The following is a 72,089-nucleotide window of genomic DNA, read 5'->3' as shown; positions in this document are numbered from 1 at the left end:
CCAGCTCCATCACTAATCTGTCTCGATTAGAAACTCCTCAAAATGACAGTGCTCTGCCAGTTTGCGCAATGATGCCAGGTATTTACACTGTTTCTCCTGATCCTTGTTTCCTTTCATAGAATCATTGCCTTTCTGCCATAACTGGTGGTTTGGGGCTTAAATTATTCCTTAGACCTGTGCGTAATTTGTTGAATGTCTTCGTCCCTGGATCCTCTGGGGACAGCAAAGTCTTAAGGAGGTTGAATGTTTTGCTGCCCATTATACTGAGGAAGAGGACACGATTGCAGTTTACTGGACCTTCCACGATATTGTGGGCTATGCAGTAGTAGTTAAACCATTCTACGTAGTTATCCCAACTTTTTCTCTATTTCATTGAATTCCCTGAACTTTCCCTCGTCCATTTTGGCGTGCTTTCTTCTTGATCTTTTGGTGGAAATTTGTTGCGGTTGTTAGGTAGTTGTTTTCTACCTTCTATTGTTTTCTTTATCATGGGTTAGTGCATGGAGTATGTGTACGGTTTGTTTTGTTCCTCGTCACCACAGTGGGCATCATGATGTCCAGCAGAGGGTGGGCTTACACCCATCATGGATTTAATAGAGTTACAGTTGTATAGCACAGAAATGGACATTTTGGCTCACACATTCAATCCTTCCTTTTTGCACAATCTTATAAATCTGCTATTGGTCTGTATCTTTTTAACCTTTGTCTACTGTACCACCTGTCCACTGTCTTTTAAATATACTGATTGTATCTGACTCTCACCACTTCTTCTGGCAGCATGTTCCAGTTTTGAACTACTCTGATTAGTAATGAAATCTCTCCTCTTAAACCCCCTTTCAATCTCCTTTATTAGTTGTAAATGTACTTATTTTTGACGCTCCCATCATTTTGGGAGGGGGAGGGAGAGAGAGAGAGAGAGAGAGAGAGAGAGACACTGTGCCTTGTCTATGTCTCTTATTTTATGTACTTCTGTCACACCCTAGTTTCCTCTGCTCCAGTAAAATTACACTTGGCCTATCCAATGTGCCTTACTAACCTTCAGGCCCAGCCTATTTATGGCACCTTGTCAAATGCCTTTGTCCAATTCAACAATGTCCATCGCCCTGGCTTCGTCAATCTTATGAGTTATCTCCTCAAAACAAAAATTAGTGAGGCAAGATGGCTCCCACAAAACCTTTCTAAATGTACATAAATCAATCTCTTAGAATTTTTTCCAACAATTTGACACAAGGCTCACTGGCCTTTAGTTTCCTGACTTATGCCTGCTGCCCTTCTTAACCAGAGAAATGTTATTAGCTAATTTCCTCTTTTCTGAAATCTTGCCAGTGGCTAATGAAGATGCAAAGATCTCCATCACTGCCCCAGCTATATCCTCCCTGGTTTCCCTTGGCAACTAGGGGAAGATCTCATCCGGCACAGGGGGATTTCACAATTCTCATGCATCTCATGAAATCTAATAGCTCCTCCTCAACATGGCCCTGCTCCAGATTATCCACATACCTCTCCCTGAACTTGTTATCAAAATACACAAAATTGCTGGAGAAACTCAGCAGGACCAACAGAGCCCATAGGAGACAAAATATATACCATATATGGTAAGTCAAGTCTTGAAACTCTCAAAAAAAATGTGGCCGACTTGTATACCAGATATATTTTGAGACTTTAAATTCAGCTCACAAAAAACCACTGGATGCCGATTTGAAATGTAAGCTGACCTTTGAAAATCAATTCAACGTATAGTTCGACCCGTTTTTATATATATATATATATATATATATATATATATAAAAAAACAAAGAAAATTTTGACTACAACAAATTTTCATTGAAAATTTTTATTGAACAAAATCACATTTAGACCCTTTAAAATCACTATCATCTGAGGCAAAGATCCTGACGGTAAAGCACATCACTGTTTAAACAATCATCATACAGGTCCCAGTCTGTATCTGATGAGGCGGCTTCAACTTCGTCGTCCGTGTCCCACAATAAATCATCTTTCGTGCCACCAATTGCATAAGAGATACCGCACTATTTAAACAATTTTATTACTCTCTACTTACACTTTTCCCCACGTTATGAGCATGAAGTCACACAGCTCATCAAGCGATGCAGAATGCATTGCCCTGCCTTTTGTAGACAACTTCTCTGCACTTGACATCCATGTATTCCATTGCTCACACCAATGGTCTTTGAATGGCTTGTTCAAGCAGACATCAAGATGTTGCAATTGAGATGTCAAGCCACTGGGGATAAACGCCATATAAGTGCTAATCTATTTTCAGTGTTCACGGTTAAGTGGCTATGAAACATATCCCAGGCCAGCAAACTCCGTTCCTTGCGTAAACTGCCTGGCTGCTTGTTCCACACATTGTCTCTCCATCGTTTTACACCATTTTCATCCATCCATCCTTTTTAATGAAAGTATACAGAAATACCTGCTTGGAATTTTATTTTAGATTAACTTTTCATTTGAAGATTACTATGGGTCTTAATTCGTCCCATGATAACACCATGGAAAACCTGGTCCTTTTATGGCCTGTACTTCTGGTTTGCACCTGTTGTTGATATTCATGGTGGGGGGGGGGGGGGTTTCATCCATATTTACAATATTTGCCAATGCAAACTGGCGTTTCAGCTGGTTACGTGTAATAAACTGGTGAAAACGTACAAATTTATGATCAAGATCTTTTAGTAGTTTCTGAGCAATTTTTTTGTCATAATACCAGATTTTTACCATTCATGTAATGGTCGCACTAGCTTTTTGAGGTCTGGGTGCGACTTTGCCCACTTCAGTACAAATGCTCTCATTTTATTTTGAGTGACTATGTAGCATTCTTTGCTGTGTTCACGTGAAGACTCTGCAACATGATTTTCCAACTCTGGTCTGTTCTCATGGAACATTGCCGCGCGCGCATGTGCACACACTCTCTCCCTCCCCCCCCATTCTTGCAGGGGCACAGTTGTTGGTTTTCTTGGCCATTTCTATCACTTTTACTTTAAAACTCGCTTCATACTTTTGTCATTTTGATGGAACCTTCATGATAACAATTTTATTTAGCCAACGCCCAGCAGATCAATATTGTGATTTTTGGAGGTCCACTTAAATGCCAACAAACTCCCAACATCTCAGACATGCCCGATATATGATAAAACACTTAAAATGAGGCCTAAAAGTGGGGGGGTATTGACTTATCTGCCGGTCAACTAAACGCCAAAATATATGGTAACCAATGTTTTGGGCCTGAGCTCTTTGTCAAGGTGTGAGCAAAAAGCAAGTAGGTGCCTGAATAAAAAAGTTGGTGGAGGAAGGAAGAAAAGGAAGAGCAAAGGCCAAGATGCCATAGCTGGACATGGATAGGAACAAGAGCAGGAGAGAAAAGCAGAGTTGATTAGCAGAGGGATGAATGCCAAGCTAAAAGAAAGGAGACAGAGGGATACAGAAAATGAGAGACAGACAAGGGAGGAGCTGGAGCAAAGGTGATTAGGGATAGGGAATGGGTTGGGGGGTGGGGGTTGAAGGGGTGGTCATGGTGGTAGGAAGCTAATGGAAAGTGATGTTAATGCCATTGGGTTGGAGGGTGCCCAGATGGAAGATGAAGCATTGTTCATCCAATTTGTGGGTAGTCTCAGCTGGGCAGTGCATGAGACTATGGTCTTCCACATTCTTCTTGGTGAATACAGGCAAGAGGTATTGGTTTAGGAGCTCAGAAACATCACCTGGTTTTGCACATGGACTACTCCTATGGTTCTAAGGGAATTATTCTTTTACTGCCTACCCCATTGCTCCTTGGCAAGATCAAGGAGAATTCCAAAGCTATCTCAAGGCCCCTTAAAGACCTAATTTCAATCTTAAATTTCTTAATCGGCTGGTCTTTTTCTATGATTCATTATCAAAACTTTTTTGGAAGAAGAAAGCGGCAACTGTCAGGAGGGAGTACGTGTTCCTGAGACTGACCAATTAATGTTTAACTATTTCTGCTTGATTGCTATCTACAGGCACAACAACAACATGGGGAAGGATTATTATAAAATCCTTGGCATTCAGAAGGGAACAGCAGAAGATGAGATCAAAAAGGCGTACAGGAAACTGGCCTTAAAGTACCATCCTGACAAAAACAAATCTCCGGATGCGGAGGATAAGTTCAAGGAGATTGCCGAGGCTTATGATGTATTGAGTGACCCCAAGAAACGAGAGATTTACGACCAATTTGGAGAGGAAGGTAAGAACAAAACTTGTGTTCTCCCCATCTGCCGTTATCCTTCATCCAATCCCAGCTGTCCTCAGTTTCATCTCCCTCTTCTCTCTTTATGTTGGATATCCCCACAATCCATCAGTGAAGAATTTTGATGTCTTCTTTGGCTTGGCTTCGCGGACGAAGATTTATGGAGGGGGTAAAAAGTCCACGTCAGCTGCAGGCTCGTTTGTGGCTGACAAGTCCGATGCGGGACAGGCAGACACGATTGCAGCGGTTGCAGGGGAAAATTGGTTGGTTGGGGTTGGGTGTTGGGTTTTTCCTCCTTTGCCTTTTGTCAGTGAGGTGGGCTCTGCGGTCTTCTTCAAAGGAGGTTGCTGCCCGCCAAACTGTGAGGCGCAAAGATGCATGGTTTGAGGCGTTATCAGCCCACTGGCGGTGGTCAATGTGGCAGGCACCAAGAGATTTCTTTAGGCAGTCCTTGTACCTTTTCTTTGGTGCACCTCTGTCACGGTGGCCAGTGGAGAGCTCGCCATATAACACGATCTTGGGAAGGCGATGGTCCTCCATTCTGGAGACGTGACCCATCCAGCGCAGCTGGATCTTCAGCAGCGTGGACTCGATGCTGTCGACCTCTGCCATCTCGAGTACTTCGACGTTAGGGATAAAGCATTGACAATTACACCTCTCTCTCCCCCCGCCCCCCCACCTGCCCTCCCCATTTTCACTGCTGCTCGACCTGCTGTGTTCTTCCAGCAGATTGTTTTCTGTTCCAGGTTCCAGTAACCATGGTCTGTATCTCCCTTTAATTCTGTCTACAGTAAAAGTCCAAAAATCCAGATGGCAGACATCCAGTCTACCTGAGAATCTAGATCTCGAAATTCTCAAACTTTTTACATTTAGTGGGCTTTTTTGTGGGCATGGATAAGCACCATTGATGCATAGAAGTAGCAGAATGAAGAAGTATGTATTTTTTTGTTTGTATTTTGTATAAAAAATGTTTTGTTAATAAACTATCGACATTTACCTCTTCATCACTCCTTAAATTTTAATTTTAAAAGTACTGCCCAAGAATCCGGAACATCTGAAAATCTGGTCCGACCGAATCCCCATGCTGACTGGATTTTCGGACTTTTACTGTAGTTGTCTTGGCTCCACATTCTGAATGCCCGTCCCCATCAAAAGTACTTCAATCTCAGCGTTAAATACTTGAGTGTGAAAATAAAATTGGTGTGTTCTTTTGGTGATGCATGATTTAAATGATTTTTAGAAGACTAACAATGGCCTAAGATTGTTCTCCATTTGTTGCCTCACTATATCTGAAGAAACTATGATCTGCACTTTTTGTACTTCATGGAATACTTTAATTCTCTCCTGGTTTCCTACCTGCTTTCAACATCCCAAACATTTTCCTCAACACCCTCTATCTACCCAATAAGCCCAAATCCTGCATTTGACTTGCAATTTCACATTTCTTTTAAAGATTGGCTCTCATCAAAAAAATTCTCCAATCCCTACATGGTTTCTCACGTTGTCCCTAGAGTTATTCCTTCCTACAGTAGTGGCATCATCTACTCGCTTCCTTTGCCCATTGGACATTCCTTTAGTCTAATCCAAACCAAGACTTGTTTTAAAAGAACTGCTTAGGAAATCAATCTTTGGACTTCAAACTACCTTTGCATAGTTAATATTTATTAACTATCTTTAGGTATGTTTCATTGTGAAAACCTCCAGAGAAAATGCTGCTTCTGAGGAAAAAGTAATTTTGGCATGATAGGCCTTTAGAATTTCTCCCTCTCTATTAGTCACTGAAATAGTCGCCCATCAAGTCTTCTCCACCATTCAATACATTTATGGCTGACAGAACCATAGAACCATTATAGCACAGAAACAGGCCTTTCTAGTCTGTGCCAAACTATTATTCTGCTTGCACCCAGTCCCTATCCCTCCATACACTTCCCATCCATGTACCCATCCAAATTTTCCTTAAATGTGAAAACTGAGCCTGCATTCTCCACTTTAGATGGCAGCTTGTTCCACACCCCCATCACTCTCTGAATATGTTCCCCCTAAACATTTTTCCTTTCACCCTTAACCTATGTCCCCTGGTTTGTAATCTCAGTGGCAAATGCCTCATTGCATTTATTCTGTCTATACCCCTCATAATTTTGTATGCCTCTATCAAATCTCTCCTCATTCTTCTATGGTCCAGGGAATAAAGTCCTAACTTGTTTAACCTTTCCTTGTAACTCACTTCCTCAAGTTCCATCTTGACAACACCCACAGGCTTTCCTCCATCAACCTTCCTGGTAACCTCCTCAGAGATAGGTCAAACACAACATATGGCCATGGACTTCCAATCTCTCCTCATTTCTGGAGTCAACCAGGCTTTTCAACTGGTGTTCAGTCTCCATCCCACCACTAATTTCAGAATCATGGGAGCAATGAGTTTAGTCAATTTAATAGCTTGAAAATGTTTGTTTTCACTAATTAATCCCATTTTGTTTGCCTCTTATTCTAGGATTAAAGGGTGGAGGTTCAGCTGGTCCAAATGGCACCAACTTCCAGTACACTTTCCATGGAGACCCTCATGCTGTTTTCGCTGAGTTCTTTGGTGGGAGGAACCCTTTTGACATGTTCTTTGGTCAGAGAAACGGTGATGAAGAGATGGAGGTGGACGATGACCCGCTGAGCTCCTTCAGTGGATTTGGCATGAGTGGAATGGGGGGCGTTGGAATGGGAGGCATGCCTGGCTTCCAGAGACCACGGACATCAGCTAAAAAGCAGGATCCTCCAGTCACCCATGAGCTGAAGGTTTCCTTGGAGGAGATCTTCAGCGGCTGCACCAAGAAGATGAAAATCCGACGGAAGCGGCTGAATCCTGACAGGCAAACATCAAGGCAGGAAGACACCATCCTCACAATTGATATTAAGAAGGGTTGGAAGGAAGGGACAAAAATCACCTTTCCCAAGCAAGGTGATGAAACGGCCAACAATATTCCAGCAAACATCATCTTTATTCTAAAGGACAAGCCACATCCTGTCTTCAAGCGGAATGGATCTGATATAATCTACATGGCAAAAATCTCCCTCCGGGAGGTAACGTTTTTTTTTCTTTCTTGGTAATCGTGATTGGTTATGATATAAACATGAGCACAAAAAATTCACCCAGTTCTACACTGAGGGCACATTGGACTGCCACTGATGGGTGATCCAACCAGTATAGACCTTGACAGCACTCTCTCCTGTTGATATAAAATTTGATATTGGGCACGAAATTTGTCCTGGGCAATATACAATCCCACATATTTACGAAACAACTCTTAAGTGGTTGGTTTGTGGTGCATTTATACTCTAAACTGTGAAATATCCAGCTTCAGATAGCATCCTTTTTGTGTCAAGATTGGCCATTGGTATATGCTATTTTTCTCCCCTTCTTTGAATCCTTTTCGTGTGTATATTCTAGTCTGTTCTAGCTTCCACCCAACCCCACTGCAAGAGGTCAGACAACACCCAACGACTCCAAAAGGGTAATGAAATTGATTTGATTTCAGTTATGCCATCAAAATAGGATTGAGGTAAAAGGGCAACATTTGCAGGGCTTTAGTGAATGGTTGGAATATGTATGAGCTGAATAGGATAGATCCTTGGATCTATGGGCCAATTGGTGGCTGACTCTCTTAATTTTAAAAGAAAATCTGCTAAATCTCCCCTTTTTCCTTCACTCTCAATTTTACGTAGCCTCTTTCAACCCTTGAACCTTATGGATTTTCTGCTCTAGTTATGACCCCGAGTAAGCCTACAGTTTTAATGGTTGACCTTTCAGTTTTAAGGTGGATAAGTTCTTGGATGTTCCCTTGCCCTTCGAAAGCTCTCTATTGCCAACTCTCTCTTCCTTTTAACCTGTCTCTTTGACCAATCCTTTGTTCTTTTTAGCTGCTTTTTGGGCTTGTGAATTATTGTGCAATTAATAACCCTATTACAGCACTAGTGAACTGGATTTGAATATGGCACTGTCTATAAGGAGTTTGTACGTTCTCTCCGTGTTTGCATGGGTTTCCTCCAGGTGTTTCAGCTTCATTCCATCTTTCAAAACATTTGGGATTGTAGGTGAATTGAGGTATTTGGGGGGGCACCGGCTCATGGGCCAGAAAGGCCTGTTACAGTGCTGTATGTCTAAATTTAAAAAATTTAAAATTAGACAATATTTTTTTCTTGATTAGTAACTAGAGACAGTTTGAGAGCTTGTTGTATTAGGTATAATGTTGAAATGAGGTAAAGTTCTCGCTCCCTGCAGCTAAAATATTAATAAATACCTAAGTAAAAATGAACACACACCATGAAAAAAAATTCACAGATACAGTAGTGGAAAAATGTGCTGTTTTGGTTTGTAGAATAGCTTACTGCTAAAGCTGGTTGTTGAAGATCATGAGGAAATATGGGAATGGCTTATGAGGGCCTGGCGTCTGTGGAGAATAAGTTGATGTTTTTAAGTTGCTAACTACTGATCATTTTAATTGATTCAGGCACTATGTGGTTGCACTCTGTCGATACCAACACTGGACAAGAAAACTCACATGATGGCCTTCAAGGATGTCATCCAGCCGGGATCGCAGAGGAGAATAGCAGGGGAAGGATTGCCACTGCCAAAGCAGCCAGACCGCCGAGGCGATTTGGTGATTGAGTTCCAGGTGCATTTTCCAGAGTCGCTGTCAAATGCCACGCGGGAAAAGCTGAAAGAGCTGCTGCCCCTGTAACAGCTATAGAAGTGCTGGGGAAATTGGGTGATTGAGGGTGGGAAAGGAAAGAAATCGTATTGTAGTGGACTGTAACTCCTCTGTTGTGTCTACGATTCCCACACCAACTTGGACCTACCATTTGAGAAATTGCTTAATGTTTTTTTTTAAAATAAATCCCCTAACCAAGTCTACATAATTAAGAATAGGCACACAGACTGTATATTTAAAGCACTGCGACACATGTTCAACTTCATGCTACCTTCAGTGTAAATGATGCACATTTATTACCAAGTATACAGTACAAAAAGTATTGCTAATCTATTTCAAATATGGTTTATCAGTAATGTGGCTATTTGTTAAAATAATAAATCATTTTTTCTCCAAAACATTTGCATCTGCACCATTTCACAGTCCTGCATTTAACCTCGTCAATGCATTGAGTCCTTATTATTCACTGACATACTATCTGCTTTTTCCTGGGGCCAGCTGTATATTTCCAGGATTAAGACTGTCCAGCTGGCTTTGAGGCATTCCGGAATGGTGCTAGCCTTAAGCCAAGGGGAATGTTTTGTTATTTTTCAATGACCTTTTCAGGTCTGCCCCCTTTATTCCCTCAGGACATGACGCCCTCTCTTCGTTGATCCATTTCCGTGCTCAGCAACTTCCTCCACTCGATGTTTTTGAGGAGCAGCTCTGCTGTACCCCTCCCTGTACACTGCCAGCCTGCTCAGGGTCATGTTGTTTGACATGCCCAGTTTTTCTGAGGAATCAGTTGTATACTTCCTCTTAAGGGAATGTTGGTAACTATCATGAGCCAACTGTGGGGTTCAGTGAAATCTTTTTTGAAAGATGGATGCATTTGATGTCTTCAGTTTCAAGTTTATTGTACCCTGTAGGAAGTACAGTGAGAAAATTTGTTTTGAAAACCATCCTGCTAGAAATCCCATACATAACACAGGAAGTAAAACACTGCAAAAGTGCAGAGTTATAGAGATCAGTGAGTATTGAGCAAAGGTGACATAATTTTGCTAATGTGATAATTTTCTGTAATTTTACTTGTACAGGCAAGTGGTGAAGTATTAATAGGTTGGGAACACCAGGGCTCAGGAGCTTGGGTAGATTTTGACCAACTAAAACTTATTAGATGTATAAGGGTTCATTGTTGTTTGTAATTTCAGCCTTGTCTTTGTTTTTTTTTTGGCACTCTTTGACCCTTTTCCTTGTGAATTGGAAATTGGTTTAAAGCAGTCTTGACTTAATAGCAGAACCAATGTTAATTGCTCCTTTCTGATTAATCTTGAAGATGGGTGGCATGGTTCGAGCAACACTATTACAGTGCCAGTGACTTGGGTTCGAATGCGGAGCTGTCTATTAGGAGTTTGTATGTTTTCCATGTGTCTGCGAGGGTTTCCTCCAGGTGCTCACCTTTCAAAAATGTACTGGAGATTGTAAGTTAATTGAGATATTTGGGTGGCGCAGGCTCGTGGGCCGGGAGGGCTTGTTATGTCTAATTTTAAAGAAAATTTAAATGCTTGGGAGCCAAAGATGGGCAATTATCTCTGAGGGGCATGTTTTAGTGAAGGTCTTTCTACAGTCCTCACGGAGAAGATGTTCCAAGATTTTAACTCAGAGGTGATGAAGGAATAGGAATTTTATTGCATCAGGATATGGGAGCTTGATTTTCTTGTGTCGATGCAGATAGTGTCCTTGCAAATGAAAGAGATCACGGGTGTAGTATGCGAAGGAAGCTCCTGATGGTCGACAAATGAGATGCAGTGCGCTCTATGGGCTGCTAGGATTATGGAATGTCGCTAAAGTTGCACATGTTGAGATGGGTGAAGAGAATCCATCACACTCTCAACTTGTATCCTGTAGGTAGATGGAAGAAAGATTTTGGGGAGTTGTATAAATCATTTGGAGCAGGAAACCTTGTGTTTGACATACTATTGAATCCTAATGTTCACATTGTTCTCATCAAAGTTGGATGCAATAGTAATCATAGGATGTTGATATGAGGTTTTAGCAATGGCTCTGAAGATGAGTGAGGACGGTAGATTCTCCCGTTGTTGATGTGCAATGCTTGGCACTTGTGTAGCCTGGTTTTTATCGGATCATGGGGTCCAAGTATTGAGCTGCACCAAGCCGTAACTTCATCTTCGGAGGTATGAATAAAGTTGACCACTCAGTGATGGTTATTGATCAGTATAGTTCAGCCGTTCTCAACCCTTTTCTTTCCACTCACATAATACCTCAAGTAATCCCTTTCTAACCACAGCACTTACGGCATAGGATGTCATGGGTGCTCTGTGGTTAGTAAGGGATTACTACTTGAGGTGGTATATGAGATGGGGGGAATAAAAAGGTTGGAAACCACTGGTATATTTGGACTTTTTACCTTACGGAACATGTGCACTGATGACTTCTAGATGAGATGGTCACCCTCCTACAACAAATACTTTGTTTTCTTTCTGACTGTGGAATTACACTGGACAATGAAGATTTTTCCTCCTGAACACTTCTGGGTGCATTTAATGATTTTTGGCTGCTGATCATGAAAATAATCTTAAAAGTATCATATACCATTTTTTAGATGTAATATTTTTGAGATTCCTATCCTATTTTTAAGTCTACTTCAAGCATACAAAGCTATGTCATTGAAAATTCATTTTCTGCATTTGCTCTTGGACTTCACTGCTGATTTTGGTGCTGTCAGTGACGAACATGAGGAAAGGTTTCATTAGGACACTGCCACCATGGAAAAGCAGTATCTGGGCAACTGGAAGCCATTAATACTGTCCGACTATTATTGGACTGAGAGGCATCAGATGCTGAGTACAAACTAAAATCAGTGGCAGAACATTTTTTTTAGGTCAGTTGAACTAACGCAATGTGTCAACGTCTTCATGCTAAATTCAATAAAAGTTAATTTCCTACATGATGCAGCAAATCTGAAATTATCTTTGTGTTCAGCTTGAAGTTGTCCATCATAATTCCCAATTTTTTTTCCCTCAGGAATCAAACCCTTTGAAAAAATTTGTTGTCCAGTGTTTATTACTTCTCTTGCAGAGTTGCCTGATGTTGTGCAAGGTAAAATGCTGGGGGCACATTTTAGGCCAAGACTCCAAATGAAGTCTGGAAGTAAGGGTGGAATTGCAGGAATCAAAGTTCAGCATTAATAAACGAGCAGCAAACCTGGGCAGGAGAATGTGCTGAATCAGTGCCACTGGTTACGTTGATCTGATCTGGGACTTCAGATTTGATTTAGCTGAAAAGTACCTTTATTTCAAAAGTTAAATTAAACTGAGGTTACATTCCTCAAACTTATAGAGGGTGATTGAATTACAAGGAGATGGTGAAGGTACTATTATTTTTGCTGCCCAGAGTCTGAAACTGGGGGTAGAGAATAAAGATTAAAGTCAGGCGTTTAAGTGGTGACGTTGAGAACTGTTTAGAACCATAGAACATTTACAGCCCAGAAACAGGCTCTTTGGGCCTTCTGTGCTGAATTATTATTCTGCTTTGTCCCACTGACCTCCACCAAGTCTATATCCCTCCATACCCCTTTCACCATTCTCTGTGTGAAGAAATTTGCCCTAATCATCCCCTTTCACCCTTCACCCACATCCTCTGGTTTGAATCTCGCCTATACTCAGTGGAAAAAGCCGACTTGCTGCATTTAGTCTATCTATTCCCCTCATAATTTTGTGCACACAGAGGGTGGTAAAGATACAGAACACTGTTCTGCAAAAGGTGGGGAGTGGTTAATTTAAAAATTTTTAAAAAGATTTAGGATCTTATAAATAGTTTGGTACCAGGAGAACACATTCAGTGAATGATAGGACAGAATTGAGACAGCAATGTTTTAAAGACATTTAGACTCATGAACAAGAGTAGGGGGATATGAACCAGGAGTAGGCTGATAAAGTTAATCAAACTGGAACCTTGGGGGATACAGACATGGAGACTGAAGGCCCTGTTCCCATGCAATACTGTTCTCTAAGAGGCTAAATAGCTGCCTCCAAGTTGATAGCTTGCCTGTGTTGACAATAAGGTCATATTGTTGTATGACAGGGGTATATCCTGGGTGGGTTGCTGGTTTTCAACATTCTCACCATGTCCTACGGGAAAGTGCACAGCTACCCTGGGACACATACACAGAATAGCTCCCTTGCATGTGGAATTTATTGGGGAATCTTAACGTTATTTCAGTGGGGGAGAAGGATTAGTGATGCGATGAAAAGCTGAAAAAATGGATGCCAAGTTAAATTGTGGAGAAAGGTAACAATATTATGTAATTTTCTAAAGTGTATTAAACTTGTGCCAATAAAAATCCAAAATTGAGTCATCAGTCTGTCAAGATTTGTGTGTTTGCAGACCTGAATTAGTGTTTTCCCCCCTGCAGTGCCTAAACTCCTGGTTTCGGGTTTTAAATCCTTGATCTTCCCCACTGTTGTTTCGTCTTCTTTCCAACGTACCAAGATCTCATCGTTCATCCAGTTTCATGTACTTGCGCTTTCCTGAATCTCAAGGGTGTGTTGGTGTAAGCTGAATCCCGGAGACTTGAGCACAAAATCTCAGCTGAAACTCGAGGAGATGATTGGGAGACTTCAGGGCTTTCAGAAGCCTTGCCTGGTGCCACGAGTGATATCACAACTGCTTTGAAATGTGTTTCACTCAATGGTGCTGAGATCACATTGCTGTTTGGGAAGGATTTCCTACACTAAACAATATCCTCTATACTGAAGAACCTTATTGGCTGTCGAGCAAATTGGAGCATTCTGAAAGGTGCTATAAAAAGGTGCCATTTTCTTCATTTCATCTTATTAGACTTTTTGTACAGTACGGTAACAGGCCCTTCTGGCTCCCAAGCCTGTGCTACCCAAATTTCCTAATTAACCTACAACCCCAGTATGTTTTGAAGGGTGAGAGGAAATCGGAGCGCCCAGAAGAAACTCATGCAGACGCGGGGAGAACGTACAAACTTGTCACAGAAAGCATGGGATTTGAACCCAGGTCACTGGCATTGTAATATTTTAATTTTCATAGACTTGTAAAATTCCAACTAACAGCATAATTTTTTTTAACATTCATGCAACAAAGAGTCTATTTATCCCCCCAGCCCTTGTACAACTGAAAATAGGGGTCAAAGACCCCTATAGAAACGTAGGGGAAAAAAACAATCCGAAAGGCTAAGTACCAAAGGATAAAAAATTTAAAACAAAACTGAAAAAACAACACGTCGCTTGTGTCATGTCCCACTTCCTTGATCACATTAATTTCCCTGCTGGGGTGGATTGCTACAGTACCCCTATTTTGAAGTGGGGGGGGGGGTTGGTCCGAATCAATCTGTGTGCCAATATATTTCAAGGAAGGTTGCCACAGCCTAATGAATGTGCCATGTTTGGCACTAACAGCATTGCGCTAACCATGTCGCCCTATCCTTGATGGCCAGGCAAGATGAGAGTTAGTCATACCCACAAGTACAATGTTCAAATGCACCAATTTCTTCTTGCTGCAGTTGCCCAGGTATGTAAAACACATATCAAACCATGAGTAAAACAAACAGACCTTCATCGAGATTCAGGAACTCTGTTCTGAAAGAACTATTTTTCTGTTTTCCATCTTTGGTACATTTTACAATATGTTTTAATGTGACCAAACCTTTTGCTGTAGAGTGAAGTTTTGTTTGATGCCTTCCTAGGATGTTTTCACCAGTTAGTTTCAAGGTTCTGCCAATTTGCAGTAGGTAAAAATGCCTTGTTTTAACTTAGTCCTGAAAAAAAAAGTACTTCTGCAGCTGCGCTCATGACCAAAGAGTTAAACAGCGAATGTGGTCATCGCTGCAATATTGACAAATCTACCAGTTTATACACAAGACCTCAATCTACATTTATGCTGAATGTCATCCTGGGTTGTAACATTGGTACGATTTTGATGATTTGGTGGACATTGTGCAAAAAATGAAATAGAACTGTATAGACGTTTTGTTTCCTATGCTTTTCTGTCCTTTGGTTTTGTAACTCAGAAGGAAAATAATTGATGGGGGTTGAGGGGGGGGGGGAAAGAAAAATTAGCCTTGCCCTTTGACAGAAAATGTTGGAAAGATTTGAAACAGCTAGGACAGCTGTTGAATTATCTTTTCTCGAAGACCTGCTCTTCTTGCCCTTTCCCTAAATTTTCAAAATTCTTTTATTGTCATAAAACAAACCAGATGTAATATAACAGAAAATTGCATTTAGTCTGCCTCAAGGTCTTTCAGAGTCTTGTGAGTGTCCATGGATTCCCCTCCAGCGCTCCCATAGCCTCTGCAGCCACACAAACTTCAGTCCAACTTGAGTTTCAGATCCAAACTGCTGACGTGATCAGGAAGCCTTCAGCGCCCAAAGCCCTTTGGCCTATCCTAGTTCAGATACCTGCCATTCCTCAAGCCAGTCTCCAGCAGTCTGCAGCCTGGTGAGAGTCCTTTGACTGCGTCACCAACAGCCTGTGTGCTCTTCAGCTGCAGAGCACCTCATTGATCTGCTGCCGTGGTCACCATTCTGTGAGGTTGTCTCCTCTGCTTCTCAAATAAGGTGTGTGCCCATTTTCTGGAGTCCCCTGGAGCGTGCAACTCCTTGAGGCTGCTGCTAAACACAGGCCCCGATACCTTCATCCAAGACCCCGTGGTCGAAGGATTTTAAAGGAAAACTGCATCAGCTCTGTTAAAGCCTGAATTGAGTTGCCGGCAATAGGACTAGGCATAGAACCGTGTCTCCTTGCATCCCTCTCCCCAGGCCCGCACCAGCAGCACTGGCCGCACCATTATTTTCTGCACTTCGTTTTCCATCCCAGTCTAGTTTGCCTTTCCCTACCCACCTTGATATATTTCCATTCCAGGACTGTAGAGAACTCTTTCCTTCCTTATCTTTCAGTTCCCCATCCCCTCTCCTCTCCTTTCAGAGAGCTACACCCTTCCTGTATCACTTCTCAGCTTTTATCCCTTCCTCTCTCCCAAACATATCCTTTTAGCTGTTAGCCTACACTCCTCTCCCACCCTTCTATTCAGGCTCAAAATGTGGGTTACCCTTTACTTCCTACAAATGCTGAATTTCTCCAGCACTTTTTGTATGACAATCATGGTGTCTTTAGACTTTCCTGCTTCATGTATTTTGCCATGTTTATTATAAATTGGCTGGCATTCAAAATAAATTTACAATGCCATGTAATATCTATTTGAGCTTGCCCATTCAAGCAAGGGGAATGCAGGGAGGGAGCTGGGTTTGTGCCTTTAGAGTCTGAGACAGAGAGAAACAGGCCCTTTATCACTGAGTCAGCACCCACCGCCCAATCCAGCATCAATCCTTTCCACATGCTCATCAGCTACCTTTACCCTCCTCTTGCCCCAGATTCCTGCACTTGTGGCTATTTACAAAGGCCACTTGCATTACAAACTCGTTCGTCTGTTGGGATGTGGAAGGAAACCAGAGAACACTCATCTGGTTGCAGGGAAGACCACCCAAATTTCACGGAGAAAGCATCAGGAGTCAGGATTGAACCCAGATGTCTGGCGTGAGGCTGCAGCTATTTGTATCAGAATTTATTGTCATGAACAGGTCATGAAATTTGTTGTTTTGCGGCAGCATTACAGTGCAAATATTGGTATAAATTTGCATTTCAAAACTAAATTGCAAAAAAAAAAGCAGGATAAAGTGAGGTAGTGTCTGTGGTTCATAGTCTATTCGGAAATTTGATGGTAGAGGGGAAGAGGCTGATGGGAGTTTTCCTTCAGGCTCCTGTACCTCCTTCCTCAGTGAGAAGAGGGGATGGCCTGGGTGACGGGGTCCATAGAGGCTGCTTTCTTAAGACATAATCTGTAGATGTCCTCAATGGAGTGAAGACTGGTGTCTGTGATGTTGCTGACTGAGTTTAAAAACTCTGGAGTTTTTTCCTGTCCTGTGGATTGGCACCTCCGTACCAGGCAATAATGCAATCAGTCAGAATGTTCTCCATGAATTCTCTGTAGAAATTTTCCAGTCTTTGGTGACATACCAAATCTCCTCACAAAGCACAAGCCAAAATGAGCATATAAACAGGCCCTTCAGCCCACAGGTTCATACTAGGGCTTGTTCACCATAAGGAGCTCTTGCGCAGTTTAATCGGACAACATTCATGCATCTTCCCATCTGTCACGAACTGCCCCATCATCCCCAACTGCCAGAACTAAATGTTCACAACCTATTAGCTGTATAATACTGAGTCTTGTTCTTCTCATCTCTGTTATCAAGAAGAAACCCAATTCTAACTCCATACCATGATAACATTTGAAACTCTCCTCCACACCTTTGCTACCCTTCGGTAGTTAACCCCACGTACTCCTTTCATACTTCACTCAATCTCTTGTGTCCTAAATCTCCCGATTATCCTGCATTTTCTGCCTGCTTAGCCACTATAGATCTTGGCTGTCCAATGCCTTATTAGTCACGTTCTCTTTCTTGATATCAGTCACTCCATGTTCTCACTTCCTTATCTCTATCACCACTTCCTTATCTCTATCACCACCTCCAACACTTTGACCCTCTCAAAACTCTGCTCTAATCTGGCCTTCTTAGACCATAAGACCAGAATTAGGTTATTCAACCCATCAAGTCAGCCCCACTGTTCAATCATGATCCATTTTCCCACTCCCTGGCCTTCTCCCCATCACCTTTGATGACCTAGCTAATCAAGAATACACAGAATGAGGTGCCCCCCCACCCCCCCACAACTACCCGTGGCCACAGATTTTTCAGATTCACCACCCTGTGGCTGAAGAAATTCTTCTGCATCTTCGTTCTAAGCAGGCACTCTTCAAACCTGAAGTTGTGCCCTCGTGTCCAAGACTCCCAATGTGAAACAGCCTTTCTAAATCCAGTCTGTCCACGCCTTTCAACATCTGAAATGTTTCGCAGAGACTCTCCCTCATTCTCTTAAATTCAGATGAGTACAGGCAAAGAGACGTCAAATGTTCCTCATGAGATACTCCTTTCATTCCTGGAGTCAACTGTGTGGTCTTCCTCTGAACCCCCTCCAATTTTGTCCTTTATGATCCTGGTTGCAATCTACCTCTGATGAATCCTTTGCTTGTCTGCCTTACTATTCTCTTTGTGTCACTCACTCAGTATTTGTTATTGTCTCATGGCTTTTTGTTGCTTCCCTCTGAATGCATCAATGCTGTTGGTGTCCATCACTTAACTGTGGGAATGTTCATTTTACCTCTCCTGCCTTTCCCCCAATCACAGACCTCTTGTTCCCACATCCCGCTTACCCTTCACTTTTGCTTTGCACCTGTGGCCAACCCTGAGTATTTTCTGATTTCACACAAAGGTATTTAATTGGCTAAGAGTGCTTTGAGGCATCATCTGAAGGCAAGGAAATGTGATTTTAAAGATGAAAAGATCTCTCCATGCATGAATAATTTCATAATGACTATTGGGGACCATTGGAGATTTTGGTTCTGAGAGTCGTACAGCAGTAACATTGAGAGTAACCATTGCTGATCGAGCACTTCAGATTCACATGCATGATACAGGAACAATGCTATTTATTTTTAAGGTGCTTTTGAGAAATAGTTGCCAGTGTATACTATACTACAAAGTCTCAGACGAGGTGGTTGCAGAGAAGATGTGAAAAATGCAGTGGGTTCTGGAAAATTGGTCAAGACAGCAGTTGGGGAATTTCAAATAAAAATTTCATCTCACAAATGGTGACCACGATTTGTAAAATATTATCTCATTCATTAATGTTCTTTAGAGAAAGTAATTGGTTCTGCTCATTTCATCGAGTTTAAAAACCCAAAAAAGCCGGAGGAACTTGGCCTTCTTCAAGGTATGCCTTTTAACTCAGGTGCCTGTCTGCTTACCATATCGACTCGTGTAAAAGTTGATTTCACATAAAAGTTGAGCCCCTATTTTTTGGGCCCAAAACATTCTGGATTTCCCATATGCTGAATAAGCATTGACCCTAGTCTCTCACCTTGGCCCTTTGCGCCCGCAGACTGGAACTCCCAATCCCTTGGTCACAAACTCGCGCTTCAGCCCCAGCCGCTCGTGGGCCAGAGTTCCCTATGCGTATAATGTGGCCTCAGCCCTGGCTGCCTGCCGATTGGAACACCCCGCTGACACAGATACTTACCGCAGTCCCGACCACCCCATGGTAGGACGTGTGCTCTGATGCGCAGACTATATTATTACTGGCACTTTAATTCAATGTGTATTTGGTCTTAATTCGATTAGAGATCATTTGGAATTCTGCAACTGATAGGGTATTTTGGATTCTAGTGTGAATTTCAGCCCCTCTAATAGCTGACCCTATAAATTTAACATTAAAAAGTCTAGAAAATTTGACTTTTACCTGAGTATATAGTGTTGCTTTAACCTTTAACCCCTCAAAAACACCTCAGTAGTTCTTGCTGTTGCAGGGTAAGTAGAGATAGGCATCAAGAACTGATCTAGCCAACCATGCGAACAGACTGCAAATGAATTCAAAAGGTGATGATCTTTCATCAGAATGTAAATTATACATTGCTGAGCAAGCATAAAGAAGGTTGAAGAATGAGATTCCCCCAAAAAACAGGTTTCTGGTTAAAGGTTACAAAATCCGCAGGGTGGGAAATTGGACTGAATCACTGGTTGTTGGGTGTGTAGTTTTCATTAGATACAACACACCTCCCTGGCAACTGTATAAAAGTTTTCACTCTGATAATGACAATTTTAATTGCAAGATGGCAAGTTTTGTTTCTAGAACTCTCTTCACAACTTCAAGATGTTCAAAATATTTCTTGAGGTGCTGCCAAATAGAAATGCATATTGACAACAGCCTGAATCAAAAAAAAATATTCTGGCCACTGGCCAGATAATGTGTTGCTTGGTGATATTTTCTGGATAATTATTATTTCCACAACACATTCGGCCAATAAAAAGCAGAACATTCTAGAAATGTGGAGCAGAACGTTCTGGAGCAGAGCAAGTGCTGTCTGTCATTTAGTAAGAGCTGAAAGAGGGTGTAAAGCCCTCCAAAAGGGAGTGGACGCAGCCCAGGACATCTCGAATAAAATCCTCCCCACCATTGAAAACATCTACAATCACTGCCATCGGAGGGCAGCAGCGATCATCAAGGACCCACACCACCCAGCACACGCTCTGTTCTCGCTGCTGCCATCAGGGAAGAGGTGTAGGGGCTACAAGACTCGCACCACCAGGTTCAGGAACAGCTGCCACTACTTCCACCATCAGACTCAATCAGGGTCTCATTTAAGGATTCTTGCACTTCATTGGTTTTTTTTCTCTCTATTTCACAGTCAGTCTGCTTACATTCATTATCTGTTTATATTTGTTTACATGTGTGACACTATGTACAGTTTATTTTTTGCACTATCAATAAGTGGTAATTCTGCCTCGGCCACAGGAGAAAGAATCTCAGGGTTGTATGTGATGTCATGTATGTACTCTTGACAATAAATCTGAAAGCTGAATCCAGTTAATGAGTTTTAAAGAAAAGAAAAAGCAATAATAAAAATGATGGAGGGCAGGAGAAATTAATTGACAAAGGGATGATGGGGCAGGATGACAGAGCAGTGGGGGCCTGGGAGTGCATTACCAAGGGTGGTAATGGAGGACATTTGAAAGCCTCTTGGGTGTAAGAATAGAGGTGTGAGGTGGGGAAGGATTAGATTGTTGTGGAGTATGTTTCCATAGGTTGGCACAACATTGTGGGCTGAAAGGCCTGTACTGTTCTGTAATGTTCCATGTTAAAGAAAGGAGCAACATTCAAGATGGGCCACATTTTGAGGATCTAATATATTGATGAGGAAGATCTTCATTTTTATGACAGCTTTTACTTTCCATTCAGGATGGCCCTGACTCAAAATATTTCTTGAGGTGCTGCCAAGTAGAAAAGTATAATGACGACAGCATGATCCAAAATAATATTCTGACCACCGACAGATAAGTTGTTTCTTCGTGAGATTGGGTGGATAATTATTATTTCCAGAACTCCAGAGGGACATTCTCTGCTCTTTGTGGACTTCAGGAGGACCAGGAATCACCACCCTCCACCACACTTCAATAACTGGGTAGTGGAAAGAGTGGACAGCACCAAGTGACCTGTCGTGGACACTCAACATCTCTTCACTTGTCAGGAGAGCGCAGCCGCGACTGCATCTCCTAAGACCGAAGCGGGCAAGACTACTGCCCATCATCCTGTCAACTTGCTGGAGGAGCTCTATTCAGACCCTCCTAGCCAGCTGCATCACAAATATGGTAGGGTTGCTTCGGAGCATTGGATCGGGACCATAAGAGTGGCAGAGAGAATCACTAGAATCTCCCCCTCAACGTGATCTACCGGGATTGTTGTCAGTAAAAGGGATGCAAAATCATTCAAGATTCAATTTATTATCATTGTAAAACAGTGTCGTATTACATGAAATTTCTTTTTCCCTGCTGCAAGGCAGAAATTACGCCAGCCCCTCTTCCAGACAGCTTTCAGCTGCTCCCATCGGGGAAAAGATCCAGGAGGATCAGAGCCAGAACCACCAGGCTGAGGAACAGCTTCTTCCCACGGGCAGTGAGAACCCTGAACGACCAAAGGAACTGCTCACACTGACCATCCGAGACTCTCATATTCACAAAACAATATTTGTATTCATGGATACTTGTCCTGCATATGTATCGTTTGTCTCTATGTGTTATATCTGGTTGTGTGTCTGCGTGTTTTGCACCGAACGTTGTCTTGTTGGGTTGTCAGTGAGCCCACCTCACTGACAAAAGGCAAAGGAGGAAAAACCCAACACCCAACCCCAACCAACCAATTTTCCCTTGCAACCCCTGCAATCGTGTCTGCCTGTCCCGCATCGGACTTGTCAGCCACAAACGAGCCTGCAGCAGACGTGGACATTTACCCCCTCCATAAATCTTCGTCCGCGAAGCCAAGCCAAAGAACTCGTGCAATCGGATGACAATAAACTTGAATTTAAACTTCTTTAAGAGTGCTCTGGGACAAGATGAAACTTGTCACCTCTTAGGGCATTCAGCCTAGACTGTGATTTGTAGAAGGAAAGTTGAATTAACAATCACCAGATCCAGAAGTCAAGGTTCATTCAAAAAATTACATATTCAGATAGTTTGCATCTCATTCTTTCATTGGTCAATTCTATATTAATATGCATTAGAACATCTTGACAGATTTTGATTGGTTCAGAGCATATACAATACAATTGGCTGACCCGGCTGTTAATTATTAATGAACCTCCTCTCGCTGCCGTTGTGATTGGTTGGTTGGTTGGGGGGGGGGGACTTCGCATGCTCCTCATGGCTATGGTGCCCTCCCCCGCGGATCGGAGCCGGCGGTGGTGCTGCGGCGGGCCGGAGCGATGCCGCTAGGCCGCTGGAAGAAGGCTGCCCCCTTGGTGGATCAGGACGAGGCGGAGGCCTCGGCCCGAGAGCGCTGGTTGGAAGCGGAGCGGCCGCGGGTGGCGGCGACGGCGACGGCCGGGGGGTCGGGGTCGGGCCCACTGCCCCTGCGGCCGCGCCTCGCCTTCCACACGCAGCTGGCGCACGGCAGCCCCACGGGCCGGGTCGAGGGCTTCTGCAACGTCCGGGAGCTGTACGCCAAGCTCGGGGAGGCGTTCGGACTGCACCCGTCCGAGGTAGGTCCCGGGTGGAGGAGGGAGCGCCTGGGGGTGGCGGGGGCGCCCCCTGGATGTGGGGGCGGGGCACCTGAGGTGGGTGGTCCCTGAGGGTGGGGGTGGCAGAAGTGGGAGTGGCTGAGGGTGGGGGTAGTGGAGGGGCAAGCAGGGTGGGGGGCAGTAGAGGATATGTCTGGGTGGGAGGGATGTCCTGGGGTTATAGAGGGCAGAGTAACCGAGGATGGGGTGGGAAGAGGAGCAGTGCCAGAGGGTGTGAAGGTAAGGCTCGGTGAGTGCCTGTGGGTGGAAAGTAATTGGAGAATGAATGCTGGAGGGAGGGACGGCGGAAATGGAGTAACGATGAATGTGTGGAGGGGAACCCTTCAGGGACCAGGAAGGCAGAAGCAGGGGAAAGGGGTAGAGTGGGAAGAAGATAGAAAGGGAGCACTTTGGTGTGGTGGAGGTGAGTGGTAGCATCTTCAGGTGGCTGGGGCAGAGGGAGCAAGATCCCTCCAGTGTGGGGAACGTATGGGGAAGAGAGCCTACCACTCTCTTGTGGCATTGTGTGTTGGGGGGGGGGGGGGTTGGTGTAGGCAAAGGAGGAAAAACCCAACACCCAACCAACCAATTTTCCCCTGCAACCGTGTCTGCCTGTCCCGCATTGGACTTGTCAGCCACAAACGAGCCTGCAGCTGACGTGGACCTCAGGACAAGGCGGAGGCCTCGGCCCGGGAGCGCTGGTTGGAAGCGCTCCATAAATCTTCGTCCGCGAAGCCAAGCCAAAGAAAGAGAGAGCATGTATGATCGATCAAGAGTATCGCGGGGAATAGCACGAGGGACCAATCATTGGTTAGTTGGCTGGATCCTGGAAGAAAATTTCTGTGGAAAAGGCAGAGCAGTGAGTTGGGTATTCACGAGATAGATGGGTGGCAGGATTCTGATACATGAGGTTACATGGACAAGACTGGTGAAGATGTTTTGTTGAAGTGTATATTGAGTATGTGGGGTATCTGCTCTGCCAAATTGGTAATGCTATAGCTGATGCATATTGCAGCATTTGCTTGTTGGGGCAGAATGGCCATTCTGTTCTCTAAATAAGAATATTAGGATAAGGGGGATTATTTGCTTGCACTGCTGCCTGACAATGTGTGAATTGTAGCTGTTCTGTTTTCAGAAGGGAATGTTTCTTGTGAAACCTCAGTAAAGTATACAGATTGTTGTGGTGGAAGATCAAAGCAGGTATTCTCTATGGTAAGAAAGAAGCAGTAATAATGAGGATAGGCTTGGGTATCTTGGGGTTCTAACATATTGCCATTTAATGCCAAGGATTTACAAGCATCATTAACTAAGCATGGTGAAATTTATAGCAAACAAGAGACCAGAATTACAAATGCAGAAGTCTTGGAGTGTCATAGCAAAGTATTATACAGCTTTTCATTGGGGAAGGCATCGATGACTATAATAGCCCATTGGATCACAGAACAGTTTCCACTTTCCAGTGTCCAAAGATTTCTAGATCTTGCCCTTGATATTATCAGGAGAGGGCTTTAGTAAATGAGATATGCCTTCAGTGATGAGGCTTGGGACATCTTGATGGGCTCTGTGGTTGAGGCCATTGTGAAATATCTTGGGCATGGGCAGATTTGTGATCTCTGTCCAAACATCTATCGTTCAGCCTCTGAACATAGAAAATGAAAGACTTGCAGCCCTCTGGAAATAATTTCTCTTCCTTCATCCCCAAAGCTACTACTTTGAATCTGAGATTTGCTGTTGTAGGAGGGATGACAGTCTCTTGGCAACTGCATTCTCCTGACCATGTTTTTAAAATATAGACATACAGCATGGTAACAGGCCCACTAGCCTGTGCCACCCAATTAATGTGGTAACCTATAACCCCCCGGCATGTTTTGAACAGTGGGAGAAAACCGGAGCACCCAGAGGAAGCCCTTGCAGACATGGGGAGAACGCACCAACGCCTTACAGACAGTGTGGGATTCGAACCCTGGTCCCAATTGCTGCCGCAACAGTGTGGCACTATCTGCAATGCTAACTGTGCCGTTTTGTCCAGAGGCAGTGAGATCGGAATGGTTGCCCTTTTGTCCATGTTGAGTCAGTATGGAACTCAAACCAGCCAGTTAGGGCAATGATGTTAAAGGGGGCCATTCAGCCTGACGTGCTGACAGAACTTTGCATGGTGCTTTCTAAATGCACAAAAGAAAAGATGGAGGAACCCTCTGGGATTCACGAGTATAAACGATGGTTTTTCATCCTGGCGAGCATTTCCACCCTGAGTTTCCAGCTCGATGTTGAAGCCTGGAAGAGCTGCGAGTTGTCAGTGCCGCAGGTGTTACTGAGAGGTGTTGATCTCTTGGCGCGAATGAGGGAGCAAGCCTCCAGACTTGCTTGCCTTCAGGGAGCACCAGGATCAACAACTGCACCAACGCTGCCACGTCCAGTTGATTCCACATCAAGTTTGTCACCTATTTGGGCACCTGGTCCCAATCTAAACCTTGCAAAGAGTTGAAAATGATTAAAATCAGAACAGGTGTACGTGCAAGTGGTTGAAGGGAAATTAATTGATAGAATTTAAGGCTATATTGATCAGGAGATAACCAATTGGTTGGAATGGATAGAATGTTTTAAAGAGAGGGAGAGAATTCCAGAATTTAATGCCAAGGATCTACAAGCATCATTAACTAAGCATGGTTAAATTTATAGCAAGCAAGAGACCAGAACTACAAATGCAGAAGTCTTGGAGTGTCATAGCAGAGTATTGTTGATTACACAGTTTTTCAATTTTCCTTTGAGGAAATTTATGCCTGTTCAATGACTCTGGGCCAGTTTGAAACTTCATCTCTCCACAGGGCCTTCCATGGTTTATCTTCTGTGGACTATTCACTGTTTTTATGAGTCTCTTCCTGTTTGCAAATCGAGAGAATGCAGTATTTCTATTCAGAGAACCACGGGTGATGTGTAACTCTGGTGTTCAGCACAGGGTAGCTTTTCAATAATGCAGCTGAGGAGATTCAACTCTCCAGGGAGAGATGTTCTGACATGCGGAAACAGCAATGAATTGTCACAGAGTTTGTGATCAGCAACACCACAGTGGTCTGGTTTGAACTCCTGGCTTCAGTGGCTGTTGGTCTAAGATGTAGCATGTCATGTATAACGGCATAGAAGATGGTACTTGAATCTTAAAAACCAGGCGTCCTCTTGTATGACAAGTATAAGAGCTGAAACTTAACTACAAAGTCTCATCCCACCCCCGCAGGGTCCATCTGCCTAATCAGACTGCTGTCGGCTCTGTACAGCCTTTAGACGGCCTGTTAAAGGTGGTTCATTTTAACATGTGCTAATAAAATTTAAACCTTTTACTTTAAAAATATTGCGGCAGCGTTAATCCACAAGTCAGTGGGATAGTTGGTAAAGGTCCGTTGGGGCATTAAAACTTGGGTTAGTATTCAAAACCTACATCTTGGGTGGAAATTCAGGGAGTCGTCTTGTACACCTTCCTATGTGTCTTGTAACCTTGGCCCTAGAATGTTCTGGGTGAGCTGATTGAGTGATTTTCTTTGAAATGATACAAATTGTTATCTCCACATATGATGAACTGCAAACTTTGTGTGATCTTGTGGTACAATTCTGAGGGGATTCCACCTTGTTGACCCCAGTGACATTGGGAATGGCCATGTTTTGCGAGTAAGACAGGCTGGGGAAGAGAACATGGTGGGGGTGGTCTTCCATTTCACGCTCCGCATGCCGGTCCTGGAGGGTGGTGGTTTTCCAGTGCTCTTGCTCCCAATGTCCATCGTAGCAGTGGCAATTAGGCTGCGAGTGTGTGAGGTATCTTGTAGCTGGTGCATTATTCTCACGTTGGAGGTGTTTCTTAAGGGCAGTGGATTACTTTGTCCTTGTTGGAGTCGATGTTTTAGTCATACAGCATGGAATAAGGTCCTTAAGTTCATTGAATTCTGCACTGATCATCAAGCACCCATCTGCACAAATTCTATGCTCATCACATTTTAGTTGAATTTTAAAACAATTTAAATTTGGACATCCAGCACGGTAACAGGCCATTTCGGCCCTTGAGTCTGTACCGCCCAATTTGCACCCTATTAACCTACACCCCCAGTATGTTTTGAATGATTGGAAGAAACCAGAGCCCCTGGATAAAAACCACGGGGAGAACATACAGGCTCCTTACAGACACCATGGGATTTGAACCCTGGTCCACTCCCGATTTCTGACACTGTAAATTGCCTTCAGGGAGCACCAGGATCAACCATACTAATACTGTCGTACTGCCATACTAATTTTCACATTTTCCCCATTAATTTGCTCCCTCCCCCCATTATGCACAAAGGGCAGTTTACAGTGGGCAATTAATAACTAAATCTGCACGTCTGGGATGTGGGAGGAATGGGACATAGGGGAACCCACATGGGGTAACAATAAGGTGCAAACTCCACACAGCTCCAGAGGTTCGAATTGAACCTGGATGGCTGGATCAATAGGACATAGTCATTTTCTTTCAGTGTCATTCATTCATTCATCCAAGAGAATTGTTTAGCGGGGCCAATTTACCATGACACCTCTAATTACTTTTGAAATGCAGCAATTGCTTCTTCAGACAGGCATGCTTACATCTGTGTGAACATAGAGGCATATGACTCTTGCACCACCAGTGACCCGGTTTGAATCTGGCACTGCCTGTAAGGAGTTTGAACGATCTCCCGCTGTCTGTGTGGGTTTCTTCCAGGAGTTCCGGTTTCCTCCCACCCTTAAAACCTACGGGATTCATAGGATTTGGGCTGCACAGATTTGTAGGCAGAAGGGCTGGTGCTACATCTCCAAATTAAATTGCTGGAGGAACCCAGCAGGTTGGACAGCATTCGTTTGCTTCTGGCCAAATAAAGGTGGAAATAAAAATAATCTTGGAAAGATCACCTGGATAAAGTGGATCAAGCTCTGACAAATTTTATTTTATTGTTTGTTGATCTTTGTGATTTTTTTTCTCTCTGCGGAGAGTGCAAGTTTCTCGGGTGACTTGTCCCATGGACATTGGTGCATTACAGGAGATGCAGTTTGTGACGAGACCTCCCCCAATCAGCAGTCATTCCAGGCCTCCACATGGAGGCCGGCTGTAACACGGAGAGGAAACATGGAACTTACCTTCCATGGAACAGCCCAAAAAGATTGCTCCTCTGCTGCTTTGTGTTCAGTTTTCTTCAGTTTAAAGGAGCAATATCAAATATTTTGAGCTGTTTTAATTTGGATTCTCAAAGCATAGTGTAGATCAGACCACTCAGAACCATAGAGTGCTACAGCACAGAAAATAGGCCATTTGGCCCTTCTAGTCTATGGTGACCACTTTTCCACTAGTCCCACTGAACCTGCTCCCATCCATAACCCTCCAGACCTCTCCCATCCGCGTATCTATCCAATCTACTTTCAAAACCCAGGATCGAATCAGCATTCATCACATCAGATGGCAGCTCGCTCCATACTCCCACCGCTCCCTGTGTGAAGAACTTTCCCCTAATGTTCCCCTTTCAGCTTAAAATTATGACCTCTTATTATTTATCTCCCCCAATCTAAGTGGAAAGAGCCTCCTCGCATCTACTCTGTCTATACCGCTCATAATCTTGTAAACCTCTATCAAATCTCCCCTCCTTCTTCTTTGCTTCAAGGAATAAAGTCCTAATCTGTTTAATCTTTCCCTGTAACTCAACACCTGAAGACCTGGCAACATCTTAGTAAAACTGCTCTGCACTCTTTCAATCTTATTAATATCCTTCCTGTAGTTAGATGACCAGAACTCCACACGATATTCCAAATTTAGCCTCACCAATGTCTTAAAAAACTTCAAAATAATGTCCCAACTCCTATACTCAACACTTTGATTTATAAAAGCAAGATGCCAAAAGCTTTCTTTACAATCCTGTCCACCTGTAATGCCACTTTCAGGGAACAAGGTTCTGAATTCCCAGATCTCTTTTGTTCTACCCATAGCAGCGGTCTCTGGAAAAACAAACTTATCTCCAGATTTAATAGTAAAATCCCCCTTCAAATCTGTAACTGCAGTCCTGTTCTGTCATCCAGTGACTTGTGCATCATAAATTCCATTAGTTACCTAATGCTAATTGGATCTTCACTGACATTTTTAGTCCATTCCCAGCGTTTAGCTCAACACTGTTTCAGGACCGGCGACCCAGGTTTTATCCCCACACTGTCTCTAAGGAGTTTGTATTTTCTCCCCATGTCTGAGTGGGTTTCATCTGGGTGCTCTGGTTTCCACCTGCTGTTCAAAAATGTTCCGGGAGTTGTAGTGGATGTAATTAGGTGGTATGGACGTGTTGGCCGGAAGAGCCTGTTACCCTGCTGTACGTCTAAATTTAAATTAAAAAAAAAAAGGTTTAAGCAGGAAAGTCTTCAGATGCTGTAAATGCAGTACAACACCCATAAGTGCTGGAGAAACTCAGCAGGTTACAATGCACAAGAGAGCAGGTGCTCTGATGCTGTGTTTCTCCAGCATGCATTTTTGTGTATTGATGACGTTGATTCATGTTTGCAGATTTCGACAATCCTTTGTGTAACGAGGTGCATTCTGGCACCATTCCAAAAAAAATTCAGCTCAAATGTTAAGATTACAATAACGTCTCTTGACTCCACTATCCATTCCACCTCCCACCCTTGCTGTCCGCACGCCTCCCACCATCAAATACACAGCAATCCCAGAGCACTCTCACAGAGGCTTTGCAATGCTTGCAAGTATTGTGAATGCAATGAAATGTTTCATTGTTCCAAACTGCTAAGTTAACATTGTTGCCATGCCATGTTTAGTTGGATTTCTTTATAGGTGACCTTGTTAAACTTGCTCGCCTTTTATTTCTCCTGTCTTTCCAGTTCTCCCTTACCCACCCGTCCATCCCTCCTCCCCCTCATTGCTGCTGTCTCCACCTATCATCTCCTGCCTTTGCCACCTCCTCCATCTTTTTGTTCGGATGCCTGCTGGCATTCTCTCATGCCTTGATGAAGGGTTCAAGCCCAAAGCCTTTGCTAAATAAAGGACACTGCGGCCTGCGGAGCTTCTCTGGCATTTTGTGTTTTTACTACCTTTGTTCTTGGCTCAATTTCTCTTCTCCTGAATCTAAACATGTCGGCCTTTCTCCTTGGATAAGAGGCGACCTGATGGAGGTGTTTAAGATGACGATCGTGTAAATAGAGGCTTTTTCCCAGGGCTGAAACAATGGCCACAAGAGGACACAGGTTTAAGGTGCTGCGAAGTAGGTACAGAGGAGACGTTTGATATGCAGGGAGTGGTGGGAGCATGGAATGGACTGCTGGCAACGGTAGTGGAGGTGGATACATTAGGGTTCTTTAAGAGACTTTTGGATGGGAGTTTAGAAAATTAGAAGGCTACGGGTAAGCCAGGTAATCTTTAAGGTAGGGACATGTTCGGCACAACTTTGTGGGCCAAAGGGCCTGTATTGTGCTGTAAGTTTTTGATGTTTCTATGTCCTGTCATCTGATCTAGAGTACTGTACTACTTATTGTGTGAGTCTGCTCTCCCTGGCAAAGAAAATTATCTCAATCCACTGCCAAGAAAGCAATAAGATGCTTGAGTAATTAGAAATGATGCACTTGCATGTTTTGAAGAGATTGCATTATCAAAGGCCAGCCAAAATGCTTTGATATGCTTCCATTGGTTAAAAGGGCCTCATATGCCTTTTATCTTATTGGCATTTTAAATTAGGGGAACAGCTTTTCTCCATTCTTTGCTATTTTGAAAATGTCAGTGACATAGAGTTGGCATTGCAAACAGTGTAGATGGAAGTATGACTTGCAAATATAAGATTAATTCAATAAGCAAAGGTGTAAATGGATTTCAGTAAATGCAACTGTTGTTGTTACGTTCCAGACAGCAGCATTAGAAATGGTCCCATGTTTAAAATAATACTTTTATTATTAATTACCAACAATAGAACACTTTATCTAATCTATCTGTCTAAAAACTATCTGTGTGTGTGTGTGTGTGTGTGTGTGTGTGTGTGTGTGATGAAATCCTTGTTGAGATGCTTCCAGAGAAATCTCCTTTTTAGCTACACAACTCCCTTCAGAAGTGACTCGATGGGTTTGAACAAATCTCCAGCTATTAGTGATTCTGTACTGCCATGCTCTAGATGGGGTCTATTTCAAATATTCACAACCGTTGTATGATTTTTATTTAACTCCTTGATCTGGTCTTTTTTTTGGCCACAGTGGTATTCTCATTCCCCTATAACACAGAGAAATCAGATAAATTGTCTATCACCACACGTGGCCACATTCAGCACAGTATCCCTTCAAAGGATGCTTCTCCAAGTGCTATCTCCTTAAAATGGCCACTGCTCATTCCCCTATAACATGGGGAAATCAGATTGTCTACAACCACACACAAGGTCACTTCAATACTATATTACTTCCAAGAGCACCTCTTCCTTAAAATGGCCCCTGAGTAAACTGTGTGTTGTCTTGAATCTGTTGGTCATGCGATCTCTGCACCTGGGTTTTCCAGGGGCCCTTCCTCTCTCTTCAGATGTATTCAATTTAGGAACATGCTGTCTTCAGCCTGTCTGTCAACTCGCAGTCAAACTCCAAAGCCTACAGGGTTTTGTTAAATTTGTCTCTCATAAAGTAACAGTCCCACAAAATGGAAAATGAACTAAAAATGGGAGCACATAATACACATGATGTAAAAGGGATAAAACAATTTTTCAAGCTTTCCACCATTTGGAATGTGTGGTCTTTGAAGAGACTTCTAGGGTGGGGTGTAAAATCTCAAGGATGTGTATTGAACATAAAATGCTTATGAAATGCTAAACTTTGTATCTTGAAGACTTCAGATCAAGGACGTCCCAAAGTTGAAGAGGTCGCTCCAAAACCAGGTCATATTCTCTTGAAATTGGGAGGTCAGGTTGTGATTTGCTGAATTTGCAGGAAATTAAGGGGGCTAATGGGGTAGACGGAGTGAGTCTTTCTCAAGGACAGTCTAAAAATGCGTCTGTCTCTCTGCTGAAGTCGTGTATTTTTGGAACCTGGTTTTAAAAATAGCAGCTGATACAAGGTTAGTTTTGTAGTCTTGAGTCACAGATCAACGGTGGAAGAGAATGGAAGAGATTTAAGGGGCTGAATTGTAAGGGGCAAGAAGCTGATTGTAGAAATCAGGAGAACATGAACTAGTCCTCACTGAGGGGTCAGCAGTGGAGAGGGTCAAGAACTTCAAATCCCTGGGTGTCAACATCTTTGATGATCTATCCATGTCAAATCAATCATGAAGGAGGCTGGCCAGCGGCTGTACTTCGTGAGAAGTTTGAGGAGATTTGGTACGTCACCGAAGACTCTCAAAACTTTACAGGTGTACTGGGGAGAGCATTCTGGCTGGTTCCATCACGATGGGGGGGAAAAAAATACTCCAGAGGGTTTTTGACTCAGGCTGGGACATTATGGGCACGAGACTTCACTCCATCGAGGACACCCACACGAAGTGGCGTGTCTAAAGAGAACCGCTTCTATCCTCAAGGACCCCCACCACCCAGGCCATGCCCTTGTCACACCGCTGCCATCAGCACAAGGACAGCTTCTTCCCCTCTGCCATCAGATTTCTGAATGAACAATGGACACACTTTGTCTTGCATTCTTTATTTGTTCTGAAATGCGGTTTATATCCACTGAGGAATTGGGGGATATGGGGAGAAGGCAGGTAGGTGGAGTTAGGTCATAAATTAGATCAGCCATGATCGTATTGAATGGCGGAGAAGGCTCGATGGGCCATTTTTGGCCTACTCCTGTTCCTACTTCCTATGTTCTGCTGTGATGCTACCACAAAACACGGATTTTGTGACCTGTCCATGACAAATTTTGATTCTGAATTGGCTCTGCTCCAGTTTTGAAGTCTTTTTAAAATATGAAGAGGTGGGTGGTATTTTTCAAGTAGCAAAAGATATTTATTTTGCTCTTCAAATATAAAAAGATAGTTGGCTCAAGTGCTCCTTAAAATGAGAAAAAAATTTGAGGGAGTAGCTATGGGGAAGATAATTCCAGTTGCGTTGGAGACCAGAACTTGGGACTGTAAATGTAAGTAATCTTTGTTGAAATATACCATTTCAGGGCGGCACGGTTAGCATAGTGGTTGTCTCCATGCTGTTACAGCGGGTTTGAATCCCGTGCTGTCTGTAAGGAATTTGTATGTTCTTCCTGTGCCTGTGTGGGTTTTCCCCGGCGACTCCAGTTTCCTCCCACTGTTCAAAAACATACCAGGGGTTGTATGTTTGAGTGGCCAAGAGGGCCTGTTACTGTGCTGCAGGTCTAAATTTAAAAAAATATATTTCAATGCAGTTAGCAGAATTTTTTTCAGCTGCTGAGATGAACACTTTATTGCCAGGAGGATTTTGAGCTGAATGAAATAGATGGCGCTTGGAGAAGCTGGGTGAAATGGGGTTCTGGGGAAAAGAACTGAAGGGCGAAAAGAGGCCTGGGACTGCACGAACAATGAGTTTTCAGCATTTATTTTACTCTGTTGAAATGAGCTTGTCTGTGTTCCTGTGTCTACCCACAGATTATGTTCTGCACATTGAACACTCACAAAGTGGACATGGACAAACTGTTGGGTGGCCAGATTGGCCTGGAGGATTTCATATTTGCCCACATCAAAGGGCAGAAGAAAGAAGTGGAGATCTACAAATCGGAAGATGCTTTGGGACTGACCATCACTGATAATGGAGCAGGCTATGCCTTCATCAAGGTGAGTCAGTGAAGCAGTGGGGCTAGTGCCTTGTCTTTTGTAGTTTTATATACGAGTGCAATCACAAGGCCTATTCCCACTGGGCTAACCAGTAGATTGGCCATTCAGTGAACTAGTCAAGGAAGCTGTTGTTGCCTTTCGCACTGGACCAGTGTTAGCCAGTTCTGTGTCCTTTCACATTCACCACAAACATTCTTGGGGATAGGGAATTCTGTCCTCAACCAGTGATGTCTAAGTGTCGCATCGAGCAATGATGGACCTGCCCTAAATCCTGATCAATGTATTATGATCTTGTACTTAAAATTAATCATGCTTAATTATAAAATAATTCATTACAGCACAGTTCGAGCCATTCAGCCCTGTTGTTGTGCCAATCTATATCAACCTTTATAAATTTATAAAAGATCGTGGGAAAGTCCTAGAGCATGGTGCACAATTTACAAAGACCGTAGGAAAGTCCTAGCAGCATGGTGCACAATTTACAAGGACCGTGGGAAAGTCCTAGCAGCATGGTGCACAATTTACAAGGACCGTGGGAAAGTCCTAGCAGCATGGTGCACAATTTACAAGGACCGTGGAAAAGTCCTAGCAGCATGGTGCACAATTTACAAGGACCGTGGGAAAGTCCTAGCAGCATGGTGCACAATTTACAAGGACCGTGGGAAAGTCCTAGCAGCATGGTGCACAATTTATAAGGACCATGGGAAAGTCCTATCAGCATGGTGCACAATTTACAAGGACCGTGGGAAAGTCCTAGCAGCATGGTGCACAATTTACAAGGACCGTGGGAAAGTCCTAGCAGTATGGTGCACAATTTACAAGGACCGTGGGAAAGTCCTAGCAGCATGGTGCACAATTTACAAGGACCGTGGGAAAGTCCTAGCAGCATGGTGCACAATTTACAAGGACCGTGGGAAAGTCCTAGCAGCATGGTGCACAATTTACAAGGACCGTGGGAAAGTCCTAGCAGCATGGTGCACAATTTACAAGGACCATGGGAAAGTCCTAGCAGCATGGTGCACAATTTACAAACACTGTGGGAAAGAGCGAGGGCAGACATGCCCTCCCAGAACTCTGTGCAGTAGAGAAAGGGCTGTATGCATGGAGCACTCATGGAGGGACTTTTCTGCCACACGAAATTCTGGGAGGGCAGATCCGCCATCGCGCTTTCTCGCTCCCACTGCGACTTTCCCACTGTCCTTTAAAAGTTTATATAGTTGATACCTTTTTAATCTTTTGTTTCCTTCGTGTTCCTGTACTCATGAGAAAACATTATCAACGTGTCAACACTTTGTCCCTGGATAGTCCACGTCCCTTTCACATGACTAATCGGCACACAGGCATCAGTTGATGCTGGGGATGATATAACCTACCTTAAACGGTAAATTGGCCTTCAGTTATTTGGACAAGGTGTCAGTGTGAAAGGGGCTAGAGAGAACAATGTAAATGGCACTCCTTATTGACAAATTACTTTGTTCTGTGGGTTTCCAGCATGTACAGTTGTTTTTGCAAAGGCTGTATCATTGCAACTTCAGCAGCTAAATGTTTACAACCAACACTGAGGTCAGAGAGGTTTTGGGATAAAACTTGGGATAGCAATGCCTATGTGAAGGAGTGCTCCATATTTAGCAGAAGGTCATTTGCTTTGTTCGATAGAAGATTCAAGATTCCTTTATTGTCATGTAATAAAAACATTGCCATATTACATGGAATTTGCATACATTTGCCGTAAGGCAGACTGATTCAACATCAGCAGAAATTGTCTGCAGTGGCTCTTGCATTCAGAGAAAGAGCAGCAAACGAGAGTTCCCCCAAGTGTCCGTGGATTCACCTCAAGAGCTGCTGCAGCTCCCGCAGCCAAACAGTAATAAAATATATTCTTAAGTTGAAGCAAATGCTTAAGATGTCCATCCCAACCCTCAATGCAAGCAACAGCTATAAATCCCATCTGCTATTGCTGAGTGGTGGGAGGGAGATAGATTTAAGATAATTGCAAAAAAAAGATAATTTATTTGTAAGGAGTGGTCTGCAGCGAAAGGATAAATAAATTGGGTTCAATATCTGAATACAACAAACCCCTGGTATCCGGAATTCAAACAACTGGCAAAAGAATTTGAGGAAAATAAATTAAAAAAATTAAAATAAATAAGAATAAAATAATGGGTGAATTATGCAAGTTTAGAATTGTAAATATTCTCTGAAGTAACACATAAATCTTTGGTGAGGATGGGGGCAAATATTCAGTCAGTGGAGTGCCTGCTTTGCTCGTAGCAGCTGTTCGAATGAAATTGTCTGAAACAGCAATGGCATCGCCCAGGTCGAAGAGCTGGTTGATGCCGCTCGCTGTTGGGGTGACTCTTAAAGTGCCCCCTTATCCCTGCCCTAGTCAGAGGCTTTATCTGTAAACTTGGGTGGTGGTGGTGGGGGGGGAGGGTCACAGGGGATTAATTATCTATAATATTATTTGTCTTGTGGATGGCTTCATGGAGGGGGAGGAATCTAGTTAAACATTTTCGAAAAATGTGACTGAAAATAAAAATGCTTTACGGTTTATATGCAAGTGAAGTTTGTTCAGTGTAAGTGCAGTGTAGTATTTTTTCCTTTTAAGCTATTCTTAATGCTGATGCTTTAGTTGGGCATTGTAAGAGTAAGTCTCAAGCAACCAGAATCTATACTTAACTGGCATCTATCAATCCGCATAGGTGCCGGATACCAGGGGTTTTACGGTATTCAGGGTTGTGGTCTTGAAAATTTTACTTGACCCTCAGCTGTTTGGGAGGTTGTGTACACCTCAGCAGAGGCTGTTTCATTTCGGTGATCAACACTGCCGCTTTCTCTCAGCGTGAAAGCAGCACTTTCTTTCTTGCCAAATCTTGCTGCTTTTATAACCCCAGCAAGACTCCATCGTTGATCCTCACCATCGCGTTCAATGCCCCTTTGTTCTAAGCTCCACCACTTCATTTGTATTCTTGCTTGCTCTCTCTGCCTGCCCTTTGCCCAGCTCTCTCACTTGTGTTGGCAAACATTATGGAATCACTGAGACAATTTTTCCAAGCCTTGCCAGCATGGCAATGGTGCTCATTTCTGGGAGAGGCTTAAGACTTTTAAAAAAATCCGATGACAAGGTGTTTGCTGTGGAGAATGTAACACCCAACAAGCAAGAATGGGGAATACACTCTGGGTTTTTGGAAGAAGCAAACCAGAATCTCAAAAGGAAATTTCTGGGTGCACCTTCGTAAAAGTGTGTAGTCAAGTCTAGTTTATTGTCATCTGATTGTACAAGTACAAACCGATTAAACAGCGTTTTCCAGTCCTCTGTGCAAAAACCTGCAGACATACATCCAGACATGACACACAAACAATCAATACATTTGCAGGACAAGTATTCATTTATACAAATGAATTTCATGAATATGGGCGTCTCTATGGTGAGAGTGAGGAGTTCCTCACTGCCCGTGGGAAGAAGACTCGTGGTGCTGGCTCTGATACTCCTGTATCCCTTTCTCGAAGGAGGCAGCTGAAAGAAGCTGGTTCCCAGTATCGTAGTATAAATAGTTACAACCATCCCTTTCATGGTCTGTCTTGGGACTTTTAAAGGACATGTCAGTGTACAGGAAGTTGAAGTGCAGTGGTCTTGAAAATGGATGGGGATCCCTGGCCCTGAATAAAGTGAAATTCTTGCCATCGGAAAAAAGATACTATCTTTAATATAGAACAAAATCTATAGAGTTTAAGCAGCAGACATGGGCTGAAGGGCCCTTTTCCATGCTGAACTGTTTCTACATAATTTGTGTTTCCTGAAAACCTTTAGCAAAATAAAACCTGTTCTCCAAGAGTGAGGCACAGAAGAGGTTTGTTCTTTAAAGATGGTCTAACCCACAAGAGTTTGTGAGCTACTAGTTTTTAAGCAATGTCGGTGGCTCCTTTCCAGGGGAAATTACCCCCCTGGTTATTTAAACTTAGACGTACAGTGCAGTAACAGGTCATTTCAGTCCACAAGTCCGTGCCGGCCAATTTACATCCAATTATTCTACATCCTCAATGTTTCGAATGGTGAGGAAGCTGGAACCCTCGGAGAGAACCTACGCAGACACAGGGAGAATGCACTAACTCAGACCGCGTGGGGTTTGAACCCAGGTCCCGATCGCTTGCGCTGTAAAGGTGTTGCACTGACCGCTACGCCAACTGTGCCACCCATGTTATTGGAGCCCTTCCTCCTCTGTGAATTCAGCTGCACATCTTTGCTTTAGATTATTGTTAAGGCATTAGCAGAGATCAGTTATTAAAATTTAAATTATTAAATGTAGACATACAGTGCTGTAACAGGCCTTTTTGACCCCCAAGACCATGCCACCAAATTACACCTAATTGACCTACAGCCCTGGTATATTTTGAATGGTGGGAGGAAACCGGAGCACCCAATGGAAACTCATGCAGACACAGAGAATGTACAAACTCCTTGCAAACAGTGCTGGATTTGAACCCTGATTGCTGGCGCTCTGACCATGTTGTACTAACTGTGGCGTCCTACACGAACTGTTTTGTGTCCCTGTGGTCTTTATCACTGCTTCGTACTTGCACTCATCTCTAGTAATCCCGTTACTGTTGGCAATGTTGCCGTCACAAGTGTTCAAACACTCTCCATTTTTCTATGTTCCTTGGCAAAGACATCTCGCATCTAAGTAGTGTTGAGGCAGGAGAAACACCAAACCCTGCCTTCCTAAATGCTGTATTTTAATTGGCAGAGAATTAAGGAAGGCAGCCTCATTGACCGAATGCAAGCCATCAAGGTTGGGGATCTGATTGAGGCAATCAACGGCCAGAGTGTCATTGGTTCCCGCCACTTCGAAGTTGCCAAGCTATTAAAAGAGCTTGTGAGGGGGCAATTATTCACTTTGCGCCTCGTGGAGCCCCTGAAAGCTTTTGGTGAGTGAGTCATCCTTGTGTGAAATTTCAATGTTCTATCTCTTCAGACGCTTCCCAGACGAGCATATAGTCATCTAACCCAAAATCTCCTTAAGTGGCTTGATGAAATGTTGTTGATGAAGGGCTCAGGCCTGAAACATTGGTTACCCTTTATTTCCTTTAGATGCTGAGTGACCTGCTGAGTTTGTGTGTTGCAGGATGAAATATTCTATTTGATGGTTATGGGAAACATCTTGCAACACTATATTAAAATGGCATTATCATATGGCTTGGAAAAGGCAATACTGTACCTAAGTTTGTGGCTGTAAAGATGGAAAATTTGAGAGAACACAACATTTATGTGGAAAAGCTGATAGGCAAATTAAAAATAACAATATGGGGATGGGAAAGATAGGTAGTTTTTTTTAAGAAAAAAATTAAATTTAGACAAACAGCACGGTTACAGGCCATTTCGGCCTACGAGCCTGTGCCACCCAATTAACCTACACCCCATTGCGTTTCGAACGGTGGGAGGAAACTGGAGCCCCTGGGGAAAACCCACGCAGGCATGGGGAGAATGTACCAACTCCTTACAGCGCAGGAATCGAACCCCAGTCCTGATTGCTGGCACTGTCAAGGTGTTCCGCTGACCGCTAGGCCAACTGTCCCTGTTTGCATGATGTGAGGCTTAATGAATGCTGATGTTCAGAAGATTTTGGTCAGAACCAATTAGTACACAGATCTGTAGATGTAATATTGAAAAACTGCGGAATTCTTTCCATTGTCTTGGCTGTTGCTTCTCATTCATTTCACATCAAACTTTATCAGATCAAGATACTTTCCTGTGAGATCTTACTTATGTAAATGTTCCACTGCATCAGAATCAGGTTTGTTGTTCATGAAATTCATCGTTTTGCAGCAACAGTGTTGTGAATTGCAGGTGCAAAATTGCTATTTTGTAAATGCAAGATTTAAAAAAGAATTTACAGAAAAAGACAGTGAGGTGATGTCCGTTTAGAAGCCTGATGGTCGAGGAGAAGCTGTTTTTGTAACATCTTCCAGTGCCTCCTTCCTGATGGTAGCAATGAGAAAAGGGCACGGCCTGGGTGGTGAGGATCCTTGCTGATCAAAGCAGCTTGAGACACTGCCTCAGAGATGTCCTTAATGGGGTGAAGACTAATGCCTGTGAGGACGCTGGCTGAGTCCTTTTCCTGTCCTGTGCATTGGCACCTCCTTCCCAGACAACGATGCAACCAGTCAATGCTCTCCATGGTACATTTGTAGAAATTTTCAAGATTATCCTTCAGCGTTTGTAAAGCAACTGCCAAGTATCTATCAATGTCATGGGTTCAGCAAAGATGCCCAGCAAGGTCCAGCAAATTTTAATGCAATTATAATTACAACTTGGTTTTGTGATGTTAGTTGTGGGATAAATATCTACTCTTTCAAATAATGGCTTGGGATCTAGTGTTTAACTGGGAGATTAGCTGGAATATTTGATTAAGAACTTGGAAAGCACTGGTACAGAAAGTATCAGTCACCATTACATTCACAAGTTTGTGGAAAACGAATGTGACAGCTTATCAGTTGATCTAGAATATACGGTGCCAACTGACAATGCATCCCAAGCTCATTTTGCAAGGCAAACTGTGAAGTGGGTTCTTGCAAGTTCCAGCGCATTTGGTTATGTAATATTGTTTATGCCAGTAATGTGCAGTCTCACCATCAGGTGGTGGTATAGTACAGCTGGAGGGGGCAAAATCTGTCATTTAGTACGTGAAAATAACATCATTGGTTAACCATCAGGCTTTCAATATTTTTCTTATTTCCACGTTGATTTAAAGACTCATCAGCCCACAGTTCCTTGTGCCAAATTAAACTAAATCTCTTCTGCCTGCAAATAATCCATAATAATAATGTTTATTTGCACATACATTGTACAATGTACATAAGGAGCAAAATTTTTAACCTTGCTGCAGCTTAACAGGTACTTTAAAAAAAAATAAACAAAAAAATCTCACAATAATAACAAACTAGTTGAATTTAAAGACAAAGTCACAGTAATCTGAGGGCAAAAAATAAAAATGACTTGCAATAGTACTTTGGAGCAGTTCCTGAGGCAAGGGGAGGTTCAAAAGTCTCATAGCTGTTTTTGAACCTAGATATACTGGTTTTCAGACTCCTGTACTTTCTGTCCAAAGCTGGTACATTGTAGTGAGAAGACATCGTGACCAGGGTGATGGGTCATTCCCTGCATGTTCTTGTTACAATAGTAGTGTTTAAGGAACTTTGAGATAGTATCTGCTTCCGTCACTATTGGCAGCCCATTCCATGAACCTTTAACTCTCTGTTTAAAAATAAAAACTTGTAAATCTCTATCGACTACAGTTCAGCATTCAACACCACCATCTCCTCAAAACTGGCAACAAACACCTGGGACTCCACTCCCCAATGTAAATGGATCCTGGATTTCCTCCCCTCAAGACAACAATCAGTGAGCACTGGGAAGAACATCTCTACAATCTCCATCAGTACGAAGTACTCGAGATGGCAGAGGTCGACAGCATCGAGTCCACGCTGCTGAAGATCCAGCTGCGCTGGATGGGTCACGTCTCCAGAATGGAGGACCATCGCCTTCCCAAGATCGTGTTATATGGCGAGCTCTCCACTGGCCACCGTGACAGAGGTGCACCAAAGAAAAGGTACAAGGACTGCCTAAAGAAATCTCTTGGTGCCTGCCACATTGACCACCGCCAGTGGGCTGATAACGCCTCAAACCGTGCATCTTGGCGCCTCACAGTTTGGCGGGCAGCAACCTCCTTTGAAGAAGACCGCAGAGCCCACCTCACTGACAAAAGGCAAAGGAGGAAAAACCCAACACCCAACCCCAACCAACCAATTTTCCCCTGCAACCGCTGCCACCGTGTCTGCCTGTCCCGCATCGGACTTGTCAGCCACAAACGAGCCTGCAGCTGACGTGGACTTTTACCCCCTCCATAAATCTTCGTTCGCGAAGCCAAGCCAAAGAAAAAACTGGAACAGGGCAGGGCTGTGTCCTTAGTCCCCTGCTCCACCCACTTTACTGTGTGGCTCGGTACGACACCAGCACCATCTACAAATTTGCTGCCGATACCATGGTAGTGGGATGTATAAAGGAAGGGGATGAGCCAGCATACAGGAAAGAGATCGCAAACGGCTGAATGGTACAACAACAACCTCACACTAAAAAGAAAGAGCTGATTGTGGACTTTAGGAAGGGAAAACCCAGAGGTGAATAATCCAGTGATCACTAAACGAATAGAGGTGGAAAGGGTGAGCAAATTTAAATTTCTGGGATTCATGATCTTGGAGGCATATTTCCTGGATCCAACACACTAATGTCATCGTGAAGCCACCACCTTTGAGCCTCTACTTCCTCCGGAGTTTGAGGAGGTTTGGTATGGCATTGAAATCCTTGGCAAGTTTCAAGAGATGCAAAGTGGAGAGTGTGCTGACCAACTGCATCACGGCCTGGTATGGAGCCACCAATGCCTCTGAGCTGGAAAACCCTGCAAAAGGTAGTGGACACAGCCCAGGACATCACAGGCAAAACCCTCCCCACGTTGACAAAATCTATATGGAATGGTGCCGTTGGAGAGCAGAAGCCATCATTAAAGATCCATCCCACCCAAGACGTGTTCTCATACCAACAGGTTTAGGAACAGTTGCTACTTCTCCACCAGCATTCTCTTAAACTCAATCAGAGACTCATTTTAAGGACTCTTACTTTGCCCATTATTTATTACTGATTTTTTTCTTTGTATTGCGATCAGTTTATTTATATTTCTTTCTTTGTTTACATCTTTTGTATACATATCTTCAGTATAGTTTACACTACAATAGTAGAAATTCTACCTGGCTCACAGGAAAATGTATCTTGGGATTATATGTGATGTTGCATATGTATTATATGGCGAGCTCACCACTGGCCACCGTGACAGAGGTGCACCAAAGAAAAGGTACAAGGACTGCCTAAAGAAATCTCTTGGTGCCTGCCACATTGACCACCGCCAGTGGGCTGATAACGCCTCAAACCGTGCAACTTGGCGCCTCACAGTTTGGCGGGCAGCAACCTCCTTTGAAGAAGACCGCAGAGCCCGCCTCACTGACAAAAGGCAAAGGAGGAAAAACCCAACACCCAACCCCAACCAACCTATTTTCCCTTGCAACCGCTGCAATCGTGTCTGCCTGTCCCGCATCGGACTTGTCAGCCACAAACGAGCCTGCAGCTGACGTGGACTTTTTACCCCCTCCATAAATCTTCGTCCGCGAAGCCAAGCCAAAGAATATGTACTCTGACCATAAATCTGACTTTGAATGAGTTGCATGTGTATAGTGTCTCCATTGTAGTACAGTATGTTTTCCATATCTGAAAAGCTTAGGACAGGCCATCTTTTTGGTTAACTGGATTTTTCGGATAACTGAATAATGGCTTTAAGCAACCCAATAGCATCAGTAGAATACTTGTATCAGTTAATGGAGGATTAGCTATCGCCGATCCCCGACACCTGCCCACCGCTGTCGCTGATCCCCTGACACCTCCCCAACGAGGTCCCACTCCTGCCCAGGAGGCTGCTCTCCTTGACGACACCGGGACAGCGGAGAACCAAGAACGGTGGTGGGTAAAGAAGAAATGGGAAGGAAGTTACCTGAAATTAGGACGTTTTTCCCATGCGGTGCTTGACACCGCCCCCCACCCCCCCCCCCGCCTCCTCGAGTCACTCACTGATGGCTCGAGATTCCAGCTGTTCAGCATCTCTCTTTCTGGCTGGTTCTGAGCTCTGTTGTTACCAAACTGGCATTAACAGTGCGTCAGAGCCCCACGTGGGCAAGTCAAGTGAAAATGTACTAAAATGTAGCCTGGATTGCAGTATCTAGAATTCGGAGAAAGATTGAGTAGACTGGGTCTTTATTTATTGGATGTAGAAGGTTGAGAGGGGATTTGACAGAGGTATATAAAATTATTAGGGGGATAGATAGAGTAGATGTGAATAGACTCTTCCCCTTGAGGGTAGGAGAGATTGAAATGAGGGGTCATAAGTTGAGGGGCAAAACTTGAGAAGTAACATAAGAGGAAGCTTGTCCACTCAGAGAGGTGGTTGAGTGGAATGACCTTCCGGAGGGTCATTTTTGTCATTTAAGAGGAGATTGGATAAGTGCATGGATGTGAGAGGGTTGGAAGGTTATGGTAGAGAGAAGGTAGGTGGGAGTAGTAGAGTTTTCCTTAAATCGGTGTGGATTAGAAGGGCCGATTATGGCCTGTTTCTATACTGTAATTGTTATATGGCCATATGGTCAAATCGCTGCCGAATTTTGGATATGGGGAAACGTACTGTATTAGAACATTGGTAAAGGTGGATAGAAATAGAAATCCACTTGTCTGTTTGGCTACCCATGTAGTTGACCAGTTTACATCATGGACAAGAGTAAAGCACAGCAATTGCTCTTTTTCTTGCCCTAACACAAAAGCTGGACTGCTCATTAGTCAGGATTGCTCCAAGTTGTAAATGAAAAGTGCATTGATGCATCCATTTATCAAAAAAAATTTCATCAGCTACGATAGGACAGAAGTCAAAAGTTTGGTCAGTGGCTTGTGTTTTGAGGAGAGATGGAAACAATAGTTGGGGAGTATCTGTGCTTTGGACTGTAAACACAAGTGTCAGTGTGCACATTTCCTATTGCCTGAATTGGAGGATCTCATTTATCTTACTAATCCACGAGAGAGTCATTGGGTTCTGTCCCTGGGAAGGTGGGCAAAATGGTGTCCTCTGCAGGTTGTGGCAACGTAATATAAGAAGCAGCTTGATTGTGGAAGATTTGCTGTTTTCCATTCCTCCTGTCATTGCATCTCTGCATCATTGGGATTTGAGATTCCTTAATTGTCGTGTAATAATATGGAACATATAATATTACACAAAGAAAAAACAAAATGCTGGGGAAACTCAAGGGGTCAGACTGTGTACTTTAAAGAGCAAACATAGATACATAATCAACATTTCAGACTTGAGCCCTTCATTAAGCTATAACATTGGTTAAGTATCTTTATGTTCACTCTATAAAGTACACTGTTTGATCCCCTGAGTTTCTCCAGCATTGTGTTTATACAGTACAACTCCGATTATCCGAAATTGGATTCTCCAAAATCCTCATTCATCCAAAAAAAAATTTAAAATTTCCGAACCAAATTCGAAATCCTCATTTATCTGAATTTTTTTTTTTTGTAGCCAAACTGACCTCACAGATTGGGGAAAAAAAAATTCACCTGACATGAAATTTGAACGATTGTCCTCATTTCAGGTAACTCCCACCCCTCTCTTTCCATTTCTTCTTTACCTTCCCCTATTGACCTTTCTCTCCAACTTTCCCTCTCAAGCTGCACGCCACTGTCTCCCAACCGCAAGTGGTTGGAAGAATCCCATGTCCCGTCGGCATCATCAAGGAGAGTGAGACCTCCGGCTCAGTAGCATCCCCTCCCTCCCTCGGCACACTGGAGCTTCTGATGCCGACTCTGAACCCTCCCTTCAGCACTCAGGCGTCGGGAGCTCTGGTGACCGGGGAGACGAGCCCGCCGACTCGCCAGTGAGTGTTCCACCAGCTCAGGAAGTCTCCCCGGGGAAGTGGTGGTTGGGAGGTCTCTGTGATTGGTGGCAGTTTTGCGGCCAGCATTTTTTTTGGGGGAGAGAATGAAACATTATTTTAATGCTTAAAAAGCCTTGTTGTTTGTTATTTAAACATTGATACAAGTGATTTGCTGTTTTTAAAAAATGACCAGTTCTCCGAGGGGGGGAAAAAAAAACAGAAAAAAACTGTTTATGGGACATTTCGGATAATTGGATTTGCACTTCAATCACAGTGTCAGCAGACTTTCGTGTTTTACTTTAATATTGCAGGTGGCACGGTTGGTGTGGTTAGCGCAATGCCTTTACAGCGCTAGCGATCGGGACTGGGGTTCGAATCCCAAGCTAGCTGTAAGGAATTTGCACATTCCCCTCGTGTCTGTGGGGGTTTTCCACCAGGGCTCCAGTTTCCTTCCACCGTTCAAAATGTACCGGGGGGGGGGGGGGTGGTGTAGGTAAATTGAATGGCACAGACTTGTGGGCTAAAATGGCCTGTTACCGAGCTGTATGTCTAAATTAAAATTTCAATTTAAAATTTAAATTGCATGGAGTTCCCTTCTGCCGTGAGGTAGACAGAGTCGCCATTTGTATCGCCCAGCATCCCTTATGGTAAGAGAAAGAGAAGCAAAAGGGAGTCCGTTCAGAGTCACCAGGTGTCCGTGGATTCACCTCCAGCACTCCCGCAGCCTCTGTAACCGCACAGATTCATGTTTGATTCACCGTGACCTGAGCTCCATACACAAAACCTCCTGTCAGCACATCAGAACATTCTTAATTCTGGAAACAAAAACTCTTAATTAAAAAAAAAGTTTAGACACACAACATGGTAACAGGGCCCCATGCTACCCAGCTACACCCAAATGACCTACAACTCCTGGTACGATTTTGAACGGTGGGAGGAAGCCAGAGCCCTGGGAAAATGCCTCGGAGACTTGGGGAGAACGTACAAAATCCTTACAGACAGCGCGGGATTCAAACTCCTGTCCCAATCGCTGGCGCCGTAACAGCATTGTGCGAACCGGGCTGAGCACTTTTCCAGCTCTGCAGTTTATTTTCTTTCTGCCCAATGATGAGGCACAGATTAGGAACACAAAAGTTGATAGCAAAACCTGTTGGTGATGCAATGTGAAAGTTCATTGGAACTTTTGCATCTCCATAGCATCTTTTACTCCCTTGAAATACTTCAACAAGCTTCGCAGTATATTTGTGATGTCTCATGCTGCAACACTGAGGAAGTTGCGATTTACTCCCTTGAAATACTTCAACAAGCTTCGCAGTATATTTATGATGTCTCATGCTGCAACACTGAGGAAGTTGCGATTTACTCCCTTGAAATACTTCAACAAGCTTCGCAGTATATTTATGATGTCTCATGCTGCAACACTGAGGAAGTTGCGATTTACTCCCTTGAAATACTTCAACAAGCTTCACAGTATATTTGTGATGTCTCATGCTGCAACACTGAGGAAGTTGCGATTGCATATCATTGTGAGGCAAACTAGATCTTGGCTGAGAGCAATCTGTCCATTGCATGTGTCATTGATTGTAAACCTTGTTATTTATTGCCAGTTGATTGAGGTGAATGTGCCAATGGCAATTTGAATGTGGCCTTGTTGTTGAACACTAAATCACGAGACATTGGAGGGGGGTGGGGGGGGGGAGAGGGAGAGAGGAAAAATTAAATAAGCTTTTACAGCTTGTTGCTTTGTCTAGAATCTAAAAAACAGCCCTGTTCAAAAAAAAAAAATTATTGCTTTAAATCAGTGGTTTTCAAACTGGCCCTTGAAACTCACATTCCACTTTAAGTAATCCCTAGGCCATCAGTGCTCTGTGATTTAGTAAGGGATTGCTTAAGGTGGTACGTGAGTGGGAAGGGAAGGTTGAGAATCACTGCTCCAGACCCAATTCTTACTGAAATATTGAGAAAAATTGTCATTGGCCCATTTCCTTTGGAGTTCTGAAACTGCACATAACGAGTCCATTAGGGACGATTAAAACAGTGGTTTTCAAACATTTTCTTTCCACCCACACACCACCATAAGCAACTCCTTACTAATCACAGAGCACCCGGATAAGTAATAATAATTTGATTTGGTTTTAGTGGGAGTTCACTGAAAGATTCTGAGACTATGCTCTCTGGTCCTAGACTCCTACTACTTGAAAACTCTTCACAGTCACTCTCTCTCTTGAGACCTTTCAATATTTGGATTTCCCATCTTGTACTTCTCGACTCCAGTGAGTACAGTGCTCTTACCTCTCTTCTCCCTGTAATAAATCTGTTGTGGACCTTCTCCATCTCAAGCAAAATCCTTCCTTGGATATAACCATATAACCATTTACAGAGCGGAAACAGGCCATGTTGGCCTTTTGAGTATGCACCGGTTCACTGATTTTGTGTGCCCTCTAATGGTCCCATTCTTCTTAACCAGGGTCTCAATATCTCTTGAAAACCAAGGTTCCATTCACCTTCCGTACATCTTGCCTGTAATTCAGATCCTTTATATAAAAAAGTTAGACAGAGTTTAATTAAACAGGTCTTGGATAACTTGCAGAAGCTGAAATGCATGTTTATAAACATTCATGTCATTCATTTGGGAGTACGTTCAAACCCCAAGACTAATGTACTTCAATCTTCACAGCATCTACTCCTTTTGCCACATTACATATTCACAAAATTATTATTATTGTCAATGCCCAATTCTCCAAAAACCTCCTTGCCAAGTTCTCCAACAATGCTCTTCATCAACTTAAGTTCTATCCTGCATAAATCATGTTTTGCTGCAGCTAGCAGCACGTTTAGCTTCATTTACTCAATCCCCAGGGTCCACACATCTACATAGAACCAGAGAATACTACAGCAGAAAAACAGGTCCTTTGGCATCTTCAATGTCTCTAATGTTTCAATATTTTTGTCCATTACTTGTTTGAGATGATCTATTCCAAGAGAAACAAGAACTGCAGTTGCAGATACAATGAGAATTCTTTGGTTTGTCAGTATACATATTTTTCTTTCCAGATCATCATTATTTTTCTATTTTAAAAAATATACCTACACCCAAAACAATAACTTGTTTGTTCTGTAGGCACCTGCTGGCTGGTGACCAAAACCTGTTTGTAATACAGGTCGAGTACCCCTTGTTTGAAATGCCTGGGGACCAGAAGTGTTTTGGATTTTTTTTCAGTTTTGAAAAAAAAAATGCACTCATTCACTCAGACTTAAAGATGCATGCATTCACATTACAATACAAATATTTACGTCTGCATCTACATTCTATAATGCACTACTTATGACGGCTATGTCCTGTTCTCTGATCGGATTTCTGAACCTTAAGGACGAGAAAAGTTTAAGAATTCTGGTATTTGGATAGGGGTATTCAACTTGTACTCTAAATGTAGGCAGGCCAACTTCTTGTAAAGCATCATATATTTCCCATTATATTCTAGTCTTTTTCAGTCCTGTGTTCACCACCCTTCTCACATATGTCTCTGTGCTGCCAGAGTTTAAAATTTTATCCTTTACTCAACGTTTTGTCCTTATTTTTTTAAACTGCCCTGTGCACTTTATCTATACTTTTAAGTCGGTTGAACCCATCCCTTGTACGACGGTGCTACAACTCCCAGGAGGCATCGAACCGGCTACGTGACGACATTACGTGAAGTCATCAGCGCCTGATTCTGGCTTTCAAAAGGTCACGTGAGTGATGAAGAGGAAATCCATTTGATTCACTCTCAAGAGTGCCATCGCCACTCGCCCTGTCCAGCACTGCGGCTGCCATTCCCACCACACTCTTTCCCCCCCCCCCACCGGTCCGATACCACCCACCCAGTTAGATCCTTCTGCTACCACCCCACTGCAGGTCCAGTGCCGCCACCCTCTCTTCCCAGCCCCAGTCCATTGCCACCAAAAAAAAATTAGTGAGGCTCGCCATTCAACCACTGACTCACCATCAGGCCCATGCACATGGTAAAATGATTGCCCCACCCCTGCTTTAAAGCTTGTCTAAAGATTCAAAGTTCTATTTATTGTTCTGTAATAATGCATTAAAAATGTAATACGTTAAATAAGATAGAAATAGGAGAATAAGGAAAATGTTGGATGTTGTAGGAATGTTGTCTTATAAAGAGTTGAAAATAAGAAAACAGAAATGGAAAAGGAGGAAAGGTAATGATGGAAAAACGGAAAGAGGATAAACAAAATATAAAAGGGCTACGCTGAACTATATGACTTTAAATATTAATGGAATACATAACCAAATTAAAAGGAAGAAACTACTAAATTTAAATGAATAAATGTATTCCATTAGAAAAAATAACATATAGGTTAAGAAATAATATTGAAATATTCGAACAAGTATGGGAGCCTTACATTAAATACAATAGCGAAAACCTACCGGGGACAAACATTACCTAAGTTGATGGAAGGAGAAGGAAAGAAAAGAATGGACTCAGTAGAATTTCTGGTGTATTTTTGTTGAATGACAACATTGTCTGACTGGCTTAATGCAACCTAGATTGTATACCTAAAATGGATGAGAGGGGGGGGTGGGGGGTGGTTTGGGAGGAAAGGGGGGGGGGAGAAAAAGTCACTGTATATGTGTGAAAAAGAAATAGTGTATATCATGGCTAATGTGATTTATGGTGTGAAAAATAAAAAAATTAATTAAAAAAAAATGTAATACGTATGGTTTACCTCAAATTTTGTCTACCGTAAGCCAAGCAGGAGTTACCATGAGCATTGCTCGGAGCCCCTAACAATAGGAGAAAGAGAGTCCCTTCAGCGATGCTGAGTGTCTGTGGATTCACCTCTGCTGCTGCACAGATTCCAGGCATAGTTTAGAGATTTAACAGGACCCTGGTCTCCGCACAGTCCATCCCATTGGAACAGCCTTCTCCTTCCCCAATACTGATTTCAGATTGATAGAATACATGCGTGACATCACATACAACCCTGAGATTCCTTTTTCCTGTGGGCTCAGTAGAATTACCACTGATTGGTGGTGCAAAGAATAAACTGTACACCTGTAAACAAATAAAAGGACTGGAAGCGTAACCAATGTAAACAAGCTGCAATACGGAGAGAACAAAAGAAAATCAAAAAAGTGCACGTAAGAGTCCGTAAATGAGTCCCTAATTGAGTTTGTGGTTGAGGACTCTGATGGTGGAAGGGGAGCAGCTGTTCCTAAACCTGGCAGTGCGAGTCTTGTGGTGCCTAGGCCTCTTTCCTGATGGCAGCAGTGAGAACAGAGCATGTGCTGGGTGGTGTGGGTCTTTGATGATGGCTGCTGCCCTCTGACAGCAGGGTTCCCTATAGATGCATTCAATAACGGGGAGGGTTTTGCTTGTAATGTCCTGGGCTGTGTCCACCAACTTTTTGAGTGCTTGCTCTCAGGGATATTGATGCTCCCATACCAGACCATGATGTAGCCGGTCAGCAAACTTTCCACCACCACCTCTGTAGAAATTTTCCAGGGTTTCTGGTGTCATACCAAACCTCTGCAAACTCCTGAGGAAATAGAAATGCTGACGTGCTTTCTTCACAATGCCATTGGTGTGTTGGGCCCAGGAAAGATCCTCCGAGATGGTGACTCCCAGGAACTTAAAATTGTCACCCTCTCCACCTCTGATCCCCCAATGATCACTGTGTTGTAAACCTCTGGCTTTCCTTTCCTAAAGTCAACAATCAGCTCCTTAGTCTTGGCGACATTGAGTGGAAAGTTGCTGTTGGTGCACCATTCATCAAGGTTTTCAATCTCCATCCTGTATACTGATTCATCCCCTTCTTACTGAGGTATTGTTGGCAAATTTGGAGCTGGTGTTATTGTTGTACAGAGCTACACGGTCATGGGTGTAAAGTGAGTAGAGCAGGGGGCTAAGAACACAATCCTGTACTCTGGTACTGCAGGAGATTGTGGAGAAGTTCTTACCAATCTTCACTGATTGTGGTGCTATTGTCCAAACTTCAACCCCACTTCTCCCATGCCAGTCTTTGAGTTGCACATTTAGCTCCCTAATCTGATTAACCCTTAGGTAATTTACATGTGGCTCAGGTAGCAATACAAAGATGATTACCTTCTTGGTTCTACGTTTTAATTTGGTCTGTGGCTGCTCAAGTTCTTTCCTAGTCCTGCCTATGTCATTGGTACACATATGTTCCACTGCATCATTCCCTCCCTAAACCAGGTTCAGATGAGATGTCCCGAACCTGGGCACTGAGCAGGCCTTTGCTCTCTATCCTCCCTACAATAGTGTCTATTTCCCTGACTATACTGTGCCTTATTACCACTACATAATGGTAACTGCACAGCATTGACTGTTGTTTTCAAGTTTAATCTTCCACAGGGATCTCTAGTACCTGGACCTGACTGTTACTCTTGTATTCCGTCTGGGCACTTTCCAACCATGTGGCGTTAACATCAACCTCTCCAATTTCTGCTAGATCACGTCCCTCTCTCTGTCCCTCTCTCTGTCCCTCTCTCTGTCCCTCCCGATCGGTCCCTCCCGGTCGGTCCCTCCCGCCCGGGCCCTCCCCGCCCGGGCCCTCCCCGCCCGGGCCCTCCCCGCCCGGGCCCTCCCCGCCCGGGCCCTCCCCGCCCGGGCCCTCCCCGCCCGGGCCCTCCCCGCCCGGGCCCTCCCCGCCCGGGCCCTCCCCGCCCGGGCCCTCCCCGCCCGGGCCCTCCCCGCCCGGGCCCTCCCCGCCCGGGCCCTCCCCGCCCGGGCCCTCCCCGCCCGTTTCTATAGCTCCTGTACCTTTTCACCCCATGATAGCAGAGTGAAGAGAGCATGGCCTGGGTGGTGGTGGGGTCTCTGAGGATAGAGGGTTTGTTTTTTAAGACACTGCCTCATGTAGATGTCCTTGATGTAGTGAAGTCTGGTGCCTCTGGAGTTTATTCTTGTTCTGAGAGTTGGCGTCTCCATTCCAGGCAGTGATGCAACCAACCAGAATGCTCTCCTGTAGAGGTTTAGGAGAATCTTCCATGACGTACGGAATCTCCTCAGACACCTCACAAAGTATAGTTGCTGGCAAGCCTTCTTTTTGATTGCATCAAGTGGAGGATCCTTGACAGATCCTTGAAGATGTTGACACCCAGTAATTTTAAGTACTTGACCTTCTCCACTATTGAGCCGTCGATGAGGACTGGGTCGTGTTTCCCCTGACTTCCTCCTGAAGTCGACATCATCTCCTTTGTTTTGCTGGCATTGAGCACAAGGTTGTTGTCATTACACTATTTAACAAGCTGATCTATCTCCCTTCCTCCTCAGCGGCGAACTTGGAGATGGCATTGGAATTGTGCCTGGCCTCACACTGTAGGTCTATAAGGACTCCATTCATCGAGCCATCCCTCCTCTCCCTGTTTGCTGGTGTGCCCTCCTTCCCTTATCTACCTATTATCTCCTGCCTGTGAACCTGAGCTCCTACCCATCACGTTTTGTTTGCACGGCTACATTTTTCTCATACCTTGATGAAGGGCTCAAGCCTGAAGTGCTGGTGATGTCTCGTTACCTTTGCTACATAAAATACACTGCTTAGCCTGCTGAATTTCTCCAGCATTGTTTTTCATCATTACATTTCTCTTCTCTTCTACCCCCACCTCTTGAATTGCTCCCTGAATCACGTGCCACAGTCGAGTCTCTCACTCTTTCTACAGCCCCACTCTCACCCGCCCAGTAAGCAAGAATCTCTGACCTGCTGGATGAGCTCAAGGGCGGGTGCTCCTCCAGCATCACCATCACCTGACCTGTCTTGCTAGCCTTCATGCCTACTTGTCTCTGATGGGTGTGACTACAACCTGAAACAATATCCAGGTAACTCTTTCCTACCCTGAAGTGTCACGGTTTTTGAAGCAGTTATACAGGTCCTAGAGTTTGAGCCAGAGTTCCTTGAGCAACACCACCTGCTGCAGATATGGTCATCTGGAACTACAACTGGACCACTGGCTCCCACATCATGGAGCTACCATCGCTCAACCCTTCATCCTTGTTTACCATAATTTGGTGTCTTATTTAATTGCTATATTGCCAATAACCTTGTTTAGTCTCAAATACCAACCCACTGGACAATTAGAATGTTTGAATGGTTTAAAGAATGTTTGAATGGTTTAAAGAGGAAGGTTGAAGGGCTTAGCTTGATTCCTTGGGAAACCTCTTGCCAAAGCGTCCAAGTCCCACTCTCACAGTGGTTGCTCCACTTCACCCCTCCCTTTTGGCTACAGTTAATTTCAGTAATCTTGTAACGACACTTTTAAAGTTCCTAAAAATTTGTCTCTCTGGAAAATAGACTCTTCCCTCCACAACAATCCCCTGGCCTACATCCTTGGAGTATTTATCTTTGTATTTTGTCCTGCGTAATTTGTGGATACCCATTCATTCTGGAGTTTGAATGAGGCCGAGGATTGACTGGCTTGAAAATCCTCTGGCCCAGTGTACCCTCACCTGTTACGGACCTTCCCAAAGACCAAATTGTTGTATGCAGTAATGCCTGATACTGATCATTGCTCCCGTCTCCGACAGATATGATAAGCCAGCGTTCCAAAGGAGGGAAATCCGTATCAGGTGGTCAGTTGGGGACTGGAAAAGGTACACTGCGGCTACGGGCGAAAGGGATAGCCACAGTGGAAGAAGAGGTGGGTTGTTGCATGTTAAGCATTTTGAAATTACTTGGGATTTTACTCTGTTTAAACCAGCAGGGATTATTAATGATCCTGCAGAAGTTGCTTTCTTTGTTGGAGATTGTTATATTTGACAGGATAGAATAGGTATAATTATTTTGTCATGAAGCAATGCCTTCTGGAAACTTTTTAATAATTTTCACACTTCCTTGACCTTTTAGGTCTTGCATGCCGAGATTACACGCCTCTCAAAAATGCTCTGAGCATCAGGAAAGAATTGACAGATGACAGTTGAGTTTGATCACAGACCGAAAAGGAAATTATTCATGGGGGTTGGCCATATCACTCTTCACCAAGGCATTAGATACATTTGAAATCTCAGAGAAGAAAGATGTAAATTAGATTTTCATGGGCTAGAGATGATCGGGTGTCTCGCTTTGAATTACAGGTAGATAAATCTTTGTTGTTGGTGTGGGAAAGGAGCAAGGAGCTAATTTTGGAGGTGGCAATGGAGACTGGAAAATTCTAAATGTTTATATTTAGCCATACAGCATGGTAACAGGCCCTTCTGACCCATGGACCCGTGCCGTCAAATTACACCCAGTTAATCTATAACCCCCGTACGGTTTGAAGGGTAGGAGGAAACCCACGCAGAAACAGGGAGAATGTACAAATTCCTTAAGACAGCACCGGATTCGAACCTGGGTCCTTGGCGCTGCAACAACCTTGTTCAAAGGTATTTTATTCTAGACTCTATCACCCATTGTGTGTGTGTATATATGCATATTTTAAAAAAAACATTCTTTTTGCTTGTTTTGCCAATTTTGTTCTTTCCATGTACTGTATTTTTGAGCTTTCTGTGAAAGATCCTTAGAAGTTTAAATACCTCTTTTGGATCCGCTGTTCCAAAGAGAACAGCCCTCGCTCCTCTCATCTGTCTGAACAATTGAAGTCTTTTGTTCCTGAAATCATATAGGTAAATCTCTTCTACACCCTGTATGGTACCTTCCTGTCTTTTAGATCCTTTTGATGCATATATAATATAAATCCACCAATGGATTGCCTAGGAATTGCTCACTTTCAGTATTTGGATGAGGAAGGTAGCACAACTGCTATGTTAGGGTTCTGTATTTTATAAAGTAGGGTAAAGGTAAGGAAGGCCTTTTGTATCAGGTCTTCTGTGACCCGGGCATGTCCCAAAGCATAATTTAGACATACAGCATGGTAACAGGCCATTTTGGCCCATGAGTCCGCGCCGCCCAATTAACCTACACCCCCGGTACAGTCTTGTGGGCTGAAGTGGCCTGTTACCGTGCTGTATGTCGAAATTAAAAGGTTGGCCACCCCTATAGCCCTTCTGCCCCATGCTATCAAAATATCCCAATTAACCTACAACCCTAATACGTTTTGAAAGGTAGGAGTAGACTGGAGCTCCCAGAGGAAACCCCACACAGACCCGGGGGAAAGGATGTGCTGGAGAAAGGTCAACAAGTCACGCAGCTTCTCCATCACTTATGTGTATTGAGCTGTAATCCCAGCATCTTGTTTAATACCCTTTGGTACGTTGGCAGCTTTCCCGAGACAGGAGATATGGACAGGGTAGATCGGGGGTTGGTTTGTGCGATAGCCTGAGTTGTGTTTCCGTACCCCCCCTCCCCCACCCAAAGTTTCTTGTGGTTTTGGAGAGAGCTGCTCCCATCCCAAGCTGTGTGCCATCCAAATATCACAACACGGGGTGCTCAAGTAAGTTTTGTGGTTGGTGTGTGTCACCTAGCGTTGTGCATCCTGGGGTTTTGAACAGCAATTTGGAAACACAGTAGAGAAAGGTATAAATGACTGGGGACACAGCTATTTCATTTGAGATCTGACTAACCTCTGGAGTGGCCTTAGCCACCTTTCTCATCTTCCTTAACACATTGCTTAAAACCTACCTCTCTTAACCAATGGTTCAGTCAATGTCTTAAAATATGATTTGAGTCAAAAAATGTTTGATGCTCTTGCAACATACCCTCAAGCATTCATTTGCGAAAGACTTGAAATGTGGGCAGCAAATATCTCCTGAGCTCTCTTCATGCTTTGTTAGCTGAAATTACATTGTTTTCACTCCAGTTGACTTGTGCTCTGTTTTCTGACGTTTGTTGACTCTCTGCTCCTGTCTTTTTTTTGTTCCCAGCCATCTGCTTTTGAAGAGAAGGCCATTGAGAAAGTAGATGACCTGCTGGAAAGTTACATGGGAATCAGGGATACCGAGCTCGGTGAGTAAAGCATCTCCACCCCTCGGCCCAGCACGACGTATTTGTTGCCAGAGCAGAGTTGAATATTAATATCTGCGACCATGCACATTTTGTGAATTCCTCTGCAGCTGATCAGCGAGACATGCAGCAGGGAAAACATGCCCTTTTGGTCCACGAGCCCGTGCTGTCCAATTATGCCCAATTGACCTACAACCCCCATATGTTTTTGAAGGGTGTGAGAAAACGGTAGCATCCAGCGGGGAAACGTGCATTCACGGGAGAATGTAAAAAATCCTTACAGACTATGGGGAATTTGAACCCCAGTCCGGATCTTTGGCGGTGGTGACGCTAACCGTGTCACCCAAATGACAAGTGGATTCTCTGCCTATTTTTATCTTTGACCCCTCTGTATCACGCTTCGCTTCTTGCCACTCTTCAAGACCTGTTGATTATGAATTTCTAGTTTTTACTGCACCACAGTTTGAAGCTGTGGCTTCATCTGCCAAGACCCCAGCTTGTGTATCTTCATTTATCCATGTGATATGAAAGGATATGAGTTTATTGCCGTATGCACAAGTACAATTCGAGATGCTCCGAAGTTGTTGCTTGCTGTAGCCACTCGGGTGTGCAAGTTACACCAACTACAGTTATATAAGTTGCATTACTACTCTGCCATATGACAGAAAAAGAAGTAATAAATATAAAATGTAGATATATATTCACAGTTGAGGTTAATGCAAAAAAAAAAGGCGAGGTTTCAATAGTGCGGTCAGATCTGTTGGACCAGGAACAGTTTACGGTTGGTGTCTTGCGGTGAATTTTGAGCCTGATAGCTTTTGGACTTCAGGCTTCTGTCTGAAGGTAGCAGAGAAATCGTAGCAGCCATTCTCAACTGGGGTCTTAGCATATTTAAGGAGGGCCATGGACTAAAATCATAAAATGTCTGGGGAAAAATGGTGGCACTCTCGAATCTGCTGTAATGGCAGCACTGCCGCTGGTGCGGACCCGCAGAGAGTGGCGGTGCAGTGCTCCCGTGGGGCCCAAACGCTCAGTCCGACTGGCATCTGAACAGGCTTTAAAAGGTCTGTTAAAGGAGCTGACGGTGGTTTTATTTAAAATCCCACGGCCTTCAGATCTGTGCTCAAGATGGCAGTGCCTTATGATCGGCAGCAGTCACAAGGGGTAACAGACCCCAGGGAAGTGGAGGAGTGGCGTAGGGCACTGGAAAGCGAGGAGACCACCCCCTCTCTGAGAAGCAGAGGAGACGACCCACAGGATGGTGAGCATGGCAGCGGACCAGTGAGGGGTTCTGCGGCTGAAGGAACCACACAGGCGGCAGACTGGGGAAGGAACCCACGGAGAGTGCAGGTTGCTGGCAACTGCGGTTAAGGGACTTCCACCTGCCTGCGGACTGCTGGAGACTGGCTTGAAACTGGCTGAAGGGGTACGAGGTATCTGAACTGGCATGCGAAAGGGTGAAGAGGGTGCTGAATGGTTCCTAATTGTATCAGAGGTTCAGATCTGGGCTGGACCCTGACTGGGGAGCACCGGGGTGGAATCACTGGCATTTGGTGGGGTGGGGTGGGTTGGCGGGAGGAATCTCTCTTCTGCTTCTCTTTCTCTGACTGTAAGAAGCGCTTCAGGCAAATCTGCCTTACAGCAGACAAAAGCAATTTTGTATAATATGACACTATTACGTGGCAATAAGTTAAATCTTGAAAAAATTTCTTTTATGTAGTTGGTAGGAGAGAAGTACAGAAAAAACCAACTAAACTTGACTGCTTTACAGGGTGGGGGGGAGCGCATAAATTTTGGGAAGAGCCCAAAACTGGTTGAGAATGGCTGCTTTCTAACATTGGCTGCCTTTTGAGGCAGTGCTTCAATGGTCAGGAGGTCATACCAGTGACTTTCTGCATCCAGGGCCCTTGAGTTTCCACTCCAGACCATGAGGCAGCCAGTCAGCATACTTTTCACAGTCCACCTGTAGACATTCTCCTCTGAGATCTTAGAAAGAGTAAACCAGCATTGGGACCCTCCTAATCCTTGTGGCTAAATCTCAATATTCCTGAGACATTGAAAGGTATTAACTGCAGGTTTTGTTTGAAATAATCCATTGCTTTTGGAGATTAAGGCCAAATAAAAATACTGTAATTTATTTAAAAACAACAGGTGCCCAGTTTCTTAATTTGATGCATGTTGAAAGTTTGTAGGCTAAAAGGGAATTTTTTTTGTGTCGGAAGCAGGGGGAGTTGAACAGTTACTGTTGGGAAAAAATCTCCCATGTGAATCAAGACAATAGAGAATTCTTACGAAACTGCCCTGGGGATGTTATTTACAAGAAAATTCATGAAAACAGGATCTGATTTTATCAAATTGTTACACAGTTCATTTTATTGTCAAATATGCTCAGTCCTATCAGTTCCCAATCTCCCCATCAATAGCTCCCTCCATCTCCATCCTGAGCCTCCCACCAACAGCACTCTTGAGATTTCTGAGCCTTTGCTCCTTGCTTCATTCATTCCATGTCTGTGCATTCATAGAAAATAGGTGCAGGAGGAGGCCATTTGGTCCTTCAAGCCTACACCGCCATTCAATGTGATCCCTTCATCCCCTTCGCCACAAGGGCCAAATCTAACCTACTCTTAAATATTGACAAGGAACTGGCCTCAACTACTTCCTGTGGCAAAGAATTCCACAGATCTACCTCTCTTGTAGTCCTGTGGATTGATCTCTGCAGCATCTGTACCACACTGTGGTGCACCGTCCAGGATGCTCTCAATAGACCTCCTGTAGAAGGTAGGCGGGATTGTGCAAATAGTCCACTTTAATATCACTGGTCAGAGGGAAGACAGGCAATGGTTGACTTTTATTTTAAAATATATGTACAGTATATATCGGCATATAGGTTGACCTGAACCTTAAAAAATGTTACCTCAAAATTGGGTCATCTTGTGCGCCAGGTCTAAAATCTGAACCTTGACAACGAAGTCTCAATAATCACTGCCATCTTCAATGAAATCTAGCGCGCGTTCTGTTGGGTATGAATGAATTTTAAACATTCCCCTGCGGGGTCTGTCCGTCCGGTTCGACTCTGTACAGGCTTTAAATGGCCTGTGAAAGGAGCCGACAGTAGTTTATTTTAAAATATGCTAATTATATTAATACCTTTACATGGTAGTTTGGTATTAAGATATTGTGATTTGCTTTTAACAGCATCCACTGGTCAACGGCAAGTGCCAGATTTTGGGGGGTGGGGGAGGAGTTGTGATAATCTTGTACAAAGGGTATTGCTCCAAACTACATATCAAATGGAAATTCTGGGCTGTCCTATATGCAGGTATATGGGTGGTGTGGGGCAATATTGATTTCAATCTCTGCTTCACAGCTGCTACCATGGTGGACCTGGGCAAGAATAGGAGGAATCCGGATGAGTTTGCGCATGCACTTGATGAAGATCTTGGCGACTTTGCCTTTCCTGACGAGTTTGTCTTCGACGTTTGGGGAGCCATTGGGGATGCGAAGGCTGGCCGATGACCGTCGAAGCAAAGACTCGAAGCTGAACAGAACCGTCGTGGAAAAATATTTATGGAGAGAAAATACGCTAACCGTAGAACTTTGGGTGCTGGGTTACTTTTCACAAACGTTTCTGAATGATCTTGTAGAGTTGCATTGACCATTTGTTTCTAGACAACATCTGTACATGAAGAGATTTAAGTGGCTTTGAGGTGCTGTATCGTGGTGTGTTGCTGGAGTCTGCAAAGTGAATGCTGAAATTTTAAGAGCATTTAAAAATGTTTACATTTGGACATACAGCACAGTAACTGACCTATTCTTACAAGCCCGCACTGCCCAAATACACCAATTAACCTGCTGTACATTTGTGAAGGGTTGGGAGGAAAACCGCACAGGTCACGGGGAGAACCTACATGTTCCTTACAGCGCTGGATTGGAGCTTGGGTCACTGGCGCCGTAACAGCTAACTGTGCCACATTTTTCCGTGACACCGTTATGCAGAGAGGTTATTTTTAATATATTTCGGCAAGTATGCTATTGAGAATTTTTGTGAGGTGGGGGAAAGAAGAGGATGTGGAGGGGATGAAAAGCCCTCTGAAGCTTCAAGTTACAGATGGCTGAAGGTTCGAAAATGCGAGTCCACTAACAAGAGCTCCCAACCTTAGAGTGAAGTCCCACATAGTCATGGGTTGCTAAAATAGGTGCCCTCACACAAAAAAAACCTGATGATATCAGGCTCTCTTTTGAAGAAGTTGGGTCCATTTACTGGGGCCTGTCAGTAGCTGTGGAACGCGAGCTGCTGGTACACTAAGCATATTTTATTTATAATGTACTTTCTCATGCAGTCTAATCTGTGACCACTGCACTAAGGGAATCCTTTCACTGAAACATTTTGATATATCTTTCTTAACTGATGCTTTATATTTCTGTTTGTACTGATAAAGCATGCGTGTCTTCTCGGGCTGAGAGCTGGGGAGGCGTGCTCTGGGGAACAGGGAGCTACAGGCTTGTATCATTTAACCCATGTATTGTTTCACCTGCAATATAATTCAAGAAATACACTATTTTCATGTGGAATAGATTAATGCTGCTTTAAACAGAAAAAGGATATTGGATTCTCCTCAAGCTTTTAATGATCAATGCTCACCATTTCCTTTGCATTTTTTTTAACCAATAGAGAGCATTGAATTGTAAAATTTGGTTTATTTGCATGGTTTAAATTTAGACGTTCAGTACGGTAACTGGCCACTTATTCCCATGAGACCCTGCTGCCCAGTTACACCCAATTAACTTACAATCCCGTTTTGTCGGGCAGGAGGAAGCCTACACAGAAATGGGGAGAGCTCACAAACTCCTTCCACACAGTGGCGGGGTCGAACCCCGGTTGTTGGTGCTGCAACAGCGTTGTGCTAACTTCCACTGCTAACATTGCCGGCCGTTTCCAGTCAAAAGAAATGAGATCACCTAGAGACCCGATTGTAACCTCCCAGCTTAAATGGTGCCTTTGGTGAAAGAGACCCTCAAAATTGACTTCACTGTCAATGAAGTACTTGTTCAGTGCAACCTCTATTGTTACCAGGCGGCCTGCAGTAGAGTCCCCCACAGACAGCAACATGATCCATGGAGTTAAATGTTATCTATGTGGGCAGGACTCGCCAGTTCTTTTTTAAAGAAATAAATAGTGATGAGGGATCCATGCTATTTGAGCATAGTTTTGGTTTAATTTGGAGGTCTTCTGATGCTACTAAATGTTACTCAATGAATTCTGGTCATTGTGTATGTCGTATAAGCTTTGTAGGTTTTGTCGACCAGGTCGTAACAGCTGGTTGGCAGCAGTGCTTGGAAGGATAACCTTGACACTTTATAACTCTTTGCCTCATTCTGCCTTCAGATTTCATTATCGTGAAATGCTTTTCTCTTACTTTCAAGGCTTTTGTGAAACTTGTCAGCCTGCTGGAACAATATTTGCTTTGGTCTCAAGTTTGTAGCGAGGGATGGGAATACTTGAGTTGTTTTCACTTGCTGGTTGTTAATACAGTGGGGAGAAAATCTGAGATCTGGGCGGGAGGTAGACACAGTTTGGTTTGAGGCATGCATATGGGTTGACAGGGACTTGAATGTGTTTTATGTTGTATTGTTTTAACTTTGCACTTATTAAATGAAGTATTTTCTATCGCAAATTTTATTTGCAATTTTTGAACTTCGTTTTGACACGGAATGGTGACACTTTATTTGAGAAACACAGCTCACTGATGAAATAATTTATTAGAGTCAATAGGTGAAGCGATATAACCTTTTATTCAACGTTCTTGCAAGAGTGGTGTCCTTCAGAGAAGGCACACTCACTGATATTCAACAATTTTTAAAATACATTTCTTTGTTAATAACCACTCCTTTGTTAATTTTATTGGTTAGTTAACTGAGTAATTGATATGTTAGTTTAACCTATCAAAAGCTGTCTCTTCTTCTCTTTCCCCCCCCCCATCTTAAAGCCCACCTTGTTTACTTCTCCCATTCCCATGATTTTTGCGACCCCCAACTCTTATTTATTCTTATCCTTATTTGGTATGATGCTTTGTCACATATTCCCGTTCTTTCGCAGTTTAAAAAAAAATATATCAAGTTGGCCTTGCCCACAATCTCTTGCAGAAACTGTCCTTCCTTTGTATTCTAGCAGACACCCCCCTCCCCCCTTTTCCTCTCTCAGGTCTCATCTCTTTACAGCCATTGTTAACACTGATTATTACATTTTTCTGAAGCAGCACTTTGGATAACTTTCACACTTTAGTTTTAAACTTGGGGTGTTCTTTTAACCAGTTTCCCCTGTCTTGAATAATTTTTTTGTCCATACTTTAGTCAGTCACAAAATTGAAAAGATACAAATGGGGGAAAAAAATAAATCCATTATACACTTCATGATGGTTTATGTTGTATTTGACAAACTATAACAGGGATGCAGGGCATGTAAGAGCCAAAATGTGCATACCTTGTTAGTTGGCGACCTGGGGCTGTAGGTTGGGTGGGGCCATCTTGGTTTCTGTGCACAAGAGTTAAGGGTGCGAATTCAATATCGTTAGAGTGCTTAACTCTCGTGCATGCACCATCCAAACTCCAATACACAAGCCTATCACGCCTACCGGAGACTCAAGCATGCTCAAGGGAACCAAGATGGCCGTGTGAACCAAGACTGACCCTGGATGCCAACTAACAAGTACGCAATTCTGACATGCGTCCGTTCTGAGATATGACCGGTCATCCAGAACTGAACATGGATGTATGTTGGGGAGTTCCTGTGCACAGTTTCCTTTAGTCTGTCGTAAGGCAAAGTGTCGCCTGGCTCCCCTTCCAGTCTGAGAAGGAAGCAAAGGAGAGACCCTTCAGGGTTTCTGAACATCTGTGGATTCACCTCCAGTGCGCCTGTGGCCTCTGCAGCCACACAGACTCCTATCTGTTGGCATCCTGAGGCTCCAGATCCAAACCTCTTGATATAATCAGGAAGCCTTCAGCACCTGAGGTACTTCGGGGGGCTCTTCTTGCCCTCAGCACCCTCACAAATCTTGGTTCCCATGAGCCAGTCTCCAGTAGTGTAGGTCCATCAACCACAAGTCACCAACAGCCCACATTGTGTGGGGAGTACACTTACTGTGTACTGAGACAATAAAATTCTTGCATGCTGCAACTACATGGGTAAGTAAAAAAAAAAACCCTGAAGAATTAAAGACAAGGGATGAAAGATACTTTTCCAATAATTTGAAAGTGAGGAATGTGACCAAAACATATGAAATAATATATCTTCTTCAGTCTTAAATCTATCACACTTTGACAAGAAATTCAAATAAAATGCAGCCAATTGAACTTTGGAGAAGTAAGCTTGACGTACTACTTTAAATTGCAATAATGAATGACAAGCACATAGGGAAGATGAATTAACGAAGTTCAAGATAGAATTCCATGTTGAATCAGAAAATTCTTGTTGAAAATCTTACTCCCAATGTTTCTTGTCTTGTCCAGGGAAATACCACTAGACATCAACAATAACTCATGGGGAAATGATAACAGCTTTTTAGTATTTGATTTAAGATTATAAATATCTTTAATTTCAAAACTTGAGAGAGTTTTAAATCTAAGGAATTTAAAAAGCTCCTAATCTGTAAATATTTTTTTTTTAAAAAGAGAGAAATTTAGTTATTTTGACTTTATAAGATGATTGTTCAAAAGATGCCAAATTTTGGTCAATAAAGAGATCTTGGATACCAAACTCTGACCATTGACAAAAAAAAACAAAATCTTGTATACCTTCAGTACATAAAAAAAGGAGTTAGCTAAAAGAGGACTGATTAATAAAAATCTATGGCATCCAAAATATTTTCTAAATAGAAACCAAATCCTCAATGTATGTTTAACAAGAAATTTATCAGTTAATTTAGAAGCAGAAAAGGGTAATGGAGCTTCAACTGTTGAAATGAGGGAATACCTCTTGGTAGAATCAATTTCTGAATGAATTCCACTAGCAACATCCTGTCTCTCCTTATGATGAATCCAAAAATGAATATATCTAATATTAGCTGCCCCTTAATAAAATCAAAAATCCCCCTTTTTACTATTTTTTTTGAAGGAAAGTTTTATTAAGGCGAGGTTGTTGATTTCTCCAAACAAAAGAAGAGATGATAGAATTTTAAAAAAAAAAAATTTGGGAACAAAAGCATGAACTTGGGAAAGATATTCATCATAATACATCTAATTAGGGACATTGAAAGAGGAGACCACTGAACTAAGGATTCCTTAACATGGTTCATTAAAGTAAGAAAATATTAATTCTCCTAAAGTCCACAATCAGCTCCTTGGTTTGGGTGGTATTGAGTGTGAGGTTGGCGTTAGAACACCATTCAGCCACATTTTTAATCTCCCTTTTTAGACGTCTATCCAAATCACACATTAAGATTTGCAGTTATTTTGTTGGTGCAGGTTTTAGAACCCTGCCTCACCATGTAGTGAAAACACCATCTCCTGAAGGACTGGACTGGACTGGTTTCAAGAGGGGCACTCATCATTTCCTTAAAGGCAGTAAACCTTGCCAGTCTGCATGTAGTCTGTAAAACTAAATAATAAACAAAACTTGATTTGAATCTAGCTTGAGTATATAGTTTGCTGTGAATAATTGGAAAGGAAACAGACAATTCCATCTTGACCAGTAGAGATAGGCAATGAAACATCTATTTCTGTCGTTCACCAGCATGATCCACCATTAATCAATGGCTGGAGCAGATAGTCAACAGTGGCTGCAAATTTATCAGTCAGAACACTCTCCCCTCTGAACTACTCCAATATTTTTACAGCAAATAAATAAAAAGCTGTCAAAGAAATTAAAAATAAAACATTAATGCTCTGTGATGATTCCCCCAAATTTTCTTGCAATTGTCTGCAGATTAATCTTCAGTCCCTGGAGACTTCATTCGAGATGAATGTCAATTTTGGGGGTAGATAGGACTGTGTTTATTCTCTTGAAGGATGAGCCAGCCTGGGTTTATATTCCTTGAAGTTCAAAGAAGAATGAGGGTATATAAAATCCTATCAGGGCCTGACAAGTAGATGTCAAGATATTTCCAATCTAAGGAGAGCCACAAACAAGGGTATGTTGCTGCCAAATTTAAAGCCATCAAAACTAAGAAGTTAAGTTTTAGTAACAGGCCCGACTGGCTCCCCAAATACACCAGCTAACCAACAAACTTTGTACGTTTTGAAGGGTGGGAGGAAACGCATGCAGGCCACACAGAGAACATACAAGCTTCTCACGGACACTGCCGGATTTGAACAAAGAGATTTTCTCAGACCTCAGGAATTCTCTGTCCATGAAAGACTGGGCTCAGGTTAATAGATTTTTTAAAATAAAAGCGGAGGTAAATATTTGAAAGATCAGGAAGCTGAGGGCTATGGGGAACTAGCACTGAAGAGGAGTTGAGACCGGCATAGATAAACCGAGATGATATTGAACGGTGGGCGTAAAAGAAGGAGCAGACATAAAAGGATGGATTCCACAGATCTTGGGAGTGGAAGAAATCTAAGAAATAAAAATTTAAAGAGCATGCAGAGTGTTGGCTGAGAGGCCTATTTTACTTGTGTTCCTGTAAGACCAGAGACAAGACAGTAAAGGTCTACCTGTTGAGAACCAAGTCGATGAAAGCAAAAGCTGCATTTGCCCAATGACTTTTTCTTCATTTTAAGATGCAAGCAAAATTCTTCAAGGGTGGTCACTGTTGTAATGTAAGAATAAAGTCCAGATGATCATGGGCACGAAGGCACAGTGTAAAGCTTTGTTTGTCATGCTGTCCAGGCAGGTCAACCCACCCTTAAGTGCAGCAGGTAGTGCAATAATAAACAAAAGATGTCCTGCATGATATTCATCAAGTTACAAAATTCGAATAAATCTGGCACCTCATCATATGTATCTACCTGCTGGGTCCATTATTACTTCATTTATCTTAATTGGAAGATTCTTTTTAACTAATATAGTGACTCCCCTGGCTTCTGAGTTGTGCAATGACCTACCCAATCTCTCTTTAACTTGCAGTGTTCTAATTCAGTAAAGTGTGATTTTTTTTTTTAAAAGTAGGGTCAGTAACTTTTTTTCTCTCAATTTGATTGTGGACTCCATTAATATTAATAGTCATATTAATGTCCTCCCAGAATCACAGTGTGGCTTTTGCGCAAACAGAGGAACTACTGACATGGTCTTTGCCCTCAGACAGCTCCAAGAAAAGTGCAGAGAACAAAACAAAGGACTCTACATCACCTTTGTTGATCTCACCAAAGCCTTTGACACCGTGAGTAGGAAAGGGCTTTGGCAAATACTAGAGCGCCTCGGATGCCCCCCCCAAGATCCTCAATATGGTTATCCAACTGCACAAAAACCAACAAGGTTGGGTCAGATACAGCAATGAGCTCTCCGAACCCTTCTCCATTGACAACGGCACGAAGCAAGGCTGCATCCTCGCACCAACCCTCTTTACTATCTTCTTCAGCACGATGCTGAAACAAGCCATGAAAGACCTCAACAATGAAGATGGTGTTTACATCCGGTACCGCACGGATGGCAGTCTCTTCAATCTGAGGCGCCTGCAAGCTCACACCAAGACACAAGAGCAACTTGTCCATGAACTACTCTTTGCAGATGATGCCGCTTTAGTTGCCCATTCAGAGCCAGCTCTTCAGCGCTTGACGTCCTGTTTTGCGGAAACTGCCAAAATGTTTGGCCTGGAAGTCAGCCTGAAGAAAATTGAGGTCTTCCATCAGCCAGCTCCCGACCATGACCACCAGCCCGCCCACATCTCCATCGGGCACACAGAACTCAAAACGGTCAACCAGTTTAACTACCTCGGCTGCACCATTTCATCTGATGCAAGGATCGACAAAGAGATAGACAACAGACTCGCCAAGGCAAATAGTGCCTTTGGAAGACTACACAAAAGTGTCTGGAAAAACAACCACCTGAAGAAACACACAAAGATCAGCATGTACAGAGCCCTTGTCATACCCACACTCCTGTTCGGCTCCAAATCATGGGTCCTCTACCTGCATCACCTACGGCTCCTAGAACGCTTCCATCAGCGCTGTCTTCGCTCCATCCTCAACATTCATTGAAATGACTTCATCACCAACATCGAAGTACTCGAGCTGGCAGAGTCCGCAAGCATCGAATCCATGCTGCTGAAGACCCAACCGTGCTGGGTGGGTCACGTCTCCAGAATGGAGGACCATCGCCTTCCAAAGATCGTGTTCTATGGCAAGCTCTCCACTGGCCACTGAGACAGAGGTGCACCAAAGAAGAGGTACAAGGACTGCTTAAAGAAATCTCTTGGTGCCTGCCACATTGACCCCCGCCAGAGGGCTGATCTCGCCTCCAACCGTGCATCTTGGCGCCTCACAGTTCGGTGGGCAGCAAGCTCCTTTGAAGAAGACCGCAGAGCCCACCTCACTGACAAAAGACAAAGGAGGAAAAACCCAACACCCAACCCCAACCAACCAATTTTCCCTTGCAGCCGCTGCAACCGTGTCTGCCTGTCCCGCATCGGACTTGTCAGCCACAAAAGAGCCTGCAGCAGACGTGGACATTACCCCTCCATAAATCTTCGTCCGCGAAGCCAAGCCAAAGAAGAAAAAAAGAAAAGAAAGAATAGTCATATAGTTCAACGTACTCATCTGTTTTCAGCTCTCTCCCACCCCTTCAAACCCTCTTGTCTTTAAATTGCTCTTATTCTTTACTATATGCGACAACACAACTAATAAGAAATTATTCAAAACCATAAATAAACGAAACAATATCCCCCCCCCCCTTTACTGAGTTGCCCTTGCCACCTCGCAAGACAACCATAACTTCCTTTTCTACTTGGGTTGCGATATTAACCGCAAATGTCAACAGATTTTGCAGTAGGTAGATTCTCTCTCTTTCCCAGCCCTCCCCCAGAGAAAACACTATATTCTTCCTTCCTTTGGCTTGGCTTCGCGGACGAAGATTTATGGAGGAGTAATGTCCACGTCAGCTGCAGGCTCGTTTGTGGCTGACAAGTCCGATGTGGGACAGGCAGACACGGCTGCAGCGGTTGCAAGGGAAAATTGGTTGGTTGGGTTGGGTGTTGGGTTTTTCCTCCTTTGTCTTTTGTCAGTGAGGTGGGCTCTGCGGTCTTCTTCAAAGGTTGCTGCCCGCCGAACTGTGAGGCGCCAAGATGCACAGTTGGAGGCGATATCAGCCCACTGGCGGTGGTCAATGTGGCAGTCACCAAGAGATTCCTTTAAGCAGTCCTTGTACCTCTTCTTTGGTGCACCTCTGTCTCGGTGGCCAGTGGAGAGCTCGCCATAGAACACGATCTTGGGAAGGCGATGGTCCTCCATTCTGGAGACGTGACCTGCCCAGCGCAGTTGGATCTTCAGCAGCGTGGACTCGATGCTGTCGAAAAACACTATATATTCTTCTTAAAAATATAACAAAGATTTTTAAAAAATCCTTAATTGTCTGTACTCAAATTATTAGCATTCTAACTTATTTACATCCATTATCTTAACAGTCCTTTTAATATTTCTTTTACTCTTCTTTTTATTGCTTATTTGGTAGTCGGTTTGCAAAGCAATGAGTTTCTTCTGGGTCTGAAAACAGTCTATTTTGTCCATCAGGGATAAATACCTTCAATACCACTTGATGTCGCAACACAAAATTATAACCTTTTTTCCATGGTATATTCTTTGCTAAACTAAATTCTTTTTGCTTCTTTAAAAGTTCAAAACTAATGTCTGGATAAAAGAATTTTTCCCCTTGTGCTCCCGTGGTTCCTTACTTGCACTTTTTACCTTGCCAGTTCCAATATTTTCTCCTTCGTTGTATATCATAATAGTTGTATCAGTAGGGAGCGCGGTTTCTGATTTGGCTGAGGCTTTGGTGCCAATGCTCTGCATGCTCTTTCAATTTTTATTCTTGGAGTTCTTCCACTCCCAACATCTGTGGGATCCATCCTTTTATGTCTGCTCCTTCTTTTACGCCCACTATCTTTATATTATTTCGTCCATTGAAGTTCTCCATAATGTCAATTTTTTTGGCTAATAAATTACGTTTTCTTAATTTCTTTATCTCTATTTTCATAGTTTTAGCTCAATCACCTCCATTTCCACGTCTATCACCCTATCTTCGACTCATCAGTTCTTTTTCTTATATCTGTCATAGCTTTCTCCATTCTTTGTATTTGTAAATATGTTTCTTGTATAATTTTTAAAATAATATTGAACTCAGTCATTATTGTGTCCATTAACATTTTTATTTGATTATCAAAATATTTTTTGTCAATCACCTCTGTTTTTTTACTTTGTATTTCTTCCTGTAAGTTTTTAATCTTCATCTTGATCTTCTTTCTCCAGCTCTATTTCTGGGTTCTGTGTGGCTCCTTCTTTAGTTGATATCTCTTTTCCAACTTCTCTAACTGCCGCTCCAGCATCTCGCTTTCGGCATTCGTTTCCACCATTCATTTCACTATTATTCTTACCATGCACATGTGAGGACGTCTCCTCCACCATCCGTCCAACTGTCAGTGCAGCATCCCACCATCGGTGGCCATCTTCACCGGCTTCTTGCGTATTATGTGTATCGCCATTTTGTCAGCCATCGATCGAGAGTGCGCCAGGGGACGTCGCTGTTCAGTTGCCCGCTCACCGACTTCGTTGATTGGGCCATCTTCTTGGGGAGAGTCTGGATAAAAGAATTTCTCCCGGATATCGGTAAGGCCTTTTTTTTCTGGTGATTTCTTTAATTCTTCTTTAGTTGATATTGTTAACTTTTCTTTCTTTGGTGCCATCTTTAAATTCATCTTGTGGTTTTTACCTTGTAAATTTTTTTTTAGTATTTTTCCTTTCTGCTTTGTTTTTCGACCTTTTTAAAATTTTCTCTGAGGAGGGCTGGTTTTCCCCAACCAGCCACGACTCCATTAAGTGACAACCCGCAAAGCTCTGTCAAATGGCAACAGCGACCAGAGAACTTGCATTATTTTATTGATGATTGAAGCATAAATATTGGTGACCAGTCAGGGAGAAGTGTCTTATTATTCCAAAGAGTGCTTAGGGCTATTTTATAAATTTAACATAAAGCACAGTAAGAAGGTTCTTTTAATTTCTGGACCTTTTTTCCCATAAATTTTAGACGTACAGCACAGTTACAGGCCCTTTTGGCCCATGACCCCGTGCCACACAATTAACCTATAACCCATGCACATTTTTGAAGGGAGGGAGGAAACTGGAGCACCTGGTGGTATCCCACGCAGACATGAGGATAAGGTACAAACTCCTTGCAGACAGCTCGGGTTGCTGGCGCTATAACACTTGTTCTCACCCAATAGGCCAGAGTTCAGCTTGTGTTAACCCCTTGTGATCACGGCTGCCAGTTGTCTGATCAGGAGGTGATCCTTTTTTTAACTTAAACAAAAGTTGCTTTTAATTTTCTTTAAACATAAAAACAGGATCAAACTTTAACTTATTTTACTATTAACTTAACCTAACAACACCCCCACTTCTAATTCTAAGCGCATGTGTATGTAATGTGTATATTTTTATATAATTTTTTATTTAATACTTCACTGTGAACCACTTCAATAACAATATATACAAACATTCATCATTAAAATATACAGTGATATTTTCCCCCCTTTCTCCCCACCCCTTATAACATAAAGCAAAAATAAAAGAAGAAAAATAAATAAACAAAAGAATAAAAAAGAGAAAAAAAATCATGTCGTCCTAAATTCCATATTTAAATATTTTTGTATTTGTCGCTTTTCATTTTAGGAGATGGAGGTCTGAAATCGGTGGTTTCTAATATACTCTATGTATGGTTTCCAAATTTGTTCAAATAAAGTATATTTTTCTTTTAGATTGTTGTATTTTTAAGGTTGCCTCTGTTTTCCAAGTTATCATTATGCATTTTTTTTAGGCCTAATTCTTTGTCTTTTATGTTGTTTAACAGGAAGATTTCTGGATCTTTTGGTATTATTTTTGGAAATTCTATTTAATATTAAGTTTAAATCTTCCCAAAAAGCTTACACTTTTGCACATGTTCAAATTGCGTGTAATATTGTTCCAATTTTTTGTTTACGACGGAAACATCTGTCCGACATTGCTGGATTTCATTCTTTTAACTTTGGTGATATCACATATAATCTATGTAACCAATTATATTGTATCATACAAAACCGAGTATTTATTGCATTACTCATGGTTCCTATGTATAGTTCCTCCCATGGTTTGTCCTTTTATTCGTATTTTTAAATCTTTTTCCCAACCTTGTTTAGGTTTGTACATTGCTTCATCATTTTCCTTGAATTGCAATTTTGTACATTTTTTTTACTATTGCAATGTCTGTAATGACTGTAATGAAGTATTCATAGCAGCTACTCTCGGATAATCTTAAGCTAGTTCCCAATTTTTCTTTTTAAATAAATTTTCAACTGATAGTATGAAAATATTGTACTATGTGTTTTTCTGTATATTCAAATGTTAATAAATTATTTCCCAAAAAGCAATCTTTTATTCTTTTAATTCCTTTTCTCGCCCATTCTTTAAAAAAATAAATTGTCTATTGTAAAAGGAATTAATGGGTTTTGTGTTAGTAGCATTTATGGTATTTGATAGTTTATCACCTCTCACTCCCGATGTATTTTCTTCCATGTTTTTAATACATGATGTAGTACTGGTGAATTGTTGTGTTGGACCAGTTTTTCATCCCATTTATAAAGTAAATGTGATGGGACTTTTTCTCCTAGTTGTATAATTCTATCTTGAGCCAGTCCAGTTTTTCTTCCATCTGATAGATATCTTAATTGTGTTGCTTGATAATAATTGATAAAATTTGGTAACTGGAATCCTCCTTGTTTATACATCCTTGTTAATTTTTCTGAAGCCATTATTGATTTTGTTTTTACCCTTCCATAATTTATTTGGTTTCATAAAAAATTCTCCTGTCAAGGGAATCGGTAGTGTTTGGAACAGATATTGTATCCGTGGAAATATATTCATCTTGATGCAGTTCTCTCTCTCTATTAAAGTTAATGGTAAATCTTTCCATTTTTATAAATCTTGTATTTTTTTTATTAAACAGTTGGTAGTTTAATTTATACAAATAATTAAAATTGTTATCTATCCTGATACCAAGGTAACGTATAGCCTGTGATTGCCATTTATAAGGGGATTCCTTTTCACATTTTCTATAATCGAGTTTGTTCATTGGTATCACTTCACCTTTATTGATATTAACTTGTATCCTGATAGTTCTCCATATTCTTTCAATTTTAT

At 43.0% G+C, this 72,089-nt stretch overlaps 2 protein-coding genes across 3 annotated transcripts in view; both read left to right on the top strand.

Annotated features, from left to right (window-relative positions):
* LOC138758455 (dnaJ homolog subfamily B member 1-like) overlaps positions 1-13,275 on the top strand; it is a 25,580-nt gene extending 12,305 nt beyond the window's left edge. For both annotated transcript variants that reach the window (XM_069927386.1, XM_069927388.1), the window contains exons 2-4: positions 3,999-4,222; positions 6,717-7,294; positions 8,722-13,275. In XM_069927386.1, coding sequence (XP_069783487.1) covers positions 4,012-4,222; positions 6,717-7,294; positions 8,722-8,952 — 1,020 coding nt within the window. In that variant the 5' untranslated portion in view covers positions 3,999-4,011 and the 3' untranslated portion in view covers positions 8,953-13,275. The remainder of the gene's footprint in view (positions 1-3,998; positions 4,223-6,716; positions 7,295-8,721) is intronic.
* Positions 13,276-22,233: 8,958 nt separating this feature from the next.
* Positions 22,234-61,450, top strand: LOC138758454 (PDZ domain-containing protein GIPC1-like). The gene is made up of 6 exons (XM_069927385.1): positions 22,234-22,594; positions 33,171-33,356; positions 38,102-38,282; positions 53,426-53,538; positions 55,697-55,778; positions 59,143-61,450. Exons 1-6 carry the CDS (start codon positions 22,319-22,321, stop codon positions 59,289-59,291), a joined length of 987 nt encoding a protein of 328 aa, XP_069783486.1. The 5' UTR covers positions 22,234-22,318; the 3' UTR covers positions 59,292-61,450.
* The last annotated feature ends 10,639 nt before the right edge of the window (positions 61,451-72,089 follow it).

This window comes from Narcine bancroftii, chromosome 3 (genome assembly GCF_036971445.1).
Source record: "Narcine bancroftii isolate sNarBan1 chromosome 3, sNarBan1.hap1, whole genome shotgun sequence".
Lineage (NCBI taxonomy): Eukaryota > Metazoa > Chordata > Chondrichthyes > Torpediniformes > Narcinidae > Narcine > Narcine bancroftii.
Note: the sequence above shows the minus strand (reverse complement) of the source record. Positions and strands in the feature narration are given on the sequence as shown.

What these genes read in the sequence shown, in the direction of transcription:
- LOC138758454 (XM_069927385.1), top strand. Translation starts at nt 22,319, where the DNA reads ATGCCGCTAGGCCGCTGGAAGAAGGCTGCCCCCTTGGTGGATCAGGAC. An exon ending in CAGGCTATGCCTTCATCAAG is followed by an intron (nt 33,357 to 38,101) that starts GTGAGTCAGTGA and finishes TTTAATTGGCAG; the next exon opens with AGAATTAAGGAAGGCAGCCT. An exon ending in GGAGCCCCTGAAAGCTTTTG is followed by an intron (nt 38,283 to 53,425) that starts GTGAGTGAGTCA and finishes CGTCTCCGACAG; the next exon opens with ATATGATAAGCCAGCGTTCC.